Raw genomic sequence first — 54610 nt, forward strand, 5'->3', positions numbered from 1 at the left:
GAAATGTGTTGCCGAGAAAATTCCCATTTTTTTTTTCTTCCCCAGAAATCGGAGAAATATGTTTCTTAAATGTGAAACTATTGCATAGTTGCGTTCAAATGAAAGGGGTTCTTGTTACAGTTCGATCATCTTGCATAGTGCCATTTTGTCTTTCTGTTGTGCGCTTTCTTGAGTTATAGTGAATCAACTGGAAAAACACACACCAAGCGTTTCGATTTTCAGAGAATACAATAAAAACCCAATGAAATGCTGAAGGAGAGACAGACTCCTTTAATTTGATCTGTCATGAGTTTTCACTTCCCTGCGAGGGAGACTCACAGATCTGGGAGTGAAACGGTTTGTAAGCCACAGCACGCTCTCACTGCCGCTGTACAATAATACATCTGATAAATATGTACACTCACAAACATACACAATCAAATGAGGGTCATCATTTAGGTTATGTAGAAAAAAAAAGTATTTTCTTGGCCGCTGTCCGTCCTTCTCAGAAGAGAGAAGCATGTGAACTTCAGTCACCTCAGTTCCTGGATCTGTTCTTCCTCTCCTGCTGGTCCTGCAGCTGCGGATGTGCCAGTGGCTGTCGAGAGGGCGGCTGCTTTTTATACATTAGTCTCCAGGCCGTTCATGTCAATTGAACAGTGTTCCTTGTCCCTGTGCTCTCTCTTGCGATGGGAGGAGTGGCCTTGCTTCTTCTTCTCTGCCGGCCGAACGCCCTCCTCCAGCTGCATCAGGCGGGCCACGTCCGGGGCAAAGTGGTCCTGCCTGCTGCCCGGCGGGGCCGGCTGGTAGCAGCCGTTCTTCTGGTTCTGGTAGGTCATCATCTGCTGGATGCTGATCATGGGTTTGGTCTCGCAGATCAGAGGCACCTGGTGGATGAGATGAGGAAGAGGGAGAGGAAGAGGATGCTCTTAAATACAAAGGAGCTTATGTTTTTTTGTTTGTTTGTTGGCAAGATTACACAAAAACCACAGAACTGATTTCCCGAAAAACTTGTTGGAAGGATTAAAGACGCTAAAGACTTGTCTGACTTGTCAGCGTGTAGAAGTCTTTCCAAATTAATGAACCTTTTAATTTTGTAACTTTTGTTGTTTAGAATTTTTTTGTCCAAGGTTGAATAACATCTCTCTTGGCTCCATCCATTATTCATACTAACTCTTGGCAAAAAAGAAATTAAAGGTATTTCCTGAAATGCCAAACCTCCTCCACCACCTAAAACCCAATTGACCTTCTACACACATGCAAAATATTTAACTATATATATTAAATAAACTCTATATTACACCCACACACCACTTCTCCCTCTCCTTTTCAAAGAGCAATTAGTACGGTTTGTTCCATGCAAAGGTCGAGACAACCTGGATCGTCAATGATGAAATTGTGAATTATAAAATGATGTGCAAAGTGCAGACTCCTGCAGAGTCCATTAATTTGACCATGATGCTCTCACCTGCTCCCCCTCTTTGACAAAATCTTTTCTGCAGATATGAGCCATGATGCCGGTGGCCAGGGCGTCACCCATCACGTTCACCATGGTCCTGAATCGATCCCTACATGATAAAACCAAAACCATGTTGTCAATGAAGCTTTCATTCAGGTTCATGCAACATAGAAGCTCACAGTATAGTGTTCCAGATGCATGAAGTAATGTGCCTGGTCTAATTGTGTGTATTTTCAATAATTCAAGTGTTGCCTTCTAGTGAGTAGCATGGACATCAGCCCACATAGCATGTCATTTCCCAAACATGGTGATTTTGATTGTATGCTATTCTCTGTGAAAAGAAGAAAACCTTACTTACAAGGCCCAGTCAACAGCAATGATGAGAGTGATGTCATCAGTGGGCAGACCCACGGAGGTCAGCACGATCACCATGGTTACGAGTCCTGCCTGTGGGATTCCTGCTGCACCGATACTGGCTGCAGTGGCAGTGATGCTGGGAGAACAGACAGAGGCGCAGAGTGTTTTTATTTTTATAATCTACAGGAAAAGATTCTCGAGAAAGTCTTAATTTTTGGCTCTCACAGAAGTTGTGAGGGAAAGTACAGAATAGTTTGTGAGGGGTAGATTCAAATGACTGAAATAGGTCAACTTAGATCACAGCCCTGTGATTTTACAATCAGTGCAATTCCTACATACATTATTATCCAGACTTACATGTGACCACTGGTCATAATTTGAAAAAATTCCCAATGGCATTTATATAATGGGTCACATATAGAGACCAAAAACAAGTTTCGTCAGGCCACAGTGATCTTGAGGTTTTCGTAACAAAGAGAACTGCTACCAATGTGTTGCCCTTCAAAACTTCGAGCAGTTTCAAGCCTTTTGTCCGAGAGAGTGCTGGGACTGAGAGGGCCTACTCCACTGACCAGGCAGGAGGGGCCCATTGGAGCAAGCCAGAGAATCTCAAAGGCTTACCATTATAGTCCCATCACACATTGTCAACACCACCCTGAAACCGGACCTGGTACTCTGTTACACCCTGCCTTCTACTTTGAAAAAATAACAGTACCCTGGGAGGATGCTGTTGATGAAGCAAATGAGAGAAAGAGGCTGCGTTAAGCGGAGATGGAATTTGAGGCAGAACAACTCAGCGAGTGAAGTTTACAGCTGCAGGGGTTTTACAGAAACACCCACCATCAGTTAATTCAGAATACAATAAATAAATTATCGTGTATCTGGAAGCAATGCCATGTGTATGTTTTCTTGCTTCATATATTATTTTGACAGTCACTTCCCTTCCTGTTTTGACCCGTGTCACAGTGTGTGTTCATAGATATATATATAAAGGCTAGATGTCTCGGCCAATGGAGTCGAACGTCCGCACATGGCGGCCATCTTGCCACAGGCAGCTCGCTCACCCATAACATTGTGCTGTAGTGATACGTACTTTTTAAATAACCATAACTTGCTAAATTTTCCACCGATTTTTTAAACGGTTCGGTTTGTTATAAAAGTCAGAGATGTAGTTATGACACTGCATACTTATGAATAATTATTTTATTTAAAAAAAAATCGAATAATGTTCTATATAGGTACAAGATTTCCCTTTACAACTATACATAAAGAATCATTTTATTTTATTTTATTTAAAAAGTTAATGTACCACTACCAACACAATGTTGTGGGTGGGTGTGCCGCCTGTGGGAAGATGGCCGGCAACGCGGACGAGACATCTAGCCTTTATATAAATATCTATGTGTTAAACTATCTCTGCCTCCCTTTATATCTCTGGCTGTGTCCGAAATCCCTCAATACAATCCACTTTACAGTGAGTTTGCCATTTTGTAGTGTCGGGTTTTCCCTTTGTCACCTTGTCTGGTCTGCTTCTTGTGATGTCTCCAGTTCTGTTCATAAACATGTCTTTAGTTCTGCATTTTCTCCCAGTGTTTTTTTGTGCCTTTTTTGGAGTTGGGATTTTTTCAGCCACCAGCGTCCTTCCAAGATGTTGCCCGCCTTGTTTCATTGGTTATTAACTAATTTAGCCCTGCTTCCTACCTATATCTGCATTTGGGTCCAGCCTATCACAAACATAACAGACAGCCCCACAGACACTATTTCTGCATGTGGAAAAATCCAAAGCTTGCCAGGCCTTCTGTGACTAGTGACACTAGCTTTGACAGACTGTTCGGGGACGGGGTTGGTGAGGGGGCAATGGCAGAAAAAATTGCTTGATATAAACAATGTTGTTGTTGTCAGCTGCTCCCATGAGGGGAAGATCACCATCTGCACATTTGTTAGGCATAGTTTTTTTTACTCTGGATGCCATTTCTGAATGACCTAGCATTGGAGGAACAAATAAGCCTGAGCTGCCAACTGCCAGGGAATAAAGCCAACTTGCCCAACACATTCCCCCCACCGATGAAAGTTAGACCATTATTATTGTTGCCAAAGTACAGAGTCCTTGTGGCCATGCAACAAATATTTCCGAGGCCTAATACAAGTCCTCAGTCTTAAGGGTGCTAAGGCTTAGCTTGTAGGAATGGCAGATGAGGAGGGAAGTTGGGCTTGGGTTGAGCATGCAGATGGAGCAGCTTCCTGGTCAGCAGCCAAACAGCACGGGAACAGCATCCAGAGAGGGAAAAATTATTATAATTCTGGCGTGACAAGGGAGATGAGTAATACAGGTCATATGGGTCTTACAGCCAAGGGATTATGAGGGAATGGGCACAAGCCGCAGCCATGGGGAGAGGTCTGCTTAATGTTATCACAGCAGGAAATGTCATCAAATTAGAGGAGGAACAGGACTTTTTTTCAGGGTGGACTTGTTCACCTGGGGCTGAAAGTCGTAGGGTGGTGGTACTGGCCGGAGGGGGTCTGTTTGTGTTTGTGTTGGTCTATGAGTCTGTCTGTCTCCCTGGGGCTTCCAGACGGATTTAGCAGAAATCAGATCAGACTAAGAAGCTCATATGAGTCGTAATCTGTGTGACATTTACATATATGTGTATCGAGTAAATCTCTTCATATTTTTTTTATTAATCAGAATTAAACCAAATGTGTGACGTTAGATAATTCATATGTTGCACTCAAATCACCGCAAGTGTGCCGGCACCATTTGACCCAAATTAAATTTGCTTGTGTCGTCACACTTTAGGAGAGGTTGTCCTTATATGCAACAAGTGCTACTCAGATAAAAACCTGACCCAGCTGTATATGTAGTCATTTCAAAAGGAAAAATATGAGGAAATGCATTTATTATAAAGAGTATGATGAGCAATTTCCCCACTGCCACTCTCCTGTCTTTCTGTTAACATGAAGCCTGTTAACTTCTCTTATCTTAGCATAGCATAAATACTAGAAACAGGAGGAAACAGATGAAGGACTGTGCCTTGGTTTTTCAAAAGGTAAATCCACCCATCAGCTTGTCTGAAACTTGCTAATAAAATGTTCAGTTGCCTGGCAACCAGAGTAGATGGAAGTAATGGAAGTTATTCCAGCAAATAACCCCAGAAATGTTTTAAATTGACATTTTTAAGTGAAGTTAAGGTTATCAAATATCTCTCAACAGGTCATGAGTAAGTATGCTTTCCAAAATGCCAAAATAACTCAGACCCCTAAAAAATAAAAGCTGCCAGAAATCCCAATTATCTGCAGGGTTTGCTGAATCATACAAATGAGCTAGTTTGCAAAAAAACTGTGGTGCTATAAATTGCCCTGTTGCAGCTTCTCTCCATTATTACCTTCGCCAAGGAGGTTATGGTTTAACCCCTGCCCATTTGTTTGGGTTTGTTTGTTTGTCTGTAAAAAAGATTGCACCAAAAATACTGAACTTTTTGCAAAACTTGGGGGAAATATGTGGCTTGGATCAGGGAAGCACCCATTTATATTAAGTACAGAATGTAGGATCCAGTTTAAAAAAAAAAAAAAATCTTTAACGTTGGAAGACAACGTTTTTCAATAATTTCCCAGTTTCCCAGGGGAATAATTCATGGGTCTTGATGAAAAGAATCTGGCACAATAGTGAAACTAATATCCATGAGTGTGTGTAACTTGAGGCAGATTGGTTGAATTCAAGGGGACTGTTGGCCTTTGACGAAGGTATGAGCCCCAGGAGTGACTTTATGGTTCATAGGTGCAAAGAAAATCAAAGGGCTGATGATATTTTTTATTTTAAGCTTATCTACCAATTTTTATTTTCTAAATATGTTATTTCTAATTGTTATTTATTTTACTGTGGTTGAATTCATCTTATGGAAACCTTGAATGAAGGAGGAGGCATTGACAAGAGACAGTTGAATAAAAGATGCTCAAAACCTGTACAGGGGAGACTTAGATTCCTTATACGCTGACATATAGTTTCTAGTGAAGGTCGATCCACTCTAGACACAGGCTTGGAATTCTCCCAAAGGAAAAGCCAGATGAATTGTTTTCCTACATGGTATATGTCTCTCAACTCTTTTAATATCTGTAATATTAGTTGCATGCCCCTTAATCGCTGCGCTTTTATTTGACTTCCTTTAATTAAGACATCCAATAAAATCCATAAAGTGGTAGAAACATTTGATAATAACAGCTTTTCATTTGACTCAAGAGCTCAGAGAATATCTTTCATATTGTTCAACCTCCCTGACCTGCTGACATTTAAAACAGGTAATAAGTCACATTTGTGTTGGTGCCTGCCTCAGGCAAAAATTAGCCTGCTCTTACCTGATTGTGATGATCTGCCCAAAGTCAAGCTCATAATTATTCACTTGGGCGATGAAGATGGCTGCCACGGCCTCGTAGAGAGCGGTGCCGTCCATGTTGATGGTGGCACCGACGGGCAGCACGAAGCGGATGATGCGTCTGTCGATGTGGTTGTTCTCGAGGAGGCACTTGAAGGTGATAGGCAGAGTTGCAGAGCTGCGAGGGGAAAAGATAATGATGACAGCTCCTTCAGACAATCAGATCAGTCTATGAAACACCTCTTGTAAGGAGCTGCGTTTATCGGCTTTCATGCAAAAAAGTCACAGAACCCATTTGTTACAAGTAGCTCTTGTTTGAGCCAATGTGACAAAGCAGTGAAATATCCGAGTGCTCTAAATCTGCATCTGCTTGGTGTAAATGCTTTTCTCAATGTATGAGTTCAGTAGATTCATGTCATTTTGATGGAGGACAATTGCTAGTATTTGAAAATGTATGAAGATGATGTGGACTAACTATGAGTAATGCTGCTCATCCCTTTGAATGGCTACAATGTGCTCTGTTGTTGGAAAAGCCCTATTCTACAAATCTCCAATCCAAGTATAAAATACAATCTTGAGGTGGAAAATAGAAATCAGAAACAACCTCCACAAAAATTGTTGTGTGGAGGACCAGTACATTGTGGAGCGGATTTTTTAAAACTATAGTGGCAGGGTGGATGCACATGGACGAATGTAAGTCTCCTGCCATCTGACTCTGAGTGACGAGTACACAGGCCAAATGGAAGTGTTGAAAAAGGTTTTGGTTCACTATGAAACTGTGGTCAGACAAATTCGAATATGGGCTGCCACTGTCTAGATAATTAGAGGTAAATTATTAATCTCATAATTATCTTATACATAGAAATATGATAGGAACTTGATTACGTGGGTTGTTTCTCCATTACTTGCTGGTTCATGAATAAATAAAGCAAATCAGATTCCTTTCCCCTGAATTTGTAAATGAATATAAAGATAAATCCAGTGTCGTGCGTATTTGAGAAAGGTCTTTTACCTGGATGAGGTTGCTAAGGAGATAAGCAGAGCCTGTAGGATGCCTCTGATGTAAACAATGGGACTCTTTTTAGTGATGAAGAAGTACATGGCTGGGAGGATGAAGAGCCCATGCAGCACCAAGCCCATTACCACGGTAATGGCGTAAAAGCCAAGCTTCTTCCCCATGGCTGAAGGGTCGTCCATCTCCAAGATCTTTCCGGCAACCAGGAACACAATACCGAATGGGAAATACCTGGGAAGGAAAGAGGAGAGGAGAGGAGAGGAGAGGAGAGGAGAGGAGAGGAGAGGAGAGGAGAGGAGAGGAGAGGAGGTAGAGCACATGTTGAGGTTATCAGCCACAACAAAAGCTTTTCTTAAAATGCTATTTCTCGCTGCTTCTAGTATTGAAACACCACTGACAACTCTATGAATAGCAAGTATAACATCTTTCATAGTGTTCAAATGTAAATAAGAACCAAAACAAATTATGGATGTGGTTCCATCTAACGTTTGGATCATAGCAGCAGCAAAACTGTTGTTTCTACACTAAATAAAATTAAGATACATTTATTTGTCCCAAACACATGCATGCAAAGGCACATTCATGCAATTGTAGGGAAATTTAACCTCTGCTTTTGACCCATCTGGTGCAGAACACACAGAGCAGTAAGCGACCATGTACGGCGCACGGGGAGCAGATGTTGGGAGAGTAAGGTGCCTTGCTCAGGGGCACTAGACAGGGTAGGGAGAATCCTCTTGGATTTTTGGACAGATCAATCCAGGTTCGTCTTTTTGTTGTTTCTCCGTGGAGTCGAACCAGAGACGAACCAGAGACCTTTTCTGCCCATAGTCCAAGTTTCTGCCACTAGTCCACCGCCATCAAGATATTAAAGGGCCACGATTCCCGTGGACACACTCCAGAATCTGGTCGAGAGCCTTCCCAGAAGAGTGGAGGCTGTTACAGCTTTTGTCCATATAGTGTATTTCAGTCTTGGGGCCCAAAGAGGTGGACACCACTGCCGCTCATACAGCCAAGCAATGAGAAATGGCTAAAAATGAGAGCTTCTTAATAATGGTTCAGCTAAAGCTAATTGATCATCACTACAGTTATTATTTGTAAATAATTGTTAATTTATTTTGGTGCTGCTCACTCTCATGATAACATGTCTTACCAGATGACTATGGCAACAATCTTCAACACTGCCTCATTTAAACTCTGGCAGAAGTTGACCAGAGCGCTTCCATTGGGTCCCATCCTCCCCAACATTATTCCTGGATAAAAAAAAAAAAAACACAATGTAGTACACAATGTTATGTTAATTTATTCATATATTCAATTATATATCAACAATATTGCATTTAGCAAATGTAAGCAAATGTGAATAACGTAATATCTTTGTTCTCTGCCTCCCTCAGGGGAAATACAAAATAGTTTTCTATTAATTATGCAAAGGTGTGTGTGTGCCGAGACTTCAATCCTGCAAGTAAGTAGTAGTATGTTATGTGTGTGACGGTGTGTGTGTGCTTGTGAGCTCCGTGCCAGCTACTTACCCATGGTTGCAGAGAAAATAACAATCCCCAGCACATTCATGCCTTCGCTGGTACCGGGGGATGTTTTCATGATGACGTCAGGTGGCGGTGTGAGGTCCAGGGAGAAGTTCTGAATGTCGGTGCCGTTGTCATCCTGGATGCCGTAGATGTAGATCCTGCGCGTGGTGGTCTCATCGAGGAGCTGAGCCAACGTTGGTTTGGGGATGAGTTCTGGGACTCTCTGTGTTCGATACTTTAAAAAACAAAAACATCAGAATGAACATGACACAAAACGTAGATGTGCGAGGCAGCAGATTCTCTCAGTGTGTCCCTTTATAATACTAACATCCACATGCTGTCACAATGGTATTTACTGGTAAAGGTGGGCACATTTTTACCTTCCTATTTGATTACACTTTAATATTCATCTAACACAAAGGGTTGCAGAGTAGAGGAGAAAGACAGAAATATTGCTGCCTCAACACCATTGGAACCCCCCCCCCCCCTTAAAAAGTGAGTGTCTTTGCCTTCATCACTTCAGCTTACCTGTTGAAATGTAGCTTGAACGAGATTGGCTGGAAACATGTTGCTGTGGAGGAGAAGTGTAGGAAACATGTAAGTCCTTCAGTGTATGGCATCAGTCACCACGAAAGTAACACACGTGTCATTTCAAAGTAAAGCACAAATGTTTCCTTCAGTCACAGACAGAGATGTAGTGCAAATACTTATAATATTAATCATAACATCAATTTATAAAGCGCCTTTCAAGAGAGCCAGGGACACTTTACATTTGTTAGTAGGAACAAAAAGAAAAAGGAAAATTAATCACACAAAACAGGATAGAAAAATGCGGGAAGAGTGCAGGTTCACAATAATGAATAAGAGGACAACACAACATGTCTTTTTTGGAAAGCATAATTCATTTTCAATAAGGATTCTTTCCTGTGTCTCTTGGTTTTAAAGCAGGTTTGTCAGAGGCATTCATTTAATATGTGTAACTGAATTGATTTTCCCATATTCCAATGACATGCACGTTTCCCTCTGTACTTAAGTGCATAAGTGTACATAAGTGCTCATATGTCGTTGTGAATATGACTGATTAACTGATTGTCCTCTGCTCTTTACCCAGTTTGAGCTGGGACATGGTTCCATAGCCCTGCAACCCTGCACACTATGGACATTATATGATCATATGAGTGGTGGATGGAGATTTATACTGGAATCACTGTTAGTAAAATCTCCCACAGTTCAGTGATTTTTCAAATGAAGTCTGAGGATTACACCACAGCTACGTATTGACTGTACATGGTGGAGGAGAAGGTCAGTGATATTAAATACAAGTTCACATTGATGATGCGGGAATTATCATTTCATATATTCTATCAATTATTATTCATAGAATCACCAGAACTCTATGAATAGGACTATGTGGCTCACGTCCACATGCTGAAGTGTCCTTGAATCCCAAGACACATATTTTAAAGCTTTTATGATAATTAAAAAATTGTGTACAAGTAATAATTAATTCATAAATCAATGTAATGAAATATTGAAAACAAACTACTTTAGACAGTGGAACCTGATTATTTTTAAAACTTTGACTCTTCCTTAAAGACATTTAATCAACACAATCCCATTAAATCAGTTGAGGAAATCTATTTATTGTTTTATTATAAATTTTAAATATATATTTGAATGTGTAATCAATACTTTCAATGGACTGATTAAATCATAAACATAAACAGGAGGGCAATGCAGCCCCCTCCCTTTGTGGTGCAGAATATGACTGATTGATAATAACTTCTTGCAAGAAGTGCCTTTTGAGGACTTCAAGCTTTATTGACTAATTTCTAATTATGTCGATGAACATTTGATCTCGACATAACCTTTGGCCATATCGTCCAGCACTATAGCGCAAACTGCAGGCTGTTGAATAATTGTGTGTCATTCCGCAATTCAGACAGCACATTACAGATGCAGAAGGATTAAAGGACATATTGCATTTTACAGCTCATGCATTAAACAGGGTGACATACAAGAGTCAGAGAGAGTGTGGGCCCACATTATGGTGCAGGTCACAAGGTCGCAGTGAGTATTCTGCACGGATTTGACCACTTAGCCATTCAGCAGCCTGTCCTGGGTCTAAGACGGCAAAGCAGGCTAATGAACCACTCTGACCGCGTTGGGCCTAATAAATCCAAGTATGCACATATTCATACATACTGGGCTCATTATACATACTTATCACACACTCGCACATGTAAACACACGGCCGCAGGCAGCCCGGCTCGTTTGTGAGAGGACCAACATAGTATGCATGATAGATGAAGGCTGTAAAGAAGCTTTGCGATCTAAATCCAAAGCAAAGCTGTGCTCTGTGACACACACACAAACACACACACACACACACATACACACAGACACACACACAAACACACACACATACACACATACGAAGACACTTCACCATTGCCACGTGATTAGCACGTAGTGCCATTTCATATTGATTAAAAGTGAGTCATTAGAAAAAGAACAAAAATCGACCACGATTTGATTCAGTTATTGAAACTCCGAAATGTTAACAATTGGAACCAGATTCCAGTAGATGGTGTATCAAAATATTGCTTTTAAATGTGAAAGTCTGAAATATTTTTTTATGAAAAACACACAGTTTTGGGTTTTCTGTAGTTTACAGTGCGTCGATGTGGATGCCTGCTGCCTTTAGCCCACTGACCGACTGTCACACTGACACAGCGGCTCTCTACCTCATGGTCATGTTTCCCACCTTGCCTCTGTCCTAGCCTCACCTCTAATCTATGCCTCGAACGCAGCACCGGCACCTCAGCAGCACTAATTAGCTCAGCACGATAACCCACTGGTACACGAGGCTCCAGGCTTTACGCTCTGACCTCGAGCACATGAGAGCACACGCAGAGCTAGAAATGAACAATCGCAGGTATTAATAGACAGGTGTAATGACAAGGCGTCGTGCACGCAATCAGTTATAATCCTCACAAAGTTTGCACGTCTCTCTCTCTCAGTCATTTCCAAGGTGTGAAGCAGATAATTATATTTAGTCTCAGTGCTTGCAAAGAGTTTCCCCACTTAGTCTGCTGCCACGAGTAGTGCAGTCAATATTAGAGATTTCCTTTGCAAATTCACTTCAAACACAAATCAAATATTACCTTGCATCTCTCGATTATCTATTTGTTTTCTTTTTGGTTTTGTTAAACATATACAATATATCCCTGTTTTTGATTTCAGTAAAAATATCTGCAATAATTTAGAAAATCCCATAACAACAACAGAGCCTGATCCCATTCCCACAGGCTTTATGACAGGATATTTCTATAGAGCACTGGTTCCAACCTTTAAGACTTGCGATCCTTTATAGCCAATTAATGCCTACTCATAACCTTACATCTTAGGTTGTATACACCCACATGTGATGAGCTTGAACCAAACAGTGGTGATTCCTTCCCACATGGTTTCTTTCAGTGCTGAAGAGGTTAAACACTCCAATATTTTAGAGGAAAATGCTTTTTCAATTTCTTTCCTCTCCTTCTCTTAGAGAATAACACATAAACCATTGGTTTTCATTCAACCAGTGATGCTGTCTGGTGCTTGTTATATTTAATGGTCAGTATTGGACAAAAACTCCGGTACAATAGATTCTCATGAATGTTTGAATATAAATTCATGTCATGTACATGTCTCTCTTTGGCCCTTTAACTCTTCTGTGTGTGAAGGCAGTGTCGTGACATCGATCATGCACCTCTCACTCACTCTTCCATGAGAATGATGAGTTTCATCTGAGCGAACTGACACTGAGTGAGCGATGGAGGAGAAAGGGGACGACCTCTTACCGAATGAGATCCAGCAGGGCGTCAGCAGAGCTGGTCATCGGCTTCTTGCTCTCCTCCGAGGCCTCCTTCTGGGCAGCGCCACCCGGGTGGATGATGTATACCATGACGATGCCCACTACCACAGCAACGAAGGTGGTCCAGAGGTAGTAGGAGATGGTCATGATGCCCAGGCGGCTGGAGCACTTAGCGTCCAGGGCGGCGAGACCAGACATCAAACTGACCAATGGAAAGTAGAAACACAGACGGACAGACAGAAAGGAAAACTCTTGTTAGAAATTGCATTATCCTTGCTTCAGTCTATGCAGGATATCTTAATTTGTCCCTGTAAATGTGTAAATACAAAATTTTGGTATGTCTTTTGAAGTGTGCTCTCTCTGCTACACGCTCCTCCTCTCCTCTCGTCCGTGGGGCCACACAGAGCTTTGCAAACCTCTCCCTTTCTATGAGGGAGAGGAATAAACCTGGTTAATCATAAACATTATCAGCCGATGAGTGCAATTTGCATTTAAATGGGGAAAACCTTGAAAAGCGCTGTTGTAGAGGCATTCATTTTCACAATAAAAAGCTTTACACTGTTAACAGCTTGTGTAGAAGAATTGGAAAAAGAAAAACATGCCGGCAGCTGTTGTTTGTGGGAAGATGTTGATGAGAAGGCAACGAAGGAGAGTGAGGAGGAGGAGGAGGAGGAGGAGGAGGAGGAGGAGGAGGAGGAGAGAGAGTGTCAGCCTGTCAGTTTAAAAGATGAGGGGTCACAAGATTCTGAGGGTGCGTTTGTACGAGTGTATGATAGCTGGTTTGGCAGCAGACCATCCATATAACACTGTGTGACTACACATCTGACAGTGTGAGGAAGTATGAAAGTGTCAGGAGCAACAGGAATTTGAAGATACGTGCAGACAAGGTCTATTCATCCATTATCTATACCACTTATCCTTTGAGGGTCACAGGGGGGGAGCTGGAGCCGGTCCCAGCTGACACACCCTGGACAGGTCGCCAGTGTCTTACAGGGACAAACAATCACTCAAACTAACATTCACACCTACCGCCAATTTGGAGTCCCAGTACACCTTACCCCAACCTCAATGTCTTTGGGCTGTGGGAGGAGGCCAGATTGCCATTTCTGCCGGGTACATAATATGTTTTCACAAAAATGTCAAATAATGCCACACTTGGTTTGGACTGTAGCCTGAGAGAACAAAATAAGTGTGGTGGGAATGTGCACGTAACAAAAGTGTAGAACCGCAGCTGCTCGACTGGAGCCGGAGACATTACGACAACAAGAGCAGGCATGATGTTAAAGTATTTGACAGAAACATTTTAAAGATGTCGGTGTAATCGAATACGTTAGACTAATGTTTTTCATATAAAGTCCATTTCGGTCAGACAACTCACGTTCGATCATGTAATATATTTATTACAACAGATTTAGTGTTTGGTGTCCAGGCTCCAACTTAATCACTCCCCCATATGATTACACAGGAATGATGGGAGTGATGAGCAAATACTTGTAACCCCCCATTGGAGCCTACAGGTGGATGCTGGGGGGGTGGAGGGGCTGAAGCAACTGGTGGCAATACGGCAGCAGCAGTGCGAGCAAGAGGGGTTGATGGGAAATGTCTCTCTTGTTAAATAGACCACCTGATAAGGTGGGTGTGTATTACAGATGGTTGTGGAGAGTGAGGTATATCACATGATGTATGTAACATGATTGGCGCAGCGCAGCTCGAGTTGCCTGCCAGAACTAGCTCACCGGCGTCGCCACATTTGTTTGTTAACATTTTGTTATTCTCCTGTTGTCATGTGTATATTAGTGTGGGGAGCTTTTAGTTTGTTAAATCTAATCTTGTTGCGTGACCCGGATTAACACTACTTCAGACTGGTTCACCATCAGCTTGGCGACCAGAGGTGTGTATGTGTGAAACCTGGTTTTGTGAAGTCGCTGTACGGATATGAGAGCTGTAGACGATAAAGGCCCTCAACTGGCAAGGCAAGAGTCGTCCTCATTTAGTCCCCACAACATTAACAGACACAACGCAGAGTTTGAAGTGAAGTTTAAGCCAGACCGGTTACATAGGCAGGGGGCTTGAAGAGAATTTTTCTCTCTCTCCTCACAAAGTGTTTGCTTATTGTGGGAACTGCTGGGTGTCTCTTGAGATAATTAATAATACTAATAAATTGTCATTGAATTAAGATCATTTTTGTTGAGATTTCTTAAAATTAAGTTGAATAAAAATCAAAGCTGTGTTGTTATGGCAGTTATAGTTAGGAACTTAGTGCTGCAACACTGGACCAGCTGGAGACCCCCCGCTCAGCCACAAGAGGCGCCATTTCAAGCTGACGAACTCTCCAACCTCCCCACACACAGCGCAGAGTGTCGTTTTGGAAACATTTAGCCCGTCTTAAGAGGAAATCCTGGTCGAGGCGTTCTTTTCATAGCATTACAGTTTAAAATTTGACAAATCCTCATCAACGGACAATTACTTTTGCTAAACACCAGCAGTCACTTAAGCCAACAAAAGCTACGAAATCACGCTGTAGCATCAAAACTCTTGAGTGTACTGAGGCAGGTTGGAAGATTTTAAATGCTTTACATTCTCACGTTAAAGGACCATTAGACACTTATATTGTCTTACTCTCTTAGATGACAAGCTTTACAGCGTCAGTGTGGCACCATTTATCTTCCTTTAGGTCACTTCACTGTGTCACAGCTGTTACATGCAGTCAATGCTATGACCATGCCTCTCTCTCAGATTCGTAGTAGATGAGGTGCAGCTCAAGGTTTGCAAGCATCTGACCAACTGAATCTTCTGCTGCAGGGACGATGATCTACAGGTGACCCTACACTAACAGGACATTCAGGAGAAGGACATAACAAACGTCATCACTCCCGACTGCTTTCTTTTCTCTTCATGCTCATTGGCTGATGCTGCCATTTCAACAAGTCAAGCAATCTCTCTATTCATAGATTCCTATCACTTCTTACTCCAGTTTTGCCTTTTATCACTTCCCTCAAGCACCGGCCTCAATCTTTGTTTTCTTTGAGTCTTCCAGGAAGATGCTGTTCTTCAATAACCCCAGATATCCCTGCAGCTGGATTGTGCCCTCGGCTTCACTGACATGTTGAATTCACAAATCTCTAAATGATTATGTGTATTCTTTAATATGATATGATTGTTAGTATTTTAACAAATGAGGGAAAATGAAGTGTTTTGAGGTGAATTGCTTTAACTCAGACTGTGCTCTACTATACTCCTGAGTGATCACACGGTGGGTTTTGTCATCTGAATGCAATTAACAAATTGCTACCTCTGGCATGTGAAGCTCTTAGATGAGAGGTATTAGTTTGCATGAATGAGATCACGATGGAGCCAGTAGGTTAAAAAAATGCAATGAGCTTGCTATAGCCAGAATGTGATGCCAACCAACCTTATCACAGTCATTACAGACTGCAGTAAATAGGCTAAGGTTATAATTATACTATCAACAATGTGGTTTTCTGTCTAATCACAAGAAAGCTCAGGTAATTGACTGCCAGTGATGGAGAGATGTGACCGGAGCTACAATAACAGAGAGATTTGCAGCTTGTGTAAATACCCTGGAACCCCCCGTTCTCCTCCTCTGGCTTATCAGACAACAAGTGCAGCGGCTACAGCCAAGGGGCTTGTCCTGCGCCGGTCGGGGATTAGACGATCTCCGACAGGAAAATCAGGACGTTATAAGTAGAAATCAAAGTGGAGGTTGATTCACGGTGCAACAACAAAACATCAATCTTCTGGGTAATGCCAGGGAAACAGTTTCAACTGGATTGTGCTGCGCTGTGTGTCCAGATGTTTGGTGCCGGGTTAACATTAATAATTTGTTTTCCCTATTGCAGCGGTTTTGGAAACTACGAACTGCAGCCAAGAGATCAAAGAGGTGAAACAATTATATTTATGCTATGTCAGGGATTTACCTTTTGACCTCCTCCTCCCAACTCTGTACATATATAACTGATGATAATATCACAGTCACATGTTGTATTTTTGATGGAAACTAACAAAAATAGAAATCTTCAGAGTGAAGTGATTAAAAACAAAAAATTAACTTAATAGTAAGCATTGTTTACAATATGGAGCCACTTACTTATTACATTTAATTAACAACTTTATTAAACCGACAAACCTTTGCTTTGTTATTCAAACCACCTGCTCATTTGGAAAAAATATTTTGTACCTGTTTTAACATGTAGAAATTTCTCATTTGATAAGCACCGTTGGTTGTTTTGTATTCTGTATTTTATTATGCCTAAATTCCTTGTTAACAGTTACATCCTTCACACAGTGCCCTATTTTTATTATGTAAACAGTGGTAGCTCATTCCTTAAACTCAAAACTTAAACTTTCACCACTTTGGTTGAAGTAAAAAAGGACATTACATTTTAACTGCTTAGATTAAGATGTATGATCAGATATTTTTGTAACAATAGTGGGATGTATTTCTACTCTACTCTATTTTTGCTCTGTTTTTGGTCTCCCCCACCCTGAAAAACCTAGCTGCCTAATGCTCCTTTGTCCTCTTGCTGTTTGGTGCTGGTCAGGTAGAGGACTGTAAGTTTTTAGACCTTTTCCCTAAAACAATAGCCTGCTATGGCCAACAATTACTTGGAGAGAGTGATGGGATTGCCTTCGAAGTTATGTGCCAGAAAACTGAAACAGTGAGCTGAAAACACTGCAACGCTCCAGAGATCTGAGGGAACTGCAGACTTGAGTGATAATTCTTCCGGGGCACGTCACTGCAGGCATCCTCCTTTTACACACATTCAATCATGTCATCCAATGTCATAAAAGATTAAAGCAGCTTTTCAATAAAGCCATACTTGTGACCCCTCATTAGAGGTCATGGCCGCCACGAGTAGCATCTTCTCTGTCACTTTAAACATCTTGTGACCCCTCGGATTGAATGACTGAATGACTGACCAGCCACTCTCTGATGTCTGAGTCAAGGTGGGATTAGAGTGTCACCTGCCATGGGTCACTGGTTTAATTGTGAGGATTCGATAACATGTAGAGCAGATCTGCCACAGGGTTTTGGGCCATGTGGGGCTTACAGTCCTCAGTGCTTGCCTTTGCAAGGGACGCAAGAGCATTACAGTAATCCCACGATGTAAAAGAGAAGGCAAAGGCTCCTTGGAGGAGGGTTGTCCATGACATCCATAAAGCCACTGTGGCTTTTCCTTTATCAGATCAGAATAGACACCGGCGATGCTCTGGTTGATGGCACTCTCACAATAGGATGTTGCAGGAGTGTCTGTCGTCTATAATGTAACACTCTAAAAACAGTTTCAACCCAGAAGCTCACAACAGCTCTGACAAAGAGTACAAGCCAAAAATACACCTACCACAACATAGAGTAGACAATAAATAAAATCATCATATTCTACAGTCAATCCTCTTTGAGTCTGTGAAGCATATGAATAACCTGAGCTAATAACCTAGCATTCATACGGTGGATTTGTTTGTATGGCAAATGTCAGTTTGAGTCAAATAGCTATAGATCAGACAAACCAACTGGAGCTGCGCGGCTCCAGTCATGTGACACGCCTCTCTGTCCACAAGCCTCTATAGTTCATAAAGAAGGTCTATTTAATCTGCAAACATTTCCCATCCCATCTCTTGCTGGAGTATTGCTGCCAGCTGATCCAGCCCCTCCACCAATCCAGCATCCACCTGTAGCTCCGACAGGGGAGGTTATAAATATTTGCTCACTTCCATTATATCTGTCACATCCGGGGGAACGATGAAATCGCAGCTCAATATAAATTTAAAACTTCAGTTGTCTGACTTATCATTTTAATTGTGTGTGCTCCGTGGACACCATCATTTACACACAGGTCTCAAGGACACACTTGACACCCTGCTGACAATAACCAATTGAGTGCAGCCAGTGCAAATTAAGGTCTGGGCAGGTTGAAGATATAATTCGCTTTATTAATTATGAACTGTTCCACCAGTTTTGTAGAGAAGCAGGGAAAAATGACATGTCAAGAAAGCCTTTAAAGATTGAAGAGATCAATGATTTCTGACAAGAGGTTTCTGCTCTTCATTAACATCGGTCTCAGTCAGGAAGGAAAGTCCTCACACCGTTGTGTATCTAGCAGTCTCCTTATATGAGGACATTATATAAAACAATTCTATGTTAACCTTTTGTTGATCTATCTCCTCTGACTGACCTGCCGATCAGCCCAAAAACACTGAGCAAACGTGTCTGGGTAGGAACAAGAACCAAACGTACAGTCAACAGAAAAACATAGCGAGCTTTCATTTAATGAAGTACAAAACACCAGCATGACACAAAATCCTGCATGTGTTATATATGTCCCTGTGTAATTAACTCAACCGCTAATAGGGGACTGTAGCATCTGTTTCAAACCATATGTTGGTAGAAAAAACACATTTACTGCAGAGTGCTAAAAATGTAAACCTTAATGAATTCAATTAAAAAAAAATGTCTGTCATCGACCTTGCATTACACAGTTGCGGTTTTAGATCAAGAAAACGTATATATACTCCGGCCTGGTAACACCAGGAAGTGTATTTAATAACAAAAGTGCTGTTCATTTGTGTATAATGTCTTTCTGATATTGATGTTTCATAAACTTAATAAAACAATAATCTCTCTGACTTTTTGTTGAGGGAAACACTTCAGCCAAGTGGAACTTTGCCAGGATTTACTTTACTGCTCCGAGCAAATGATCTATTCCACGTCATAGTCATTTCTATTTTCACCTTTGAAAACTCGCTGTGACCAGGCCGCAAACTGAAGCTAACCCTTCTCACACATGACAACATCCACTTCAGCAATACTGAAACACAATACTGTCGTGTGCTGCATGTGTCCAGCCAGATGAAATTGAAATGTCTGGTTGTTTACTAAGTTGGAGACACTTTTGAATCTATCTTACACTTTTACCCTATCGATAATGCAAGCAATTGTTGGTAATTTCCTTGAGCGACGTCTCAAAGAAATAACCAGGAAACTAGGTGATCGATCACTTTGCTGTCGTGTGAGCACTGGAATCCAGCAGGGATACACCAAAAACCTGCCTATGAAGAATACATATTACATATGTCCTCCTCAGCATATGTGACATCTGAAATCCCAAATCGGAGGGGATGATAAGAAAATCAAAGCAAGGGGACCCATTACGAAGAAATTATAGGAAATACTGTATGTGCTGGTCCAATGAGAAGAAATTAAAATATAATGTTGATTGTTTTTAATTGAAACATGTCCCCTGCACCATAGAAAAAAACATTTCCGCCTGTTTATAATGATGGGAATAATAGCCGTAAAGAGGACACCCACTGCAGATTAATCACTGCACAGTCATCGCGACTCTTTGAGAAACAAACGCCTACAGTCGCTTCACATTTCCACAAAACAAAACCCACCTGCAAGCTGGAGGTAATTTCTTCCCACCTTTGCAATAAATTAGCAGAGCAAACTAGGTTTAGGTCAACACTCTGAACATGGTTTGGATCGACCATATGTTTTTGCAGATGCTGAATATCATTAAAACCGCTCTTCCCCTTTGAACTTCAGATCTCAGCCAAAGCATTGGGGAAGAGCTTCAAAGAGCTTTATGAAAATGCCCAGGCTGTCTTAAACTAGATTCAGCAAATAAACTTAATGAAAAAAATCTTCCTCTATTTACTCTTCCATGTTAATTACAATCTCAAAAATAAAAGGTACATGGAACACAAAGAGGCAGTAAGCGGAGCGACCATTGATTCTGCATGACGCGTTCATGGGATAATCTGGTTTTCGCGTTGGCCGGTGCGCAGATGGCCCCGGGAGGGAGGAAAGATGGGAACGGGCAGGCTATAGGGCTGGGGCGGATATTCACCCCTAGATAAGCCCTACTGTACCAGGCGCCATGGACCAGCCGGTCTCTGCATCCTGATCCAGATACACTCTGCTGTCATCGGCGGCCATGACAGAGAAAGAGGAAAGCAGAACATCAGCCAAGACTGGAGCTGTGTCCTTTGTTGGACAGACCAAACCTGCTGATTTCAAAGTACTATCTGTGCCTTCATGATCCATTATTGCCTTCACTGTATCACAGGCAGGCACCCGGACGATTGAGTGCGCTGCAGACTCAACAGCACCAGCCGCAGGAGCCCATGGTCAGAGTGTTGCTTGTTTGCCCTGAGTGCCTTAACGTTCCCATGACCTGCATGCACTGTTTCACATCAGATGTAATTAAGGTCTGTTTTCCTCACGTGCCTCACGTTTGGCACAGACTGAAGTGATCTCCTGCTCTGAATCTGTGGAACTGGGGGAATAGAGCATGTACGTGAATAAATACACAAACGCATGGTCTTACTACCGTTTGCCATGCGTTGAAACTGTGTTGTAAAAAGACTGGAGAATATACATGAGAGGAAGCCCCAGGATACACTGACAGATAGAGAGATGTAGACAGAGAGGGAGACTGACAGAGACAGAGAGAGGCAGGGAGGATTAACTTCTCATCCAGTCTTTGCTGTTGCATAGATTGTAAGTAGCTTATTGCACAAAGCAGCCTGCATGGAACCGGTGCGTTTGCATGATTTGTTTTGGGAGTTCTTTTGTGCGTTGGACATGGTTGACCTCGTGCGGGCCATTGAGAGCTTTGGGCCTAAAATAGTCCAACTGGAGGAGAATCTGGCATCGTGTGTGTGCGCATCAGAGCGTAAACATCCAAAGCTATAAAAGGGCAATGAGTTTACTTCCATATAAATATTACTCTTTAATCCTTGATGTTAAAAAAAAGACAGGGTAATTGGGTGCAGTCTCATCTAGGTCTGACTTTGAATCTACAGTAATCACCATGCAGAGCCAGAGGAACAGATCCTGAAGGTTATGCACGAGAAAAGCTGCGTTACGGTGAAAATAAATTTGATATTAAAATTTTATTTTTCGTTCAAAATAGTCCTTAATCAGAAACCTCTTACGGGAACATACTTTTTTTGTATTGTTTTTGAATAAAATACAAACCATTTCTGTTTGTCACTTTAAAATAACTCAATGACACTAGATTTGGGACTGTTAATCCTATTGTATTGTTAAATTAGTTTTATTCAAATGAAAGACTTATTTAAACAGTCTATCTTTAATCCATTTCCTTTTTTCTTCCCCATTTCGTTTCAGAGCCTTTCTATGTCTCTATGCCTTTCTACAAGACGGCCTTTCGAATTGCTTCTTGTAGTTGAAAGGCACTGTACACATAAACTGTCATTTCCTACATGTCTTGTAGGTCTTCTCCAATAAGAAGAGCCTGAACCTGAGACAAATATAAATGGTATTGAACATTTAAAGCAAACTTGTGTTTTCAGTGTATGAATACTAGAATATTTCTATGAACAATTTGACTCAAGGCTGATGTTTGCGGCAGCTGATGGCTTGGCAGGTCAGAGAGGGTTTAACAAGAAAAAGATAGAAGCCCATCTCAGAAAAAGGTGCATGTTGAAGATGCAGCCATAATACAAAAATCTGAGAGGCGCATTGCTACGTATACAGATATATTGCAGTATGTAGATATGTGAGGACAGACAATAAATTCTCTCTGATGTAGCGCACAAAGCAAATTAAAAAAGCTCATTCTGATGCTGTCCCCGTTTCCTCAGAGGAACATTCACGTCGTCCCCTGGTCAAATTTCAGAATTCATCTGCTCAGAGAAAAGACTCTTATTTCTGAGATGGCACATTTTCTAAAGTAACATTAACCACTGTCAGAGCAAAACGATACTGCAGCATGTCACTGCAAAACTAGCTCTGTGTGTGCGGAGGGGGAGGAGTGTCTCAGTTTTTCTCTCAAGTCGTTACACATCTCTGTTCAGCTCATTTTCCTTTCATTTTGCTCACTTCCTTTCAGCACAGAAAAAATAACACTGAAAATTCCAAACCAAACAAACGTGAAAGTAAAAATCAATCAAGATAATTACAACAACCTCTATCAAACTTGGCATTTGGCGCACAAGCGACCATGTGAACATGTATGTGTGTGTGTGTGTGTGTGTGTGTGTGTGTGTGTGTGTGTGTGTGTGTGTGATGCTGTGTTTCTTACCTGGATACCACAAGGGGCAAAATCAACATTTTCAACATCCTCATCAGCAGCTCTCCGGGAAACTGAAAGTACTTCACCTCCTGCGAGGGAAAAGAGAAAAACACACATTAGAGCACACAAATAAACTATACAAAGTAATTACAGGATTTTAAGGCAGGGTAATGAAAGGTCTTCCTAATTGCAAAATGGTGAAATCTGTGACTGTTGCAGCTCTTTAGAACATATAAGAGGGAAAGGAAACAGAAAACATATTGTAAAAGGGCTTAGATTATTTTCCTCCTACATAAGAAACTGAATAAACATTAGAAAAGCTATAAATCCCCCAGAACCCCTCAGTCTGTCACTGACTGTCTGCTGTTTTAGTGATTAATCTAGTGGTTTTCTTTGCTGCTTTGCCTCTCCCAGAGGACACACGGAAGAGGAGTTCTCTCTCCTTTTTTCTCTCCTTTTTTATCACCCCGTTCAAGTTATCATTTTTGTTTGTTCGTTTGGAAGTCAATATAATGTGTGTGCTACACTGTAAAATCATTTAAATGCACAGCACAAGTGCATGAGTACTGAACAGTGGTAGAGGCCAAAAATATCGAATCAATGACAGAGATGAACGTGTTGTTACGTCCGTTACTAGGGCAATTATGTGGGCTATAAGTAAACATAATGTAAAATATTGTTTAACAACTGTACCACTTAATCACATTGTCAACAGTGGATAAGCATATGAGCACTTAGCCGCAAATGCATCTTTACATTTACATAATTCCTCACAAAATCAGTCGCAGGCTTACATGCACAGCTACACTTGATTATACTGTAATTCTCCATAACACAGGCTTGTTGGTGATGTGTACTCATACAGGTCACAGCTGTGTGGTATGTCACATCCCAGTTGAAATTTCCAGACTCTCCAATGGATTTTCAGGAGGAATTTAATCGATATACATTTGATGGATTATGGACTGAGTAGAAGAAGAACTGCCATGGCTGCTTTAAATGAACACAGTGGGACCAATGATTGACAATTCCATGCATTCTTTCTCGTGGCAGCAACATCACCCAATGCAATTCAAAACGAGCTGCAATTCTTTAGCGATTGTCTACGATGTACGGTGGCCCAGAGAGCTCAATGCACTGCAGCTCTAGCAAACACATGCAAGTTGACAAAACACAAGCGAAGTAAGAAAGCATGTTCAACAATTTGACAACACAACACAACACATTACCCACCACACCTTATAGAAACGCGCTGCAATTACAGAAAAAGACAATGGAAGTGTTTCAAGGGGACAACTAAAAGTGATGGACCCGTCAAGTTGTTTAATTGTGTGTATTTCATTGTATTTCTTATTTTTGAACTGGAAGGCGGATATTAAGCAAAACGTCATCACTCGGTTAACATGAGACATCTGCAGTAATATCTGAATCATCCGATCACAATGTTAAAATAAACCAGAAACATTACTGTTGAGATCATTTTCCAATATCAGACACTGTGGGTTCAGTGTCTTGCCCAAGGACACTTCGACATTTTGATCAGAGCAGCCAGGGATCGAATCCTTGACCCTCTGATTAGTGAATTACCTGCTCTCCTCTCCCCTGAGCCACAGCCACCCACAACCTGACAACTGTCAGAAAGTGGAACGGACTGTAGGGGTCTGGTAATATCACTTCTTTCCGACTTTCTACTTTATCATAATGCGAGTGAGCCACAAGAGGGGAAAAGCCAATGGAAAAAATAACAGGAAAAAATCACTCTAAGTACAGCGCATCTGTCAGATGATGGAACAATAAAAGCTTTCTGCTCCTGCAGAGAGTGTGCTTTTAGGCTAAATGGCTGAGTGTGTCTGTGTGAGGTGGAAATACATTTCTATGTTTTGTTGTGTATTTCCTTCCTCGAACATAGCATCAAGAGTGTTTTTGTGCATGCTTGTGTGTGCGTGCACGAAGGACAAACAGGTCTCTCTGTGAGTCATGGGCCTTGGATCCATTTTTCCCAACTGTTAGATGTTGCAAACTTTGCCTCCATCCTAAGCTCATAGTAAAATGTTTCCACTGTCTGTCTTTATAACACTGTTACTGTGCCCATTTCTGAAAGACAAAGGTCTTTTGTCAGTAATTTCCCTGCATTGAAACATTTACCATATATTGACAAAGTTTTGTTAACTCTCAGATCTATGAATAATTATGTGTCAGGTTGTGATTGGTGAGATCATAGTCACATCATATTGAAGATTATGTGTATATTTCTAATTGAACATGATTGCAGTGGGATTTTCACAAAAATTGTTTTACTAAATGTGGTTTAAAGGTGAGTTTTTGATTATAGGCTGCATGTGCTCTGAACCACGTTGCACCTCAGTTACTATATTTGAATTGACTGGTTGGTGAAGTGCAATATGATTTTGTAATACAAAAATACACATCTGCAAATTTAAGACAAAATTTAGTTGCTTTTTCGACTGCAACCCACCAACGTCATTAGGCCGGCACTGGGCCAGACACATATTAATCTTTCCAGCTCTACTGGATTAAGTGGAAGCTCTGCTCTTCATTTGCCCTTTGACCTGGTCAATAACAGTATCAGAGCTCCATTGATGATGACGTTCTTTCCATTCAAGCAGAAAGAGCATATGCGTAGCAGGAATTATCACAGAAGGATTTTGTTAGGCCATAACGGACGGAAGCGTGTCGTGAAGATAAAAACGAAAGCTGAATTAGAAGAGGAATGAAATGTTGCAAGTACGGTGGGTGGGAACGTGTTATTGTGGTTGGTATGATACCAATCATTTTTTTTATTGGTATCATTGTTTCTTTTCATTGTATCATCCACTTCCTTTGTCCATTGTGACAAGATGGAGCAACAGAGTGCTTCCACATACAATGTCATTCTTTTGCTGCTTCCAAGGGATTTAAATCCTCTTTATTTGTGACCGATGAAAAAAATATAGACTTCGGGAGCCACTCAATGTTGTTGACATCTTTCACTCATCACGAGTGTTTCACCTCAGGGTCAGCTTGCTCTGGAGTGTTTATGTGTGGCACTCGTCAAGTGGCTAATGGATTTTTTTTCTTTCCACCAGGTTGGCTCAGCCGGACTCTAATTCTCATTGGCTGTGACAGGCACACAGAAACAAAGCTTTTTCTCCCTTAAAAAAACACATTCTTCCCAAGCTACGTTATCCCAGTATTTGTTTTCACTTTTTTCAAACCTCAGTCACCGGAAAAGACAAAAAAAACTAGAGCAACTTAGAGTTTCGCCACCTTAAATACTAATTATTTAGCTTTGTCAGGGTATGTTCTTGTATGTTTGACATAATGGATGATGTTTAAAATAAAATAAAATCCAGGGAAAGTTGAAGATTCTTCTTATTGGCCTTGGAAAATGTAGACCTGAGTTAACTTGTCCAGGATGAGTACTGCTCTGCGATGATTCATTAAGCATGGGTTAAACAGGGACTAGTTGCTGATCATGTGATGCTCGCAACATGGACGTCTCAGAGGAGAGAACACGTGAGGAATCTGGTGGGTTACAAATGGGAATGGAAATATATTATAGTAAAGAAGAAGCCTGTCCTTAGATGGTTAAATGTGCACGTTGATCCTGAAATACAACAGAAGAAGCTCGAAGACTCCTCTGAAAAGGGTATGATCCAAATCCTTCAGAGGCAGTCAATGAGTAACTTCAAGATGCGTATAGTTTCCATCCCAAAAGGACATTTCCCTATCTTAGATTATAGAGATGTATGTATAAATAAAAAAGCCAACTACTTTTTTTCTATTTTATAATGTGAAATGTACAACTACTAACATGGAGGAGACATATGCAAACATTACGGGCGAATTTCTGTCCATTTTCCGAGCTGTACACAACATCTGTCACTCGATCAGCACCCTGCATTCTACAAGAGACACAATGGATAACAATTTTCTATACAGTCTATGCACACTCGGTGGGAGGGTTATACGTATGATGCCAGCAGCAGGAGTGAGCACAACCCTGAAGTAAGTTTTTTAAAGGACACATTTATCAACTGAAGCATCTCACCCAGCAGGTCCCAAACTGACACAACTGACAGAGAAACAGCGACTGATCATTTATCAGGTCTGCATGAAACCCTGTGCACGGCAGCTGGCAGCACAATAGGTTTGCACAGGGAGACTTTCTTCAGTTGTGCTGCTTGTCTGTGGAGGGGCCAGGTTTGCTGGGCATCAGCCACAGACTGTTGAAGCAACACCCTTGCTAGGAGCAGCAGGGGGAGGGCCAGCAAAGCATTTGTTTTGCGGCAAGATACTTTGCATCAAAGTAAAACACCAGTTAAGAACTTTCCAAACCCGAATCCAAAAATTCTAAATTCTAACACGGCATCGTTTGAGACCAATGACTGTATCTAAAGATGGCCGACATGACTGCTCCTCAAAAGTGAGGCTAAAGCCTTTTGATCGCCCCCTGGTGGCTGCCTGCAGTATGGGTCATAAACTTCATGTTAGTGTATGTGACACGGAGCAAACTAAAAAAGGTACATGTCGAATACCTTTTTTCCCTTTTGTCCGAGTCCAAATTTTGCCGGTAAGCTTGGTTTTATTGGACGCTATAAAGTGGATTACAACTTGTAGATTTACAGCAATTGGTTTAACCTGCGTATCAGTGTGACCTCAATACCACAGCTCCATTCCCTGATCGCTACTGAACAGAATCAGGCTCCAAAAGATTTCATCACCACAAACTGGCAGCGTTGGTATACGGGATAATTTGGCTTTATTTGGACATCGTCCATCTTTATATGAAGTCTGTGTTTGAGACACATTTCGAGGGTCGATCACCATCACAGGAAAGAAATAAAAAAGCAAGAGGCTTGAATGTGTGAACACTTCTTACATGTGCTGTGTGTGATGGTGGACTATGTGGTCTCCTAAACCTTCTCTTGACACCAAACAGTAAAACTATATTTAGTTTAAATTGGGCTTCAGAGACAGACACTTGAGTTGAAGAGCTGAGAGACACATATATCTACATTAGCTGCTGCAAGTTAAGTAAAAAAAAAAAGAAAAATAGAACTTCAATTTATTTTTTTGCATAAAATACACCTACAGAACCATGGCTGCAGTCACTTGTTCAGAATCAATTTAATTCAATATCTTGCATTCTGCTTCCTGTAAATGTTAACATTGGACTTTGGCTGCACAGGACAATATGAGGTTAGACAATTTGCTTGGTCTTTGGGATGAACTCAGGCCATGTGGCTCCAGTGTGACCTCAAATCGAGGGAAATTACAGAAAATGTAGGAAATGAACATCCATTTTCAAGCACTTATCCAAGCACTTATGACCAAAGAGAAAATGCTTCCGAAAAAGTATTAGCCATATTAACTATCTTCACCGGACCATGTGGGAGGGTAAAGTGGTTTGGCCTTTTGTTCACATCCCCGACACTGCACTGTGAGCACCATCAGCTGCTCTCGGTCAACAGGACATGGACATCAACTGTTTTTAAAAAATTGTTTTTTAGAAATTAATTGCCAACACATGCACAAACATTACCTGGAAATAGCTACACACATACACTTACATGCAAAAGCACACATGCACTCCCAGATTATGACAAATTTAGTTTGACACATGCTTTCTCAGCAGTCAAGGCATTATTTTAATTAGTGGAACAATCAATACAACAATCTCTTTTTTTTATTTATGTTCCCACAATTTGGACCTTTCCTTACCCAAACAGTTACAGTTATAACAATGTAGCTGCCTGTAGAATTTGTATCTCTATATTCATCAGCTCCCTCACAGCATTTTCCTGAATTCCAACAATTTAATTCCACTTCCCTCTCAGTCATGTGTGAATTATATAAGTGAGGACCGATTGTATGTTGTTGACTCCATGACTGATTGTCAACTAATCTCCGCACTGGCCGCCCATTTTCCATTGATACTCTGAGTCCAGCTGAGAGGCTACAGGCAACCTCAGTGAAGGATGAGAATCTGTTTTACATTTTTAAATGAAGAGGCCAAAATACATGAAAAATAAAAAATGTAACCTATTTCCTTGCTTTTGTCGATGTCTTGTGCAATCACTATGAGCACCTTGTAGCGGACGCACCCTGGAGGCTTATATACGCTGTATTTCTGATACTCTCTTGCAGTTCGAGTGCGAGCGGTGAAGGTAAAGAGCCTCACATCATTCATTGAGAGGAAACCTTTCCTTTCCTTTTGCATCCATCAAAATCAACTGTTCATCATGAAACCTGTATTTTTGCAGGAATAGATAAAGGCCCGTTTATAATTTTTTTAATTTTAATTTAAAGTGAATTTGTGCGTATTTAGTTGTGGGGACTTTTCTTCCACCTGGGGACAAACAGCCCAACATGGTTGGTCACCTAAGTCTCCATGGATTGAATGCGAGTCAATACAACGCTCTTACAGAGATTGTGGTGAATAATTGTGTGAAGTGTGCAGCAAATGAAATGGAGGTAAAGGTGCAGATGCAGGGAACAGGGAATTGGGTAATCTCTTGTATTAAGAGTTGTGGTGTCTGAATCCATCTAGGCATTTAAGGAGAAGACGGGGGGTCACACTCAGATACTTGCATGGGTGAAAGAAGGCTTACGGGTGGGCGGGTGGGCGGGTGTATGGATAGGTGGGTAACATGTGAGGGGATGGGTCTTTTTTAACCTACTGACCTGCTCGGAGAGCTGTTTGCCTCTGAGGAAGAAGCCCAGCAGGCAGCCAATGACCACGGCCAGCACAGACAGGATGAGAAGCCCGTTCTGCTTGCAGACATTCTTCACCCGCCCCCACACTTCGTCCAGAGCCACCGCCATCCTCCTCCACTACCTCCTCCTCCTGCTGCTTGTCCTGGTCTTGTCTGCAACGTCGCAACCCCCCCCCCCCCCCAGAGAAGACCAACCCTTTTACCACCTATTCAGCCATGCAGAGCCAGCCACAGAGCCAACAGCCGCCGCACAGGAGGAAATGGCAGGACAGTGGATGCAGCAGGCGAAGCAGGATAGATAGATGCAGCGAAGGGATGTGAAAGAAGCAACAACCAAGAAATAAAAAGAGTGAAGAAATAAAAAGTTGGGATTTGATTAATGGAAGGGGTGAAAAGTCAAATTAAAGAGGAAGTCGTCCGGATATAAAGCACTTCAGGAGTTTCTCTGTTCCCCCGCTGTCCTGCCTCGTTGGTTATTCCACGGGACTAAAGGCATCACACTGTCACTCTCTTGATCTCTGTCTCTGTCAGTCACCTCCCTCCCTGATTCCCCTGCCTCCCCCACACATTCCTCCTGGTGGCCAACAGGGGGCTCTGCGACAGCTGGTGGTATTGTCCTCAGGGTTAATACTTAGATCCTATTAGGCCATGCCGGACGACTCAGATCCAAGGCTGGATTAGAGAGCTCTCTGAACAATTGGACAGTGGATTGTTCCAGACCCAAAAAAACAAAAATAATTGACAATTCTGACAAAAGTGACATGAGGTAAAAGAAGAGCACCAAACAAAAAACATGGCCTTGCAGTCCTGGTGCGTTTTTATGTGTTTCACAGAGAAACAGTTCACAGGATAAAGACACAACTGAAGGTTAAATTGTACGTTCACAAGAGGGGAACAAAAAAACGCGCAATCAACTTGCTAACAATGTAGATCTCAGAGTGACATAATATCACTCCTACCTTTCCTGAATTGATTCTACGATTTAAAAATGCATCAGTACTTCATTGTGATATGGAGGAAAGAAAGAAACGTGAATGTGCATGAATGGAAATATTACTGAAACTAGAAAGTAGAGCGCATACTACCGCCAAGGCTCATGAGTCTACTTAAATCCAACCAAATTGCGCCACATTTCCCACAATCATATCAGTCCCTTAAATGTGCCTTCCTCTAGATCCATTAATCATTCTCTGGGAAATCAATAAAAATGTCAAAAAAACTGCCCTGTCTCACCATGTCTCTAAATTTGAAGGATTTGTCCTTGGGTCCCGTCCCTCTACAAAATGGGATCAGACAGTTTTGTGTAATCTTGCTTACCAACAAACAAACAAAAACCACATTCAGATTCACTGGACCTGGATTTTTTATTTGGATCTGCACCAAATTACACACACTGATCAATATTAGTCCCATAATCATTCCTGATATTTTTCATTAAGATGAATGAATTCTTCTGACGACGAGATGATCCGTCCAGTTGTTTTGCAGAATCCAGCTCATAAACGAAATGCAGACGAAAACAGAAGCTCCTTAGCGGAGGTAAATAAAGATTTCTCCAGAATGTCGTGTAATTTATTCCATTCTCTGAGGAAATTCCAGATGCAGAACAAATGTTTCATGCTTATGAATATCTATTCTGTGGCTTTAATGATGGTAGTGCAACAGGCAGTGTGGGCAGTTTACTGAGGTGATACAGTCATACGGTTTAAGCTAGAAACACCATTCAGTCACTCTGATTGTACATTCATTGTGGTGATACTAGGGTTAGGTTTAGGGTTAGAAGTCTATTTTACCTCTGTGACTTTTGCAGACCGATTTCTTTGTGCATCTTTTGTTGGACTTCTTGTTGTGTTATGACCTTGTACCTTGTGGTTTTCCTTGCGTTTGTTTTTTGGATTTGTTGTTCCGTTCATTTGCATCGTAAATTAAATATTGCATGTTTTACTTTGATGCCTTGTCCTTGTGTGTCTCTCTCTCTTTATCTGGTTATCCCTCCTTGGTTCGTGACCTGCCCAGCCCCTTGTTAGTTTCACCTGTCTTGTTAACCCGTGTCATTAGTCATGTTTACTCCTTGTGGCTCATTCAGCTCAATTCAGTTCCTCTGTCAGCGAGCCTGTGATTCCTGTTTTCCAGTAAGTGTATGACCAAGCTTCTTTTTTTTTACCCTTGCTTAATTCTGACCGACCACCTTTGTACCAAAGATGAAAAGTCAGGACATCTATTGGATTTTTTCTCTCGTGAAGTCCTCATTTCCTCACCTGTGTCTATACTTAACAGATACTGTGGAACTTTGTCATAAAAGAACCTAAACTCCATTTGATTGCCCTACCCTTGACATTTTGGTCAAGTTTATGGACTATCATTTGTTAAAGCCTGAATAGTTTCTCATAACGGGTGTGCATTGTTGTGTTGTAATGTTACTGAACCAGAAGTACATTGTGCTTTTACCTGGGATGATTTTCAGAAGCTGATTTAACTAACCCAGGAGTATTCACGGCAAAATGTATCAGACTGTAGTTGTGTAAATGAAAGAAAAAGAAATGTGACCCACAGCACAGAGGGATAAGTACACACATCCACAGAAGAGGATCAGTTCATTGTCAGCCTTGGTCTTTTATGTGTCATCTGTATTATCCTGCTGAATGAATTTCACAACTTCACATAGTTGTGTACCTTTTTTTTCAAATAGAGGCTTGAATAGCTCTGATGTTGTACTATTATTACCTCTGCCAGGGACAATATTTTTTAATCTCAGTTTAGCAGGTTTATAAAAAACTACTGAATGGATTACCATGACACTTTATGGAGGGATGCGGTATGGATCAGAGGAACCCATTATATTCTGGTGCAGATCCACAATTTTTATCTTTCCTTGTGAAATAAAGTTTTGTTTTCACATTGCTGTCGATTTCACTGAATAGGTCCTTGATCTTGTTTAGGGGACTGAAAAATGAGCGTGTGCAATTTAGTGCAGATTAAAATAAAAATCGGGCTCTCGTGAATTTAAATGTGCTTTCATCAGTTAGTTTGTTGTTTAGCAGGGTTACGCAAAAGCTCCTTCATCAATTTTCATCCAATTTTGTGGAGGCGTGAGATATGACCCACGTAATAACCCGTTACATTTCGGTGCGGAATCCAGGATTTAAAAAACTAAAATATTTCAAATGGTGAGATAGATCGTTAGCCATGACAATCATTGATAACTGTCCCTTAAACATGCCTGACCCCCCCCCCTTCCCCCATCAAGATCCATGAATTATCCCCAAAATTCCTGCATTTGCTTCCACCAAATTTCACATATTCTTTACTAAACCAAACCACATTCTTCCACAATAGGTTTGTGCTGATCCATTTAGCTATTTTCATGTCATCTTGCCTACATACTAATAGACAGGGGTGAAAACATAACCTCCTTGGCAGAGGTAATGAAGAATCAAACGTGCCACAGTAAATTAAACCGAACATGTAAACAAAGAGAAATTGGTAAACACACATTGGATGGTCGACAGAAGCACTGCAGGTCATTAAAGAAAACCTACGAGTCCTAAGGGTTTCACACAATCACATGAGCACATTGCATTTAACTGGGAAACATTATTTAGCCTGCGTCTCGTCGTACTTTTCCTCGACAGGCTGAATGGAATCCAGGCCCAACATTACATCCTTTAATTAGCTTCATTCTTCAGACACGCTTGCCATAATTCCTCTGGTTTCAATTCACTTCCAGGGAAATCATCCCCCACTCAGACACATGGTCTGTACACCTTCTGAGAAAATTTAAATGATTATGCCGAATATGCTGTCGAGTCGTCCTCGAAGCGGGGAGACGTGTTCTTAATAGATGCATCTGAATTTGTACTCGGGAACTTCAATTACACAGAGCGACAGAATCCAGTGAGGTCTATTGTCAAAGAATGAGTATCACCACTTGTCAAGCTGCTGCAGTGATCGACTTCTCAGAGTCTTCTGCATTTAATGAATGCTGTATGTCAGGTTGTTACTTTTTTTCTGCTCTGGATGTACTTCCTGCGGCAGCTGAAGAAATTCAACCTGCCAAAGACAATGATGGTGCACTTCTACACCTGCATCATCGAGTCCATCCTCACCTCCTCCATCACCATCTGGTTTGCTGCAAACGACAAAAGGAGGCTGCAGCGGATCATCCGTTCTGCTGAGAAGGTGATCGGCTGCAATCTGCCATCTCTACAGGACCTGTTTGCCTCGAGGACCCTGAGGCGTGCAGGCAAGATTGAGGCCGATCCTTCCCACCCGGGTCACAAACTCTTTGAGGTTCTTCCCTCGGGCAGGAGGCTGCGGTCCATCAGGACCTAAACCTCCCGCCACAAGACCAGCTTCTTCCCGGCTGCAGTTGACCTTATCAACAAGGCCCGGGACCCCCACCTGACTCTGACTGTTATTCCGCCCCCACACCTCAAGGATGTGTTAAATTAACACATTATATTATGTTATATTATACTGCATTACATTGCATATTACAATCTGACACTGTTCACTGTCTTGCATCTTGCATTTCACTTTTTACTTCACTTTTTATATCTTTTATCTTTTATATCTTTTTATTTAGATATGTCTAAATAAATGTTACTTTGTATAAATATTAGAAAAAGTGAGTAAATAAGAAGTAAATAGTGAGTAAATATATACTGTTTTTTTTTTTTATTGCTTTTCTTATGTGTGTTATATTTATTGTGTTTTTATGTTTCTATGTTCATTGTATGCAACAATTACCAGAGCGAATTCCTGGTCGGTGTAAACCTACTTGGCAATAAATACTTTCTGATTCTGATTTCTGATTCCTATCCCCTTTGTTGAGTTTTTCTCTCATCTTAGTCCTTCCTCCAAAGCTCATTTTGGAGGAAGCCAGTGGATATTTCGCACACTGGGCTCCATCATCTGTTAACATCAGTCTACTGAAGTGTGTCTTCAAGCTCTTTCAAATTTAACAGCCACACACCGTCTGCCTCAGATCCATTTTCTATTTGTTTTCTTCAGATTCTGAAGCACAGAGATCTCTCGGCCAAACTTGAGCCACCTTGCGTGTGTTTGTGAATCAGAACCATTCTAAATTGACAGGCGAGTGTCTGCCCTCTGCAATCAGCATACTGCCAGACCCATTTCTCTATATAAGGACATCCCTTTGGTTATCATGAAGAGAGCGGTGTGCTGAACAGAGAACTTGAAGTTATAAGAAAGTTTTAATATGGCCCCAAAGGTAAAAAAGAAGAAGCTAAAATAATTGTGGGGAGGCAGAAGACACACTAGACACAGTTTTCCATAACGTGTCCTCCGGACTGACAATATGTAAATCAAATGGAGCCCGGGCTGCAGTAACTGAGGTTCGAATGCTGTGTCCCCTGAGGTTCGGACGGTGGCACACGTATAACAAAATGGATTAACATCAAAGTCGATGCCAAAAAACGAGTCGTAGAGAAGGGAAGAAAAAAAAGAAACAGGAGGAGGACAAAGAAAATCTGATAGGATGGCAGCAATTATTGGCCAGTCATCATTTGTCGGAATTTGTTCAAGGAGTGAGGGAGGAAGTGATGACCTTGACCAAGAACCGTCGCCCAGAGGTAATTTATTTCTTAATGTCTAAGATGATATTTGCAATTTCTTATGTCTTTTGTAATTAACGAGTGGATATTCAATCAGAACAAATTTCTATTTAAATGAAAATAGCCTTGCTGCTTGCAACAGGTCATTTATTGGGCTTAACAATATAGTTACCATCTTCAGCCACACAGTCCATTTCCCAGTCCTCTTTCCCAGACTCTGGAGTGAAGCAAATTACGACAGGAAAAGAAAAGATAAATGAAACCCAAATAGTTGATAAATAAAAAAATATGTGCATGCCTTATTATGTGTGTGGGTTTATGTGTGTGTGAGTCATTTGCTTCAGAAATATTTGGATAAACCCATGAGGAAAGGTGAATTCAATCACAACTTTATTCAGTATACATTCTGAAATAAGGCATTTTAACTTAGAATCATTAAAGACACTGCATCAAGGCATGGTGTGGCCAGCCCTGCAGCCCTGCCAGGAAGCCCCACAGTTGGGTGTGTTTCTGCTCCGGCTGGTTATGGGATGCCATGAGCCATAGGTTGTGCAGGACACAACATGCCAGGATACTTCTGCACCTTCTCAGGTTTATAAAGGAGCTTGCTTCCAGCTGTGTCCAAGCACATTCAACAACCCTTGAGCTGCCCGGATGTGCACTTGAGAGGTTTGAGGCTAGGCAACTTGTAACAGAATGATATTATATATTTATATATATATATAAGCTTAAGTTTATAAGCTTCCAATTAATCAGTTGAAATCAACTAGAGATGTGCCATTAGTTTGGAGTGACGGATCAATTAAAGGCCAATAAACAATTTAACAAAATCCTGAAAGGTTTCATTTCAATATGAACATTCTAATTTACTCTATTGTAAACTAAGTGTGTTCTCAACTGTTAAAGTTGATGATTTGAATTATGACAATAAATGATGAGGATTTGAAGCGCGTCAATTTCATGGTTATTTAATACATTTGGTCAATCCATTAGTAAATTAAATTATTGCTCTCTCTTAAAGCCTTTTTTTATATAAATAAATGGAGTTTTAATATTCTATGCATTTAGTTTAGAGGAAGTGTGTTTAGGACAGGTCCTTCTCCTAGATCTCAGCGTTCCCTTGGAGGACCGTATCAAGGAGGCCAACGAGAGGAAGAGGGCAAAGTATTCTGCGCTAGTAGATTAATTCAGAAGCAACAGGTGGCGAGCGAGGTGTGAGCCCATTGAGGTGGGATGCAGAGGGATCGCAGGCCAGTCTCTCTGCAGGGCCCATAACATGCTGGGGATCACAGGAGCCAGTCGGCGAACGGCAATCAAGTTGGCCACTGAGGCAGCAGAAGTAGCATCAAGGTGGTTGTGGCTCAGGAGAGAAGAGCCGGGGGAGGGGTGGCGCTACTTGGACACAAGCTGGGGCATTATGAAACTGAAAGGACAAATTGGAATCTGGTGGAATGCAAAGGGCTAGATAATTACTGGGAAACACCATTGAATGACCCAAGCCCCAGATCTCACCTGCAGGACTGAGGCGTGTGAACCCTGACCATCACCCTGATTTCACCCTTGTCCTACACAGTGCGCCACATCTAATTTCATTCCCATTTACAACAACACCCCACGTGTGGCACATGGGGGGGGGGGGGGGGGGGGACCAGAGGCGCTCCTGTTACGTTAACTTAACAAGCTTTCACATGATGGATGATATTACTCTAATTGTAATCCCAGATGCCACATCTGCTCTTAGGCTGCTGTGTAATCCCTGACCGCCTGCAGCTCAGGACGTGGACTCAGATGCATACAGAATAAACTGTAGCCTGAAATGTTAATTGCTAATACCGGTTCTTGTAACAATGCAAATCAGACCTTAAAAATGCCACAGGCAAGGTTAGTCCTAGATCAGTGAAAGGATAATCAAACCCATGAAAATGCCTCTACAGGTGTCGTGCTGCAGTTTTCACCGCAGTAAAAAGTAAAAGGGGACACAGGGACCTGCCTCAAAATCAAAAAGCTCTATAGAATGCTTGAAAGGCACAAATAGGCTCAGAGGATAGAGGAGTGGAGGTTAATGGATGGATGTTGAATTCAATTTCTGAGCTCAGCAAGTGTTACAGGACGATGAAATGGAAATGATGCAGTAGCTCATGCTCTGTCACACAACTGTCAATCGGTTAGGCTGACGTACAGAGTGTAAAAAGCGGAGCTACTTTATTTTCAATTTTTTCTCTACTTCTGTCGATTAATTAGTGTGTGTGTGGAAAGCATATCTTCTGAACAGTTTGTCTTATGGGCTTCACACTTGCCATGTGTATTGTTAAGGGCCAAAAGGAAGAGCATTCATCTCATTTGACATGGGAATATCGCAGATTGCTCGAATAACAGCTCATCTTTCACAGAGAAGAGGAGTTGGATCATTGTAAAATGCAGAAATTAACTGCACAACAGCCTTTAGCAAAGTTGTGTTCTACGCTGGTAGCTGAGGCTAATGCTGGTTAATTTCTTCAAGAAGAGGGTCATGTGATAGGACCCTGACGAATCAACAAAGGTTATATCAACACCGAAAAGGCCCAACCAGCAAGCGGATTTGGGTGTCACCAGTTCCAAACATCTCCGTCCAGATTAAAATCCCGCCCAAGAAATTTCAAACTAGGACGGGGGGCCAAGCTGCTTTTCAAAACGTCTCTAGAACTCCAGAGCAGTGTGGAGGCCAAATGTATCCCTGGTGTGAGCTTTTAAATGACGTTTGAAATACTGAGTGGTCTCCTCTCTGATGTGGGAGATTGCTTTTACACTTTGTGATTATCCTTCACCTTCGAGGAACCTTGCAGACAGCAGAATGAAAATGAAGGTAACTGAGAAATGATTGCTTGGACTTATTTAGCTTTTTACAAGAGGTGACATCGAGGTGCATGAAATCCTGCTGCTGAAGGCAGCATACAGTCGTCTCCAGGGGATATGGTATAAACTGTACAGATGTAAACCACCACACTGAGGAGAGGTTCACATACATCAGTGTTGTGCTGATTATTGCTGTCGCGTGTCAGTGCACAGTGATGGAACATGCTTACCAACTGTTGCCGACGGGCTGAGAGCGGAGGAGTGGAGGAGTGGCAGGTGAGGTAGGGGGTAGGGGGAAGAGATTGGGGCGCGGTGTGGTTGGCAGGTCTTGTTTTCGCCGATGTGATCAATCGCATCTCATGACACGTCCATGAAAGAGGAAGTGATGAAAGTGTGGTTCTCAGCAGGAAACCAGCACAGTGCGTTTGAAGTGGCGGATGTGCGGATCCCTTTCTGTCCGTGTGAGCCTGGCTCACGAACAAAGGTGTGCGCTCCAGCCGCCGTGTTGCTCCACAGTCCCCCACCCCTCCAACACTGGCAAATAATCTCTTTTCTTCTGCCAATCCCCCCCCCCCCCTGTTTTCTGGATGGGACAGGCAGAAATAATCTGGGATTAGAGCGAGCAGTCAGGCCTGGTGTGCCACTCATTCATTTTGATGGAGCGGACATGTTTAACATCCACAGGTCATCTGCTGGGCCTCAACATATTCCATTATATAGATCAAACTGGGGCAAAGTTTCAGCATATTTGGCAGCTTCGCATGCTAAACTGAGAAGAGGAATGAAATGTGGTGGAGCAGGTGGTTCCATCTTCATCCTCATCACGCTAAATGAATGTTGTGTGTAAATGCTGGCTGTTATTGACCTTTGCGGCTGATTGGAATGAGGGCATCCCATCCCTGCTTTTCAAAATGATGCTCAGATATCCAGGTTATTCCAGCATCACTGTTCCATATTGTGTGAAGGGAAACCGTCTCCGAAATGTGGCAGTCACTATTATTCAGCTTGACCAACGCTGCTCTCATCTCTGCTCAGAAATCCAGCGAATGATATTCATCTTTATTTTTACCTGACAGCCCCTTTGTATTACTTTGCCTTTTCGGTTGCTTCACCGACCACAGCCCATAATCTTCCGTTTCCAGAGAGTCAGTGAGTGGAGTTCAGCAGGATTCAGAGAATATGAGGAATGTTTCAAGGGAATTGCTGAAAATGCCGCTTTTAATGTTGACTCCCTTCACCCAGGATCTTCCCCTCTGCCTTGTCGCTGTAGCTGGCCCCTGATACCAGAACAAAATGGTCTCCATGTGCAATGATTTGCTTTTTGTTTGCGGTTCCAAGGGCAAAGTCTTAACAAGGAGAAGTGGCCATATAGCCTTGATACAGCACTTCACTGGAACCACTTGCCTGATAGGAATGTTCCATCTATTGCAGCTTTTAGGCTTATTCTGCTCATAAAGAATCATTTAAATCCACAATCTGTTGGGAGTTGTTTAACATCGTCTGATCTTTATTTTTACATTACCCCCTGAATGCAGTTGCAGTGTTAATCTGCTCTAAACTATTTGATATTTACAGCAAAAAGGAGTGAAGGAGATAAAGTGATCAAGTGGGCGAGTGACTTTACCGTTCAGCAGCTGCAGATTCTGAAAGGGTTCAAATATTAGCATTAAAGAAAACATATGTTTGTTTTGCGTCTGCTGAATGGGTAAATCAGCAACTGGGAGCTGACCACAGACTGTATATATAAGAAGAGCTATCACACTTGCATATGATTGTTTTTGTGAGCTGGCATTGGCTCCAGCCCCCCCTCTACCACAACCCTCAAAGGATAAGCGGCACAGATGGATGGATGGAGTGGATGATGAACAACCACATACATACTGCCACCTTGTTTTGCTCTGACGATGTGTCCTGGGCTTGCAGTACATTTCACAGAAGTAATGAACTCCCTTTTCAAAAGAAAATATTTCACCCTTCATCTCACCTTAGATTTATATTTGACAGCAAAAGGCTGGTGTAAAGGACGTACACCAATAATCAGCCTTTTAACACAGGGGTAGTGCCTCAGTCGATTTGATCACAGAACAGTGGTTGAGAAAAGTATTGAGTTCTGGTAACTGGAAAAGTTGCACAGGTTTTTCTCAAAGATTTTTTTCTCAGATCTGGAGATAGTTCTTTATGAATTCAACATTTCCGCCTCAAAGCGTGATCTAGCATATGTAGCTACAGGGGTTTGACAGAACTGGTTATTTACAGTGAGAATCATTTCTTCATTCAATAAAAAGATACGACAGTCAGATCTTAATGTATAAAGCTGCGCTGTACAGGAGGAGGAGTAAATATGATTAAAGGGATTAGCTTTTAAATTAACCGACAATCACATTAACCAACAATCACATTAAGAAATGGTAGATACTGTATGCTATGTGTTTTAATGGAAGTTGATAGTTTTGGGATGGCAGCAAACATCGCGATGATGAGAACTTCAAAAGGTTGAAGGAATGATGCACTGGAGGTAATGTTGACCTAGAATCCTTATCTGTGAATCTCATAAAATCCCATAATATGGTCTGTAACATGTATAGAGGAATATGAATGGAACATTCTATTAGAAATTCATGTTAACACTATAATCAGAATCATTTCTTATCTAGAATAAGGTCAACTGTCAGATTATTGGTATCCATGTAAACTGAGCTTTTATGTCTGTCCAGAATAGGAGTGTAATGATCCCACAGAGCCATGGTTCGGCTCTAACCTCGCTTTTTTCTTTTATTTCCTGTATTTTTTGGGAGGTTGGTTGGAGATTCTGAGATCTTTGGCTAATAATTATATTATATTATTATCAATTTAGTACGACTCAATTACATCATTATATTCGGGTATAACAGGAGAGGGATGAAGATTTCGGACCTGAGAAGATATATAATTAGAAAGAAACGAATGAAAACTATTATTTCTGTCACATGTACTTTGTGAGTAGGTGTGGATGTGAAACCTCACATTCATGTCACATTGGCAGCAGATTGACGGCTACAACTTGGTCCCATTTACATCACCTGACAGCTAAAGATGGTTTGTGATCGTAGGGTTGGTGTTGTCAGGGTAAAAAAATGTGCTTTGACAGTATGGCAGTATTTAATTACCTTTAACGAGACACTATGGATGATGTGAGGCTTCAGACATCTGCTGCCTTCAAAATAAAAGCAGCATGGGTAATAGGATCACTGTTGTGTCCTGTCAGTTTGTCTAGAGTCTGGAGTCTGGTGCTCCTCCATCATTTGAAGCCACTGTCTAAGCAGCTTACACTTAAAATCCACTCAACTCTATAGAAATGAAGCCAGAATATTGTGGAAACAAACGCTACCATGCAGCGCAGATGATGTGATTTAGAGTCTCTGCAGTAGCGATGAGGGGATCGCTACTGCTATTTTCTGCTATCTTGTTTTCCATATACTAACTCTCATGTCCTTGTCGTAAATTCAGCTAATGGACCTTTCTAGCATGGTCATATACCATGATGGCATGCTACCATCTTAAGTTACTTGATTCTGAAGTTCTTAGGGTTTGTAAGTGCTATTTCATATGTTTGGGTTATTATTCTCCAGTGTTAATTTTGGCAGCTATTTTTGATTTAGTCTTAGTCTTAGTCTTTTGACGAAAATGCATATTAGTTTTAGTCACCTTTATTCATTTTTATCCTTCTTAGTTTTAGTCTAGTTTTAGTCGACGAAAACAAATTACATTTTAGTCTAGTTTTAGTCGACGAAAACGAATTACATTTTAGTCTAGTTTTAGTCACATTTAATTGCCACATTAAACTCCTTTTCTTCCCTTCTCAGGCCCAGGGACCCTGTGTTTTGTCTAAAACTGCATAATAGTCTAGCTTGCAGTACTTAGGTTGTCCATTAGATATCCCTACCAACACAGCAACCTTTACTTTCAAAAGAGTAATTTTGACCCCTCTTCCCCCAAATAAAATTTGTCTGGAGACGCAAAACATGTTTGATAACAAAGCTAATAAAGTTTAATATAAAGTTATACTATACTAAACTATAGTTTGTTGCATTTACGAAATTATAGAACGACAATAAAGAAAACTCTTGACATTTTATTGCTATTTGTACCTCTTACAACAAAGGAAAACACAGAACACTTATGAAGAGAAGAAAATACACAGGCAAGTGTAAGCCTACTTTGAAATAAATTAAACACAGAACTTTTTAGGGTTATTTGAATAAGAAGTACCCTATTTTGAAATAAATAAAAACATATAGCTGCAGCCTAATAGCTTAAAAATATATATTTAGTTTTAAATGTGAAAACAAAAAGTGAGAGCAGGTTAGACTGGAGGCGGACACAGAAACTGAAGCTCGGTACAAACCACCTGCAGCTTCTGCTCTGATCAAGAAGCTGCTGCGCTGATCTCTGAGCAGCTGAGACCAGAGAAACTCTGTGTTTTCACTGTTGCCATAGTTAAGAAGCAGCCGGTTCACGTGAACGAGCTCAGATCTTGTGTCTCTGTACGAGTGAGCGGGGCGGGGGGCGGAGCCTCGGGACCGGTGCGCTATCTGGGGCCCAAACACACACACACACACACACACACACACACTCACACACACACACACACACACACACACACACACACACACACACACACACACACACACACACACACACACACACACACACACACACAGACACTCACTCGCCCGCTCCTGATACTTCATGACGGCCTGATACGATGATGTTTAAATAAATTATTGTGACTTAGTCAACCACCAACATTTTCGTCTCGTCTCGTCTTGTCAACGAAAGTTAAAACAGATTTAGTCATAGTTTTTATTTTCAAAGATCCCTTTTCGTTACGTCTTCGTCTCGTCTTCGTCATGGAAAAAAGATCGTTAACGAATATTTTTCGTCATCGTTTTCGTGAACGAAATTAACACTGTTACTCTCCCTCCTCGGAATGATCTTTGACCTGTGGGATAATATCTGACCTGCTAAGGGAGGGGCAAAGATCTAGCGGGTGACTTTAACTAAAGTTACTAAAAACATGTTCAGATTTAGGCATAGACCCTATGTGCTACGTCATTTTAGCTATAGTACTGTTGGCCACACCTCCTCTTTAAAAGGACTTGCCTTGCAGAGGCGAGCCAGATTTTCACTATTTGGCCTCTGTGATTTCTCCGGGCATTCCATGGTGCCCGTCTGACCTGTAATACTCTTATGTAATAAATATTATACTTGTAAGTACTGGGTCCTCTGAGAATTCATTCAACACCGACCTCGACAAGACTCTGCTGCCTGAAAGATGCAACATCCTTTCAGAACTCAGCCACTCCCCCTTTCCACGGATTCCAATGATTGGCCGGCCCCACCCCCAGACCCATCTGCTTTCCATCAGTCAATCTTTCCTGTTTTCTGTGCCAGATCGTCAAGTCTGTATTCCTAGCTATCCAGCGTCATGTCTTGTTTCTCTGCTCTGCCATCTTGGACCCTGGATTCCCTTTTTGCGTGCTCCCTATTGGATTTGTTTGCCCTTGTTGACTGTCTGCCTGGTTGTGACCGCTGCTCGTCCATTACACCTGATCTCTGGCTACTCCTAAACTGCTCAAGGGTCACGCTATTGGGTTGTTGTTTGCCATTTTGCGCACCCTGACATCAAGAGTCAGTCAATAATAATGTTTCATCCCATTTTATTGCCTCGAAGTGGCCGGAGGCATTGTGTTTTTGGCTTGTCTGTGTTTACATCAATACATACATACTGTATATACACCTTGAGTGATCATATTTAGCCTAAATGATTGATTACATTTAGTTAGTTTCTTTTTTAAATTCTGTCTATACATTTTTATTTTGTTCACATCTATATTTTAGAAAGTGCATTGTTGCATTTCCGTCCGTCCACATCTGAATTTTTAACAAATGCAACATAGAACAAAGGCATTACCAAACAGGAAGTGGCATTTTTTGGAGCATTATTCTGATAAAGATGCAGCTTGTCTTATTTGTGACATTGAGGTAGTAAATAAAGATTTTAAGCATTTTTTTTACGTAGGCAAAAACAAAAAAATTATATTGACTAGGAAAATGTTGCACCATAGTTATTTTCAGTCACTGTATTTACAGATAAAATGTCTCTTTGACTGATGACTGATGTTTAAACCTTACGGAGACAGGGTAATTAATGAAGAAGGATGGTGAGCAACTTGATGGTAGTTATATGTGAAAACAGTTCTTTAACGCTGAAGAACTTCAGAACGTGGGTGCAACAAAGTGTTTTGGCTTGGTTTCACCTTGTGAGTCAATTAAAGTGTGTGTGTGTGTGTCTGTATAGTCACAGCATTGTTCAATGATGGACGAGGAAGGGCAAACCACACATGAGTTATAACTCAAAAAGGGACCTGTTCAATTGATAAATCTGAATTATTTGGCCTTTCATGGAAAAAACTTCTGTGTTCATCATCCGATTAACTTTCATCTAACAGCTTGCCTCACAAACAGCTTAGAATTCAAACAGAATGCAATTTGTCAACGATCAAGGACACTGAGTGTGATTTATCAAGACACACTTTCAATCTTGATAACGCAACATCTAGAGAAATGTTTCTTCAAATCTGGTACAAACGTTCAATTGGACTTGGATTTACTGATTAGACTTCAATGGTCAAATTTCACAGTGACCTCAAATGAATAGAGAGAAAAATATATGTGGTCGGAAACTGCACTTGTCTGTGAAGGCATTAACTACAGTTGGTAAATGGAGCGATGCTTGTGAGGTATAGTTCAGGCAGCCACCTCGAGCTGCGCTGCTCCAATCATGTGACATACATCATGTGACATGCCTCATGTGACATGCCTCATCTGACATGTCTCACTCTCCACAATTATCTATAGTACACATCCATCCTAATAGTCGTTCTATGTAAGATGAGAACATTTCTCTCTTTGCTTGCCCCCGCTGCCGCGTCAGCATTGCTGCCAGTTGCGTCATCCCCTCCACCTCCCCGGCATTCACCTATAGGTAATATACATTTGCTCATCACTCCCATCATGTCTGTGTACTCATATCTGGGGGAGTGATGAAGTTGGAGCCTAGACGCTAACACTAACATTTTCTACTGTTGTAATACACATTTGAATGTGAGTTGTCTGACTGAACTCTAGTTATGATATCAAATTATTTATTATTGAAGACATGAACATGCATCAGTGTGATAAGAACAACCTTTTTGATCCTTCATGGGAAATGTACACACTACAATGTAGGGGATAATCTTATGCACTGAGGAATTGGACCCTCACATATTGTAATTAATGTTTAAGGGTGTAGCAAAATGTCAATCAAATCCCACACAATCCTGAGAAGAGAGAAAGCATAAACACCTGAGTGGGTGTACTGTAGTATGAATGCTTTTGCTGCATCACAGCTTATGATATTATCTGTACAAGTTGTTTGAGGCATCCACATAATCAAGATTTGATCATAAACGGCTCAACATTGTAGAATGTATTCCAAATGCTGACTGTGAATTATCCTTATAAAACCCCAATAAACAGGAAAAAAAGGGGAAATGCACCACAGGGGCAAATTCGTTGCGAACTGCTTTCCATTATGCGTGTAATTTATGTTATGAAGATGGAGATTTCCTACAGATCTTACAGATATCAAGTCAGTGTTCATTGCAGTGTTAAAGCTCAGAGGTGAGCTCTTAATCATAAAACCTGTCACGGACTGGAAAGTGTGTTCGAGACAAGAGACAATTTACTTGCTGTTTAATGTGGCAATTCTAATATCCACAGATTTGCAATTTTATAAATTGGAAAAATCATTTTATTATTATTATTATTATTTTTTTGAATTTACATTTTTTATTTGTACTTTTTTCTCAACACATTAACTGTGATTATGCCTGCAATTGAAATGTGATGTATTCTACGCTGCTCTTCTAATTTACTTTATCATGAAATGTATGTTTACCAAAAAAAAGAATTAAAAAAAACAAACAAAAACGGCTCAAGATGCCAACTTTTGACTCAGCCTTCTAGTCACAGGCTTATTTATTTGATTTAAAACAAAATGGGTTGGAATAAGGGCTGACTTGTTTTCAGTGGTTGCTGAAAGAAAAATGGATGCACCTGCATGTACCTGCACCGCACCACTGGGAAGGATCAAATCACATAAATCAAATTCTGATCACAGCTTGCTCTGCTTTCATCATAATGGTCTAGGCAAGGACTGAATACTAGCCTTTTTTCTACATTCCGCCCACAGGTATAAGAAAAACTGACAAAGTAAATCATGGTCCACCTTCATTATCACACACACACACTCACACTCACACACATATATACACACAGATACACACACACAAACACTCATCAATAAATACGTTTATATGTAACTCCCTAATATGTGTATATCCCTCTCCCTCTTCCTCTGCATGTCGCCATATATTTGTATCAACCTATACATAAATACATACATGTGAATATATAGAGACAGAGGGAGAGATGTGTATAAGTATAGCTCTTTATATATTAATATATACATACATATGGGTATATTCATGTGGAGGTGGAGGGAGAGAGAGAGCGCCAGGCAGACTGAAAGTTTTCCTCCTCCGTCCCTGTACTGTGCGGCTCATTCACGCAGCGGATGTTGAGACACGCGGGTGGAAGCGCACTTCTCTCTGAGGATGTGATGATGGTGTGATCTGTTCTCCGCCTCAGTCCACGGACCCCGGTGTTTTTGGTTTTCTCTCTCTCTTTCTGTGTGTGTGTGAGTAACCATGAGCGCTGACTGCAGCAGTTACCACAGCACTGACGGTGCGTTCGTGGACAGCTTCTCTTGCCCCAAACCTGGAAACGCCGCTGCCGCTGCCTTCTGCTGCGGCTTCAATGATGTTAAATACTGCTGCGATGATCCCAACAGTTTCTTCCCTTATGAGTACGGATACATGTGGTGGCTGAGGTAAGAGACATTTACTTTGGACAACAAAGTGTCTCGTTTCCTCTTTAATTGATCTCATTGTTATTCTTTTTTGTTTTACTCATTTTGTCACTTAATGGGAGATGCTGCAGTGGTAACTCATTCTCCTTTGATCAGTTTAAGTTTAAGAATTTCCTAAAACTGCCGCTGTTTCTTTACTGTTTGTCTGCTTGGCTTTGGAAATTTTAAAACCTTCCTCAAGCCCTGACTCACAGATATTCCCTTGAGATCCAGCACTTACCTCCACTACTCCAGTCTTAAGTGCTGATGTAAATCCCCTAATTTAGTTTTTTGTCTGTGTATACTTGTGTGTGCATGTGTGAAGAGGTAAACATCTGACTAGATTTGATCTTTGGTCTTTTTGTATTCTTTTATTTATCAAGAAAACAATTTAAACCTCTCTTCTCTTCTCTTCTCTTCTCTTCTCTTCTCTTCTCTTCTCCTCTCTTCTCAGTATCGGAGCACTGGTTGGTCTGTCCATTGCAGCGGTGGTCCTCCTTGCCTTTCTGATCACGGTGTGTGTCCTCTGCTACCTCTTCATCGCCTCCAAACCCAGTCGTCTTGACAACGGCCTACCCCTCAGGGTACCAGGTTAGTGTGAGTCTTGACTGTCTTAAGGTCACAATTAAAGATGGACGAGGACCTCCGGAAAGTCCTGAGTAAAGATAAATCTTTGCAACTAGCAGCATTTTCACGATTTAAATACCATTTTTTATTTTTGTCGTTCAGGATGTAAGTGATTTCACAACTTTGAATTTTGTGCAATCGTCCGTTTGCTTTCCAAAGGAGATGCCAGCGAGGGGTCCAGCCATTCGAGGGCGACCCGTGCCTCTGGTCCGCAGGGATTCAGGAAACACTTCACCAGGAAGCTGGACTGTGACAACCAGCCGCCGGACCCTGAGCGCCTGTTTCAGAGATGCTTCACAGCCACCGTCACCAGTGTGAAGGTGGAGAGTCCATCGTAGGTTCAGCTAGAGTCACTTGTTTCAAAATAATGGGACCAGCAGGCCAGAGGTCAAGAGAGCCAGTTAATGTGGAAGCACATTTTGCTGCCAGGGAAGGACTGTGACCCTGGGTGATTGTGGCGCTTGAGTGGAGAAAATATTATCTTAAACTATAAAAATAACCACTATCGATTGCTGAGAACAACACAATCACACGCTAGGAAGGCCCTGAACTCTCATGCCTCGGGTCATCACTATCACGCATTGAATTTCTATCCTTCTCGTGGCCAAGGTGTTTCAGCACAACTGTCCGCTTATGAACGGAAAACAGTCATCCTGCATCTTCTTGGAGGAGAATGAATATAATTGGCTTCTTTAAAGCCAAAGATGGACTTGTGCAATGATAAAAGCACATGCAAAGGCAACAAATGTGGAGGGGTGAGAGTTGTGCTCCGGCTTGCATTCAGGATGGACGGCTCCACGTGCGTCCGGGGAAGATGCGGGGGATAAACAAAGAACAAGAACTGAGCCTGGACAACAACACCCTCTTTTGTTGCATACATTCTGCTCACAGGGACCCAGGGATTTGTGAAGAGGATCAACAGTGTGATGAGAACCTCCTCACCGAAATTATTCATGTGTGTGTTCATCTGACAGGGGATAACTTTTAAATCTCCATGTAATAAGTGCTGGCGGAGGCTGGGGTGAATGATCGGGCATATCTGACTCTGACACTGGATGATGATTGTGCCGGAGAACTACTAGGCTTAAAGGCTTCATCTAAATAGAGCACAGCCTTAATTAATGTGATTTCATGTCAAAATGGTTGCAGTGAAAAGGGTCTATTGTTGCTGAACAAAAGTTACTGAGTTAACAAGTTTGCTGTCTGAACCATGGACTGTTGTGACACACTGTATATCAAGATGATCGCTGTGAATCCACTTCCCCCCACTATCCAGAAATTAAGCTTGAAAACCCTTGGATACAAACGCTGCCATCTTGCACATTTGGAGCCAGAGTCTGTGCAGTAGTGATCGGGGGATGGAGCCGTGGCAGCAAAGGACAAGTTCGACCAATCATGAGTCAGTCATCAGGTTTCGGGGTGCTTTGGCTCCACCTTTGGGGAACTGGTCTAACCCGGGAGAGCTTTATTAAAGCTTTTGAGAACAAAATGCCAGAACTAGGAATATATAAAGCAGCTACAGGAGCCATTGTAACTAAAGAGTGAGTTAACAGTGACCTCACCACCAATTGTGGCTCACAATTGGTCTTATGGGGCCACTGTGGCTGCGTCTCATTACATTCCGTTCATCAAGGTTACAGAACAAGGAACCCAAACTGTTTTTGTAATAGTTAAATTTGCAGTCTTGGAAGACACGGAAAATGTCCGTACGGTTAAAAGCCCAACATCTAAGACGTGTGTGACACTGTGGTCCAGCGTACTGAAAAGACATTTTAACAGTGTTCCTGTACTTCCTTGAAAAAACAACCATCACAAACCAGCTTCTGCATTGCTGCTGCAGAATTGATAGCACAATGCATAGTAACGCATAAACATTCTGGTGGATATTTTTCATCTTTATATCAAAACAATAAGTGTCAGAAATGTCAGTATAATATTACATAACGTATAGAGAAAAACAATGAGACAGCTGCGTTTCGGTGTCCCCACGAACACTCTGTGATCTGTATCTACTGAAGAACTTGCGATGGAATTTCACTTGTGCATCTGTATAAAAGGAAAATTTACTGATTTAAATGTTGTGTTCCCATTTCAGCAGTGTTAAATGTGCTTTAAAGATGAAAACTTTCAAGTACAGCATAAAGGGCCTCATCTGAGAATATGTTCACAAGTGTGTGTACAAGTTACCTATAAAATACTACAAAACCTTAATTGATTATATCTGTCAATGTTAGGAGGGATGTTGATGATTCCAGTTTCTGTAAATGTGTGGACAAAGGTGTCCAGAGTCTCCAGCTGTACCACCTTTCACAGAGGAAACCAAGACCGAGCCTTCAGTTTATTTTCCACACAACGTCTCTTCATGTTTGTTGGTGTGGTTTTTCAAATCATTCTAGGAATATAGAGATTGATTTATTCACAATTCTTGAAAGAACTTCAAGGCATTTTTAATCAAATGATTAAATCTTATTATGACGCAGCAATGCTACCCTTTCAGTGATTGATACAATTTCCTGCATCTTCTTGGAGGAGAATGAATATAATTGGCTTCTTAAAGCCAAAGATGGACTTGTGCAATGATAAAAGCAGATGCAAGGGCAACAAATGATGGAGCAGCAACAAACAAGTTACACCTCAAAATTGTGAGCTGCATTAAAGATTTGGATTTTGACGCACATGCTGCTCACACAAATAATATCTAAAACTGAAATAGTGTTCGCTGCCAGGGGGAGCATCAGGAGACCAAGACATCTCAAACGGAAGCATTTTATTGACACATTGACGCGAAGAGAAACTTGATTAAAAGACTAACCAATTTAAATGCCTCCTCTAATCTGAAGCTGTTCTCTGAAAAGAGAGTATTTCAACCCAGGTATCATATAATATATCTTGCTTTCTTCTGTCCTAGAGGACAATGAAAGAAAGTCTGCTTTACAAGGCTGTGACGTCCTCCATTTTACCCTCTGGCGAACATCTGGTAATGTCAGTGCTACCTTGGTTGCTACAGTTACTGCTGATGGGTTTTGAGTGAAGCTGATGTGCCTGAACGGAGATACTAAAGATACACAATGATCTATTATTTAAAGTAGGTGACATGTGCTGACACCTTCTGTGCAAACGTTGTGCAGCCTGAGCAAGAGAATACCGACTAAATGAAAAAGAGAATAGATTAACTACAAGAAAAGTCTTAATGATGAAACTGCTCAAAAGATGTACCGCAATTATGACTTAAATCAAGTCATTTGTGTAACCAAATAAGACTATTCACAAATGTGTCTCAATGGGCTTTACAATCTGTAAAGGGTTAACCCCCCCATAAAAACCTTCCCCCAGAATGGAGAGACACAGCTATTCTTTGAGAGTATGTTCAGGTGCCATTAAAATCTCAAACGAACAGATGGTCAGAGAGATGAAGAGGTTTCCAGGAAGTTTAATCTTGTCTGCAGGAAAACGGATTCTGCAGTCCATATCAATGCATTGATTAAAGTTTTGCCAGACCAGTAGGAGAAATGTAGCAGACAATGCCTTTAGATGAAGAGAAAAGCCACTAAGGGAGGGCACGAAGACGCATGTTTAAGTTTAATACAAAGGCCTCAGAGTCAGACACACAAGGTCATTCAGCCAGCATATGTATTTTCATCGTCCATATTCTGAAAGCAAAGAGGATAGGATGGAATAAAAGAGTAAGGGGCCGATCAGACAGGTACGAAGGGGCATGTCTGTTTAGGATTATGTGTTTTACGAAAAGCACTGTCAAGTCTGAGCTGTTCAGCTCAGTCACGATCGATAACGTCATTTCTATATTTATTCTATACTCTATGCTCTGCCACCAGACTGTCTATTGTGCTTTCCAATCAATATTTGTATTTCTGAGTACAATCTGCCTATTACCTGTCCCTGCCTGCTTTTCTTCTTTGAGGCTTCGATCCATTTGAAATTTTAGTGATGCAGAAATGAGCGGACATGCTGTTATTACATCGCGTCTTGATCACCACAAAAGCCTTTTTCACTGTTCTTACTAAGAAAAAAACAGAAAAAAAACAGAAAAAAAAAGAAAGACAGCAGTCTATACAAAATTCAGCTGCAAGGCTTTTAGCATGTGACTAAGAGATAAGATCACATCGCGCCTCTTTCATCGTTTTGTATGTTTTAGTATTGATTTAAAAATGTTATTGACTACTTTTCAGGCTCTTCACGGTCTGGCCCCAGGTTATATCTCTGATCTTTCACTTTCCTATTCACCCCTGCAAAGCTTTGCGACCATCAGGCAAGGGTCTGCTGTCATCAGGGTCCCAAGACTCTGGAAAGTACTTCCTGAGGAAATAAGGCTGTTTGAGATGGTGTCCTCTGTTAAGTCTCTCCTAAAAATACACTTTTTTCCAGCTGGATATGCCTGGTCTTTTATCTCTATTCTTATTATTGAACTTTTCCAGTTGAGTCCTCCTTATTCTTAGCTGTGACAGGACTTGGTCAAATTTTTCCTCCAATGGGTTTAATGGCTTTGCTCTCTTGCACTGTTCTACGAGTGTCTCCACTGTTGCAGATATGTTTGTGTGATCCGGCTCAGCAGCTCCGATCATGCAGGATTTCTCCGTTCCTCCATTTCTTTAACGCCGTTTGATGCCGGTTGAAGAGTTTAAGAGAAAAGGATTAGACGGTTCAGTGAGACTTAGAGTCAGTCAGTTCAGAGCCGCTGCTGCTGTGAATTCCTAATCTTTCTCTGCAGAGAAACATTCAGCAGCATCGCTGGAACTCTTTTCCAACAGTGTCTTGTCTGTGTCTTTTCTGGAAGCCCAGCACCGTGTAGGGAGATCGATGAACATTTCCCAATAGGAGCTTTTCAAAACTACTCATTAGGCAACAAACGTCACGTCTGAAAATGAAAGTCAATGAATATTTTTGGAGCTAATATGATCAACATGTCTCAAAAGCCATTTCAAATCAGTCTCTAATTACTTACTAATACTCCTACTTTCTTTGTAAGCTTGGCACAAAACCGAGCATCATAAAGCAATTTGCATTGATTTGGAGCTGATTTAGGAGGGAACTAAGGGATCATACACAAGTTAAGTAGAATTATGCACTTTTTCTTAATACTAAAAAGTCTTGTTAAATTTGCACAGCTCAAAATTGTATTTCAGCTTTCAAAAAAAAGGAAAGGGTTAGGGTCAAATTGCCCTAAGGATGTTGCCTCTGTGCACAGGAATTGTTTCTCCTTCACTTCTTACCAAAAGATTGAAGAGAAATCCAATATGTAGCATTAGCCTTTATCATATTTTAAGATGAGCTTTAGAAATGTAGGTCCAATATTAAGTGCTCACATGTGGCTGCACTTTTCCTGGAGATAAAAAATGTAATGTGTTTCAATGAAGTGCTGATGATAATCCATCCCTGAGTGTCATAATTCTTTATATTCTTTAAAGGCACATGACTTCCAGACCTCTCCCAGTTGAATGTCCATAAAGAGGGATCAGCTGAGAGCTGCTTGAAATTGCATCAGTAATAAATGACACTGGGGCCACCGGGAATCATACAATGGATTTATTCAAGCACCATCATTGAGCTGGTAATTTAAATGGAAAGTGCTTTAAAAAGGTATTTTTATGAGAGAAAAATGTGGAAGTATGGTCAGACAGAGTTTTGGTTTCAAATGTTTTTATCGTCAAGGAGTGAGTCATCGTACATGACATCATACATTCAAAGCAAACAAATACATAACAATGAACTAGACATCACATTATATGATCTGTGAAGTGGGCTCCTCATAAATTATCACCAGAAGAAATAGTCTTCACAGTTTAAAATAAGCAGCAGAACTCAAGCAAGCCCCCCCCCCCCCCCCCCCCCGACAAATACAAAAAAATGACTTTCTGTCAGCTCAGTTCAGCCAGAGTTTTTTTTGTATTTTATATATTTTGTAACCACATCCATATTTCTGTAAAATCTGATAAGTAAACTGATGCCTTTGGCAGCATGGAGCGCTCATGCTTCACGTCTGATGTGATTACACTGCCACTATCTGGTCTCAGAGCACAGATGCAACATCTCATCATGCAGGCGCTCTCGAGTGCTTTGCAAATTTGTAATAACTTCCACTGACATCTCTTTGATAACTAAAATAATAATAATAATAATCTTCTTTTCTTTTTTTTAAATCGCGATCTAAGTTACAAACGAAGAATAATGACAAACCCAATAAAGTTACTCATTAACATCTCAGTCTTAAAGGCATGTGCGAGGAGGGTGACATTATGGCTTGTCCTGCAACCTTTGCCCAAGCAGGTTGTTAATTCTTTGCAGCAGGAGTTGAAGAAAAAGACAAAACACCAGTAAGACGTCGAGGAGGGAAACACCTTTTCTGTCGGACAACACACAGGTGAGCTGTTTTAGACGATTTTTACTTGTTGCTGTGGATTGTGTTGCTGTGGATTGTGTGAGTTGACAATTTAGACATACTATGATTTGCTCTGCAATGTGTGTGAAAGAGTTTGAGAAGTCAAATGACCTCAAGCACGGCTATTATCACACTACCACCTACTTCTTATGTTAGCTGTGTGTGTTATTTACAATAAGGACACACGGTGTATATATACTGTCTGACATTCCAATACAGGACGATCAACATAACATGTGTGAGTCTATGATTAAAGTTAACCAGTAAGCAGGTGAGGACTTTAGTTAAGAAAAGTTCATGAGGGCAACTCCTCAACATCATGTGACAGCTTCTGTGTGAAATACAGCTGATCATAAAGTTCAGAGTATTTTTGTTTATGTCAAAGGGTTTGTGAACATGTACTTTCCTGTGGCAAACGAGAAGTGACTACTGGCTAGTAAGTGTTATACATCATAAATCTATTACTATTTTATTTGTTTAACCCCTTACTTGTAATTTCTAATAAAGGGGTAATCCCTTGACCTCAACATCTCATAATCTCATGTGGTGGAAGACGACGTATTCAGAGCCTTTACTCAAGTGAATCTAAAAAACCCAATATGCACCTGAAATAACAAAGGGATAAACACTCTACTCAATTTATTATATTAATAAAAACCTAAACAAATATCTTTTCTATCTTCTTCTCTGAATTAAATTCAAGTTAAATCACGGCAAGTAATTTCTAGCGAATTCAGTTTTATTTGTGTAAAAATGAACACATACATGACCTCAAAGCACTTCACAGAGAAGGTCGAGAGTTCACAGTCAGAGAGAGAAACCCAACAGTTCGATAAAG

At 41.2% G+C, this 54610-nt stretch overlaps 2 protein-coding genes across 2 annotated transcripts; one reads left to right on the forward strand and one right to left on the reverse strand.

Annotated features, from left to right (window-relative positions):
- Nucleotides 1-599: 599 nt before the first annotated feature.
- slc1a7a (solute carrier family 1 member 7a) lies at nucleotides 600-29457 on the reverse strand. Its single transcript, XM_053438177.1, has 11 exons — nucleotides 29317-29457; nucleotides 22639-22718; nucleotides 12552-12767; nucleotides 9232-9274; nucleotides 8707-8938; nucleotides 8328-8427; nucleotides 7175-7408; nucleotides 6146-6340; nucleotides 1797-1931; nucleotides 1448-1547; nucleotides 600-866 (listed from the first exon to the last, which is right to left on the reverse strand). The coding sequence occupies exons 1-11, from the start codon at nucleotides 29455-29457 to the stop codon at nucleotides 600-602; spliced, it is 1743 nt and encodes a 580-aa protein (XP_053294152.1).
- A 17094-nt stretch (nucleotides 29458-46551) lies between these two features.
- LOC128455123 (protein shisa-like-2A) lies at nucleotides 46552-47716 on the forward strand. Its single transcript, XM_053438787.1, has 3 exons — nucleotides 46552-46733; nucleotides 47206-47342; nucleotides 47538-47716. The coding sequence occupies exons 1-3, from the start codon at nucleotides 46552-46554 to the stop codon at nucleotides 47714-47716; spliced, it is 498 nt and encodes a 165-aa protein (XP_053294762.1).
- The last annotated feature ends 6894 nt before the right edge of the window (nucleotides 47717-54610 follow it).

This window comes from Pleuronectes platessa, chromosome 13 (genome assembly GCF_947347685.1).
Source record: "Pleuronectes platessa chromosome 13, fPlePla1.1, whole genome shotgun sequence".
In the NCBI taxonomy this organism is placed as follows: domain Eukaryota; kingdom Metazoa; phylum Chordata; class Actinopteri; order Pleuronectiformes; family Pleuronectidae; genus Pleuronectes; species Pleuronectes platessa.

Coding starts and splice junctions, on each gene's coding strand:
- slc1a7a (XM_053438177.1), bottom strand. CDS start 29,457: ATGGCGGTGGCTCTGGACGAAGTGTGGGGGCGGGTGAAGAATGTCTGC. Junction 6,341..7,174: donor TCCTTAGCAACCTCATCCAG/GTAAAAGACCTT, acceptor TTCCCCTCGCAG/CTCTGCAACTCTGCCTATCA. Junction 867..1,447: donor TTGTCAAAGAGGGGGAGCAG/GTGAGAGCATCA, acceptor CTCATCCACCAG/GTGCCTCTGATCTGCGAGAC.
- LOC128455123 (XM_053438787.1), top strand. CDS start 46,552: ATGAGCGCTGACTGCAGCAGTTACCACAGCACTGACGGTGCGTTCGTG. Junction 46,734..47,205: donor GGATACATGTGGTGGCTGAG/GTAAGAGACATT, acceptor CTCTCTTCTCAG/TATCGGAGCACTGGTTGGTC. Junction 47,343..47,537: donor CCTACCCCTCAGGGTACCAG/GTTAGTGTGAGT, acceptor TGCTTTCCAAAG/GAGATGCCAGCGAGGGGTCC.